At 37.6% G+C, this 53,790-nt stretch overlaps 1 protein-coding gene across 2 annotated transcripts; it reads right to left on the minus strand.

Annotated features, from left to right (window-relative positions):
• Positions 1 to 2,818: 2,818 nt before the first annotated feature.
• On the minus strand, positions 2,819 to 32,339 carry LOC309622338 (double-stranded RNA-binding protein Staufen homolog 2-like). Of its 2 annotated transcripts, none has more exons than XM_082409439.1 (6): positions 32,146 to 32,339; positions 30,754 to 30,861; positions 28,474 to 28,686; positions 20,772 to 20,909; positions 11,728 to 11,859; positions 2,819 to 11,165 (listed from the first exon to the last, which is right to left on the minus strand). In XM_082409439.1, the coding sequence occupies exons 1-6, from the start codon at positions 32,290 to 32,292 to the stop codon at positions 11,028 to 11,030; spliced, it is 876 nt and encodes a 291-aa protein (XP_082265565.1). In that variant the 5' UTR covers positions 32,293 to 32,339; the 3' UTR covers positions 2,819 to 11,027. The 2 variants fall into 2 exon arrangements, with proteins under 2 accessions (XP_082265565.1, XP_082265566.1); XM_082409440.1 differs by having other exon boundaries at positions 2,819 to 11,168; positions 32,146 to 32,337.
• Between the last annotated feature and the right edge of the window lie 21,451 nt (positions 32,340 to 53,790).

Genomic DNA, 53,790 nt, shown 5'->3' on the forward strand with positions numbered 1-53,790 from the left:
GTAGAAGAGGAGGATAAAGAGCTCCAAGAAAGAAAAACCAAGAAACTAAAAAAGTACATGATGTGTTTACTTGGCAGAGAGTTTGGGGTTAAATTAGAGAGACATAGAAAAGTATACATGTGGAGTATGAATAAGAGAACTAAATCTTCATTTTCCATAGCAGGAACTCAGATAATAACCTAAAAAGAAAAAAAAAAAAAAAAAAAAACAACACCAAGAAATCTCAGTATAAGCTACTGACAGTAGAAAATAACAGAGCAACTAAAACGGGTAGTGAGTGGTTGCCTTTGGAAAAAGGGAAACAGAAATGGTCAGTTGCAGTGCAGGATAGCATCGTTTTTTATTATAAAACTTGAGTCTTTATACCATTAATCTTGAATAAATCTTGACTTCTTATACATATATGAGTACTACTTATATTACTTTGATCAATATATAATAAACAAATATAAAAAAGAATGAAGCACATGCCAGTTATATCTTGATGTAAAACAAATTCCAAGTTATAAGTTAAACCCCAACATGTAAGTGAAAAAACAATCAAGATGCAAGATCAGTATATTTTTTTAAAGGTAGAGAGAGTGTTTCACTCTTCCTTAGAATGTAGAAATGTAACAATGAGAAAGAGCCAGACAATGTAAAAAATCATAACTTTTCTTGAACCCATCAGAGATCTGAGATTGTAAAGCAAACAAATGACATGAATTCTAGAGAGTGACAAACCCCTCTGAGGAGAGGCTGGGCTCACAAAATATTTCAACATTGGCAGAGCAAGGAAGGAAGAGATGAATATCAAAAATGCTGGTAAGAAGAAAGCAGATGAAATGTTAGTAAATTCTGAAAGGCTGCATGTGGGTTAGCACAACAGTTTAGAAAAACTAGGAACTCCAGAGAGAAGTGCTTTTCCATGGGCTTCCTCTGGGAACTCAGGACAACTGGAGGTACATCAGGAAACCGGAGAGAGCCCCACTCGGTGGTACAGGTATGAAGCAGGTGAATGTCTGTCACTGAGAGAAAAGCCAAGAACTCTGCACACTCCTCTAGTCTTCTCTCATACAAAGACAAAAGCTCAAGCCACTAAGAAAGGAGAGAAACAAATCCTATCTGCCTCTAGAGGTAGGAAATTTTATTAACCCAAAAGCTCAGGCAAAGACTCATTGCTTCTGGGTAAAGAGTAGAAGCAGGGCTTCCCTGGTGGCACAGTGGTTAAGAATCTGTCTGCCAATGCAGGGAACATGGGTTCGAGCCCTGGTCTGGGAAGATCCCACATGCCGCGGAGCAACTAAGCCCGTGAGCCACAACTACTGAGCCTGTGCGTCTGGAGCCTGTGCTCCGCAACGGGAGAGGCCACGACAGTGAGAGGCCCGCGCACCACGATGAAGAGTGGCCCCCACTCACCGCAACTGGAGAAAGCCCTCACACAGAAACGAAGACCCAACACAGCCAAAAATAAATAAATAAATAAATAAATAAATAAATTTATTTATTTTAAAAAAAAAAAAAGAGTAGAAGCAAAAGCTATCTACTCCAGGAAAAAAAAAAAGGGAGGGTAGAAAACCCTCTTGAGAGAAAGACCCTGCGCCAATACAAAGCAGATGTCTGAAAATGTTGGGAAAGGGGCTGGAAAACTCTACTGCACCCAACACAACCTACAGATCCAAAGTAAAGTTTGGCTACCGTGGGGAAGGAGGTAGAAATAGTAGGAAAAACCCACCTCTGAGCCCCAGGACCATAGAGTCTGTCTGAGAATGAAGTTGGACAAGAAAATCAAGAACTATGCTCCCTGGCTATTGTAAATAGAGCTGCAATGAACATTGTGTTACATGACTCTTTCTGAATTATGGTTTTCTCAGGGTATATGCCCAGTAGTGGGATTGCTGGGTCATATGGTAGTTCTAGTTTTAGTTTTTTAAGGAACCTCCATACTGTTCTCCATAGTGGCTGTATCAATTTACATTCACACCAACAGTGCAAGAGGGTTCCCTTTTCTCCACACCCCCTCCAGCATTTATTGTTTGTAGATTTTTTTTTTTAAAGGGGTGTATCGGGCACCCACATCCCCACTCCCTTTCTCTCTTTTTTTTTAGGAATTCCTTTATTTTTATTATTTATTTAGTTAGTTAGTTTTAGCTGTGTTGGGTCTTCGTTTCTGTGCGAGGGCTTTCTCTAGTTGCGGCAAGCGGGGGCCACTCTTCATCGCGGTGCGCGGGCCTCTCACTGTCGCGGCCTCTGTTGTTGCAGAGCACAGGCTGCAGAAGCACAGGCTCAGTAGTTGTGGCTCACGGGCCCAGTTGCTCCGCGGCATGTGGGATCTTCCCAGACCAGGGCTCGAACCCGCGTCCCCTGCATTGGCAAGCAGACTCTCAACCACTGCGCCACCAGGGAAGCCCGATTGTTTGTAGATTTTTTGATGATGGCCATTCTGACTGGCGTGAGGTGATATCTCATTGTAGTTTTGATTTGCATTTCTCTAATGATTAACGATGTTGAGCATTCTTTCATGTGTTTGTTGGCAATCTGTATATTCTTTGGAAAAATGTCTATTTAGGTCTTCTGCCCATTTTTGGATTGGGTTGTTTGTTTTTTTGATATTGAGCTGCTTGTAAATTTTGGAGACTAATCCTTTGTCAGTTGCTTCATTTGCAAATATTCTCTCCCATTCTGAGGGTTTGGAAGCAACCTAAGTGTCCATCGACAGATGAATGAATAAAGAAGATGTGGCACATATATATAATGGAATATTACTCAGTCATAAAAAGAAACGAAATTGAGTTACTTGTAGTGAGGTGGATGGACCTAGAGTCTGTCATACAGAGTGAAGTAAGTCAGAAAGATACCGTATGCTAACACATATATACGGAATCTAAAAAAAAAAAAAAAAAAAAAAAAAAAGTCATGAAGGACCTAGGGGCAGGACGGGAATAAAGACGCAGACCTACTAGAGAATGGACTTGAGGACATGGGGAGTGGGAAGGGTAAGCTGGGACAAAGAGAGTGGCATGGATATATATACACTACCAAATGTAAAACTGATAGATATTGGGAAGCAGCCGCATAGCACAGGGTGATCAGCTCGGTGCTTTGTGACCACCTAGAGGGGTGGGATAGGGACGGTGGGAGGGAGGGAGATACAAGAGGGAAGAGATATGGGGATATATGTACATGTATAGCTGATTCACTTTGTTATAAAGAAGAAACTAACACACCATTGTAAAGCACTTATACTCCAATAAAGATGTTAAAAAAAAAAAAAAGAATTATGCTCCCTTACCCAACACAATCCTATGGTCAAATAACAAGTAGGAGCAGTTGACTACAAAGCATAGAGATACCCCTCACCTCGTGGCAGAGCAAAGAAAGGACTGCTGCTACCTGAGGAGAGAGCAGAAACATTGAGGAAAAACCCTCCCCAAACCTTACCCCAAACAAAACACAGATAACAGCAAACCACTGCTAAAGGAACTTGAAGTTAATAGACTGTGGCAACAACAAAACCCAAAACAAGCCCAACTACTGACTAGATTGATGCCACCCTCCATAGTAACAGTCTGACAGAAGAAGAGATGTGCCTATTTCTCAACATAAATGCTACTTAACTCAGCCTCTAATGTTTCTCAATACACAATGTCCAACATTCATTCAAACATTATGAGACACCCAAAACTACAAAAAGAAATAACCTTTTGTCAAAAGAGGGAGAAGTCAACAAAACAGGACCCAGAGATGACCCAGATGCTAGAACTCTAAGAAATAAATTTTACAATACCTGTGATTAATAGGTTAAAAGATCTAATGTAAAAGGCAAACAACATGCATGAACATTTGGAGAATTTCAGGAGAAAAACAGAAATTATAGAACAAAAGCAGATGGAAATCCTAGGGAGATAAATACCACAGAAGAAAATTAATATTGATGTCATTATTAACAGATGAACACAGCTGGAGAATAATCAGTAATATTGTAGATAAATCAATAGAAATTACTCAAACTGAGAAACAGGAAAAAAAAGGAGTGAAAAATAAAAAGGAACAGAAGATTCTGGATCTATTAAGACAATACCAATGGGCTAACAAATGCGTAACTGGAAACTCCCAAGGAGAGAGAAAACAAGGAAGAAGAAATATTTTAAAAGATGATACCTGAGAATTTGACAAAATAACTGAATGAGAACAAATCCCAGATCCAATGTGTTCAGAGACCACTAAGCAGGAAAAATACAAAAAGGAGAAAGGAAGGAGGAAGAGGAAGAAAAGGAGGCAAAAGGGAGAAACAAAAGAGGAAGGAGGGAGAAGAGGGAAGAAGAGAAGGAGGAAGAAAGGAAAGAATCAAATTTAGACATATCAGAGTCAAACTGCTGAGAACTAATGAAAAAGGAAAATTTTGAAGGCCTTCAGAGGGGAGAAAAAAGCACATCAAGAGAGGAAAAAGAAGGCAGATAAGAATTACAACAGACTTCATATAAAAAACCATGCAAGTCAGAAGACAGTGGAACAAGATCTTTTAAAGTGCTGAAAGAAACACAAAAACCCAGAATGCCATACCCAGACAAAAATAACTTTTAAAATGAAGATGAAATAACAAATTTCTCATCAAACAAAAGCTGACAGAAATCACTGCCAGCAGAACTTCTAATACAAGTAGTATTAAAGGAAGTTCTACAAGCAAGAGTATAATACCGGAAAGAAATTTAGATCTACACAAATGAATAAAGAATTCTGAAAATGGTAAAAAAATGAAACTAAATATAAGATACTTTTCCTGATTTTAACCACATAAAAAGATTGACTATATAAAGCAAAATTAATAACAACAAACTGTGGGTTTTATAGTATATAGATAGAAGTAAAATGTATGACCACATCGAAGGTGAAAGAGAAAAAAGTGAACAAAGAGTAAATGGAAAAAACAGAAACAACTAATAAGATGGTAGATTTAAATCCAACCACATCAACAGCTATAGTAAGTACAAATGGTCTGATCACCTCCAACTAAAAGGCAGAGATTGTCAAATTATATTTTAAAAAGCAAGACCCTATTATATGCTTTCTAAAAGAAACCAATTTAAACATAAAGACACAGATAGGCTAAAAGTAAAATGATGGGGGGGGAAATATCCCACACAAACACTAATCAAAATAAAACTGGAGTGACTATATTAACATCAGACAAAGAAGAATTCAGAACAAGGAATATTACCAGGGAGAGAAAAAAATTCACATAATAATAAAGTGGCCAAGTCATCATAAAGGCATAACAACCCTAAAGGTATATGTATGTAACAAGATAGCTTCAAAGTACATAAAACAAAATTGATAAAACTGAAAGTAGATAAATCCAAATTTCTAGCTGGAGACATTAACACTTGATATAAGAAGTAAACAGAAAATCAGAAGAGACACAGGACTTGAAAGAAGAAATCAAAGGGAAATTAGAACAAATTTTGAAATGAATAAAAATAAAAACTCAACTAGCCAAAATCTGTGGGACAGAGCTAAACCAGTGCTTAAAGAGAAATACATATCATTAAATTCTTATATTAGAAAAGAAGAAAGTTCTCAGATCCACAGTCTAAGCTTCTAGCTTACAAAACTAGAAAAAGAATAGAAAATTAAATCCAAAGCAAGTGAAGGAAGGATAAAATAAAGAGCAGAAATCAATAAAATTGAAAATAGAAAAATAGAGAAAAACCAATGAAACCATAACCTGGTTGTTTGAAAAGGATAAAAATAATTGATAAACCCCTAGCCAGATTGATCCAGAGAAAAAAAGAGAAGAAACAAATTATCAATATCAGAAATGAGAGAGAAAATATCACTACAGATGCTGTAGCCATTAAAAGAATGATAAGGCAGTGTTATGAACAACTTTATACCATTAAACTCAACTTAGATGAAATGGACAAATTCCTTGAAAGATTCGAACTGCCAAAGCTCACTCAAGCAGAAGTAGATAATCTGAGTAGTCTTATATCTATTTTTTAAACTCAATTTATACTTAAAACCTTCCTACAGAAAAAATTCTAAACCCAGATGGCTCCACTGGTAAATTCTACCCAACAATTAAGGAAGAAAGAATACCAAACTCTTTGAGACTATGAAAGAGGAGGAGATACTTCCAAACTTACTATAGGAGGCCAGCACTACCCTGACAGTGATACTAAAACCAGTATTTCTACTTGGGATGATGAAAACTTTCTGGCTGTGGATAGTGGTGATAGTTGCACAACACTGTAATTGTACTTAATGCCACTGAAATGTACACCTAAAAATGGTTAAAACGGTAATCTTTGTTATGTATGTATATACAGCTATCCCCTACCTTTTGAAAGTTTACTTTATGCCATTTGCTTTTATGAAAGACCTGCACTAGTACCTGTTATTGTTGACCAAAAGAAATCCAAAGAGGGTTTTCACTTTTATGAAAAACCAAAAATACCATTCAGCGTTTATTTTGCAGGTAACCATCACTGAGGCAGCGCACACCAAGAGCGGCAACTACATGCAGCATCTCAGCATCCAGCCGCCATAGCTTTGAACTGCATCTGAAGATCTGTGCTTTATCTGGATTTATGTTGTGCATCCGTTACCAAGATGTGTCCTAAGGTAAACACTTCTTCATTTTAGGCCATTCTGGCTTACAAAATGTTTCATAGGAATGCTATACTTTCAGATAGTGGGGGAACCTGTATCACATAAATTTTTTAAAATCCATCAATAAAAAAATTCACCATATCCACAAACTAAACAGAAAAGTCATGTGAGTATCCCAACAGATGCACAGAAAGCATCTAGCAAAGTTCAACATTCACTGATAATTAAGGGGAAAAAAACTTCTCAACAATGCAAGAATACAAGGAACTATCAGTCTGATATAGAGCATATATAAAAAGCCTACAAGCATCCCAGTATATAATGGTGAAAGACAATGATTTCCTCGTAAGATCAGAAACAAGGTAAAGATATCTGCTTTCCTATTCAACAATCAATCACTTCTATTCAACATTGCTCTGGATGTTCTACTCAGGGCAATAAAGCAAGACAAATAAATAAAAAGCATACAGATTAGAAAGGAAAAAAAAACTGTCTTTATTCACAGATGACACATCATCGATGCAGAAAATCACAAAAAAATCTACAAAATAAGCTAACCTAACTGATAAGTCAGTTTAGCAAGGTCACAGGATACAAGGTCAATATATAAAAGACAATTGTATTTCTAAATGCTAGAAAAGAAGAATTGGAAATTCAAATTAAAAACCAATACCATTAACAATAGCATCCACAAACATGAAACGCTTAGGGATAAACATTAAAAATGTACAAGATATTTCTATGAAAAAGTACAAAACACTGCTGGGATCTATTTCTAAAAACCTAAATAAACGGGGAGCTAGATCTTGTTCATGGGCTGGAAGACTCAATATTCTTAAGATATCAATTTATGTAAAACTGATCTACACAGTCAACACAATCCCAAAGAAAAATCCCAACTGGATATTTTTTGGTAGAAATTGACTCTACAGTTTATTATGAAAATGCAAAGACTCTAGATTAACCAAAAAGATTTTTAAAAAGCAGAACAAAGATGGAGTTCTTTATTTGATTTGAAACCATAGCAAAAAAGCTACACTCGATATACAGTTGTAATAGCTGAAGAACAGACATACAGATTAATGGAACAGAATAGAGAATCTAGAAACAGACCCATACATATGTGGTCAATTGATTTTCAACAAAGGTGCTAAGGAATTCAATGGAAAAGCACTCATCTTTTAAACAAATGTGGTGCCTGAACGTACATAAAAAAAGGAGAGAAGGCAGGAAGGGAGGAGAGGGGAGTCATTTATCTGATAGAGGACTGGCACACAAAATATATAAAGAACTTTTACAACCCAATAATAAGGAAGCAAACCATCCAGTTTTTTAAAAGACAAAAATTTTGAACAAATACTTCATGGAAGAGATATGAATGGTAAATAAACACATGATAAACTACTCAGCATTATTAATTAGGGAAAATGCAATTAAAATCCAAAGAGATAATGTTATACACCTACTAGCATGATCAAAGCTAAATGACAATAACAAGAGTGGGAAAAGATGTGGAGTAATTGGAAATCTCAAACATTGCTTGTGGAAATGCAAAATGATACAGCCCCTCTGGAAAACATCTTCAGTTTCTTGTAAAGTGACACGGTACTTATTATTTAACTGTGTACCTATAGGATATACTAGAGAATATGTACAATAAAGATTTGTACATGAATGTTTTTAACCACTTTATTTATAATAGCCTCAAACTACAAACAACCTAAATGTTGGTGAAGAATAAAACAGTGACAAACAATAAAACAGAACAAATGAATGATAAATGCAACAATGTGCATGAATCTCAGCGATAAGAAGCCGGACACGGGACTTCCCTAGTGGCGCAGTGGTTAAGAACTGCCTGCCATTGCAGGGGACATGGGTTTGATCCCTGGTCCAGGAAGATCCCACATGCCACAGAGCAACTAAGCCCATGGGCCACAACTACTGAGCCTGCACTCTAGAGCCCACAAGCCACAACTACTGAGCACGCGCGCCACAACTACTGAAGCCCTCATGCCTAGAGCCCATGCTCCGCAACAAGAGAAGCCACCACAATGAGAAGCGCGTGCACCAAAACAAAGAGTAGCAGGGGGCTCGCCGCAACTAGAGAAAGCCCACACACAGCAATGAAAACCCAATGCAGCCAAAAATAAATAAATAAATAAATTTATTAAAAAAAAAAAAGAAGCCAGACACTAAAGGCTACATAATGTACGATTCAATTTATACAACATTTTGGAAAAGGCAAAATTATAGACACAGAAATCAGACCAGTGCTTGGCAAGGGCTGAGGAAAGGAGAAGACATTTACTATAAATGGGCATTAAGGAACTGTTTGGGGTAACAGAAATGTTATAAATCTTAATTGTGATGGTGGTCAGTGCATGTACACACACACACACACACACACACACACACACACACACACACACGTCGAAATGTATTGAACCGCAACTCGATGAATCTGGATTTTTTTAAAGGGGGCATGTTAGTGCATACACATAGAATATCTCTGTAAGGATATTTATTTCATCTTTATTTATCAAATCCTTACATAAGATTCACTATATTCCAGACACTATTCTACACGATGTACAAATATTAACTCACTGTGGGAGATAACTTTTTAGGAAGAGAGACCAAGAGACTGAGAGTCTCAGGGTGAAGTGAGACTAACATTTTTTTTTCACTGTTTACTCTTTTGTGCTATTTAAATTCTTTTAATCACGTACATATCTTGCTTATTTTTTTTAAAAGCCAAGTTTTTAAAAACTGCTTTTACAGGTTTGTTTTTTTAATTGCTTTTGCTACATTCTCCAAAGATCTTCTTATTGACAAATCATTGTATTCACTCCTTCTCTTATTTGATCTCTGCAGCACACGACGGCCACCTTCTTCTTAAGATCATTCTCTACTGCCCCTTTTGCAGGTATTCTTTCCTCCTCCTTCTTCCTGTACCCCCACGCACATTATCTGCTACTGACATCTCATCATGTACACCTCAGAAGGACTGCTGGTGTCTTTCCCCTCTCCTCTCTACCACCACTGCCTTAGTTCAGACCCTCAGCATCTTTCACCTGAACAATCCTGCTAGCACTGGCCTCCCTGCCTTCAGTCCTGTCCTGCCCAAATCCATTCAGTACATTACTTATAGGACTGTCTTTTGAAGAAAGCAAACCAGATCATGTCACTTTCAAGTTCAAATCTCAAATTAATAATTCAAAAGCTCTTTACTTCACATAAAAACAGTGGTCTCAGCTATTCCTGACTTTCCAGATTCATCTTCACATATCTAGAATTTTAATTATACTATAATTTTTGTTATATGATTAAAGCTCCTCACCCCTAACACTTACTGGTCAGTTTCTTGAGTGCAGGGACAAAATTCCAGTCATCCCATTATCTTCAATTTTAAGTGTTTGGCATTTAGTGGGGGTGGTGGTTAATTTTATGTGTCAACTTGTCTGGGCTACCGTTCTCAGATATTTGGTCAAATGTTATTCCGGGTGTTTCTGTGAGGGTGTTTTTGGAAGAGATTTACATTTAAATCACTGAACTTTGAGTAAAGCAAATGGCTCTCTATAACGTGGGTGGGCCTCAACAGTTGAAGTCCTGCCTAGAAAAAGGCTGACCTTCCCTGGAGCGAGAGGCAGCTCTCTAGCCAATCGCCTCTGGACTCTGCAGCTCCTTCCTGAGTCTCCAGCCTGCCAGCCTCCCCAGCAAATTCTGGACTAGCCAAGCCTCCAAAATTGCATGGGCCAATTCCTTTAAAAAATCTCCGTGTGATACACACACGCACACGCACACACACACACTCTCTCTCTCTCTGTCGGGCTCTGTTCCTCTGGAGAACCCTAACTAATAACACAGTGGGTAAGCAAAAAACGTTTTTCAAATTAATGAAATTAATGCCAGTTTTTTGTTCTATTTTATTTTCACTTAACTTACAAATAAATGTCTATGAGATTTATTTTGACGTATTTTTATAAATCACCTACCAATTTTAAGTCAATATAAATGTGTTAAGTTAAAACAACATATACACAATATAAGAACTATAGAAACTTGAACACATGTTAGGTTTCATGTTACAAATACTTTTAAAAGAGGAAAAAGCATTCATTAGCCAGGTTATAAAAACAGAATTGAAATCTCCAGTGATATCACACAGACAAATAATTTTTAATCACTCAAAATAACTGCCTAGATATTTGTAGTGCCTTAAAAAGAAAAGCGTATCTAAATATTTTTTAATAGATGATTTCATTGCTACTCTAACCTTCAGAAAGATGTTCCTGCAGAAACTGAAAATATCCCTGAAACAGAATCCTTGTGTGAGAAAATGGCATGGAAAAAAGCATATTGTTTATGATAGAAATAATTATTACGCCTGTTTTGTGAATGTTCATACAAATAAAATGTTTAATAAAAATAATTTATACATATGTATAGATAAAATGATAATTTAATACAAAGTGAAATGAAGCCAGTTCCTGCCAAGTTATCTGCCAAGTCCTGAATTCAAGGTTCTCAGCTTCTCTTGCAACAGAGGTAGGTGTTAATGATGTCATTACCTGCTGCAGAAGAAATAGGGGACCATGAACACAAGTCTTGGCAGAAAATAAACACCCTCTGAGTTTACCTTTAATTTAAAGTAAATAGAAAAATTAGTTTATAGAGTGTCTGTCCTATATAGTTCCTGCCTTAAAGGTGTAATCAGGATCTTTATTTCCAGTGTTTCCAGCTGTATTCCAGAAATAAAGGCTAACAACCTCTATTCTTAAAAAAGCACGAATTAAAACTGTGTACATAAGGCAAAAATCATCAGTCAGTAAGCTAAAATTATTACACTGGTATTATATAAGATATGTATAATGATACAATGAACTTTTAGTATTTTCTAATTGTAAGATTATAATATTTTATCTTGAACCCTAAACAGCTGTTATTTTATACCTGGAGAATCTATCTTTAAAGATATGAAGATAGAGTACCACCTTAGAAAAGTTAAAACTTGACATCTACTTTAACACCAGTTAAGACAGTACTTAGAGTCAAGGAACACTGGGACAGAATTTGCTCATCACTTTTATACCCTGACAGGATAGAACTTGTCCATGTAAATTTAACTCTCACCTTGTCAAGTTGATCTTGAAGACTAGTGGATGCTTTATAACCAAGTTGTAACAGCATTGCTTCTGCAGCATTTTTTTTGGCTATCTTTTTATTAGGTCCTGTTCCAGTAGCAACTTCATTGCCTACCTTGACCTGGTAAGATTAAAGTAAGAAATTAATGATAGTTGCTTTGGTAACAAACCTTAACACCATAAAGCAATGTGTTCTGCTCTCTAGCATTCAAAAATATAAACTTCAGTCCGTAATAAAAATGGCAATTAAGATCCCTTTTATGTAAAATATATATGAATATATACATAGAGAAAAGTATGGAAACATGGTCCTCAAAATGTCAGTGGGGGTTATCTCAGGATGACAGAATCTTAGAAGATTTTTAGTTCCTTACATATTTCTATATTATTTGAGTTTTAAACAATAAACTTGTATTATTGATATAAGCAGAAAAATAAAATTCACATTGTAGAGAGTTGATTACGACTACATTTAGTATTCTTTACTTATTAAACTGAAAAGGCTGAAATTCATGTTGCTGCCATTTAAAATAATGTTAAAATGGGCAGAGGACCTGAATAGACATTTCTCTAAAGAGGACGTGGAGATGGCCAAGAGGCACATGAAAAGATGCTCAATACCGCTAATCATGAGGGAAATGCAAATCAAAACCACAATGAGCTATCACCTCACACCTGTCAGAACGGCTATCATCAAAAAGAACACAAATAACTAATGTTGGCGAGGATGTGGAGAAAAGGGAACCCTCCTGCACTGTTGGTGGGAATGTAAATTGGTGCAGCCACTGTGGAAAACAGTGTGGAGGTTTCTCAAAAAAACTAAAAACAGAATGGGGGAGAGGGATAAATTGGGAGACTAGGATTGAGATATACACACTACTATACAAAAAATAGATAACTAATACGGACCTACTGTATAGCACAGGAAACTCTACTCAAAACTCTGTAATGACCTATATGGGAAAAGAACCTAAAAAAGAGTGAATATATGTATATGTATAACTGATTCACTTTGCTGTACCCTAAAACTAACACAACATTGTAAATCAACTATACTCCAATAAAAATTATTAAAAAAAAAAAAAAAAAAGAACTACCATATGTACCAGCAATTCCACTCCTGGGTATATATCTGAAAAAAACAAAAACACTAATTCAAAAAGATACATGTACCCCAATGTTCATAGTAGCATTGTTCATGACTACCAAGACATGGAAGCAACCTAAGTGTCCACCAACAGATGAATGGATAAAGAAGATGTGGTATATATACACAATGGGATACTACTCAACCATAAAAAAGAATGAAATTCTACCATTTGCAACAACATAGATGGACTTGGAGGGTATTAGGCTAAGTGAAATAAGTCAGACAGAGAAATACAAATACTGTATGATGTCACTCATATGTGGAATCTAAAAAATACAACTAGTAAATATAACAAAAAAAGAAACAGACTTACAGATACAGAAAACAAACTAGTGGTTGCCGGGGGGAGAGGGAGGAGGGGAGGGGCAATATAGGGGTAGGGGATTAAGATGTACAAGCTACTATGTATGAAATAAGCTACAAGGACATATTGTACAACACAGGGAATATAGCCAATACTTTATAATAACTAAAATTGTGAATTATTGTATTGTACACCCGTAACTTACATAATACTGTACATTAACTATACGTCAATAAAAGTCTTTAATCCAAAAAATAAATTTTAAAAATGATATCATTTACAAAGGTTTACATTAAATAGTTCCTGAAGACAACTAATATATAAAGATTAGTACAATACTGTGGTTAAGAACAAAGACTTCCAAGTCAGATTTAGTTGAAATCCAACTCTACTACTTCCTAGCTGCATGAACTGATTCAAATTATTTACTATCTCTAAGCCTCAGTTTTTTCATCAGTAAAAGAGGGATAATACAATGACCTAATAAGTGTTGCTTTGAAAATTAAACACAAAAATGTATGTAAACTACAGTGTATGTTACAGTATCTGAGTATAACTGCTCAATAAATGGTAGCTTGTTATCATTAGAACTATTCCACAGTTACCTTTTGTGAACACTTGATGTACACATGTATACATGTACATCAACATATTTAAATATACATCAGCCATTTTATATCCACATGTACATTTCCTGAGTTGGCTAATGATTTTTTAGACTTGCATGTGCTGAGATAATACAAATATAAAAAGTAAATGAGAAAACAAAAGAGGAAAGAATTACAAGGAGAAATAGAAAATACACAATGAGAATGGAATTTGTTTTTATACGTTGTTCTCAGTAAGTGATAGAAGCAGACAAGAAGATAATCACAGTTTTGGAAATTAAACAATCTAAATAATCTATGGGCAAAGAAGAAATCTCACCGGAAATTAGAAAATATTTTAATAATAATGGAAATACAGTATATCAAAACTTGAAGGATGTAGCTAAAAGAGTGTCTAGAAGAAAATAAATAAGCTATAAAAGCTTAGAGAAAGGCAGAAAAGTAATAAGCTAACCATCCATCTCAATTTTTTTTTTAAATTAATTATTTATTTATTTATTTTTGGCTGTGTTGGGTCTTCGTTTCTGTGCGATGGCTTTCTCTAGTTGTGGCAAGTGGGGGCCACTCTTCATCACGGTGCGCGGGCCTTTCACTATCATGGCCTCTCTTGTTGCGGAGCACAGGCTCCAGACGCGCAGGCTCAGTAATTGTGGCTCATGGGCCTAGTTGCTCCGCGGCATGTGGGATCTTCCCAGACCAGGGCTTGAACCCGGGTCCCCTGCATTGGCAGGCAGATTCTCAACCACTGCGCCACCAGGGAAGCCCCAAGAAGTTATTAACAGCAAAATAAACCCAAAGAAAATAGAAAAATAAAGACAAGAGCAGAAATTAAGGAAATATAAAACAAAGTACAACAGAGAAGTTCAAAAAGCTTAAAGTTGGTTCCCTGAAAGGACTAATAAAATGATAAACCAAAGGTAATACTGATCAAGAAAAAATAAGAAAAGACACAAATAAGAATGAAAATGGGAGATTACTACAGCTTCTGTAGCATTACAAAATAATAAAGGATACTGAATATTTCAGCTAACATTTTTTGACTATTTAGATAAAATGGAAAAATTCCTAGACAATACAAATTACCAAAACTGGCACAGAATAAACCCTTAGCTATATAGGTCTGTAACTACTAAAGAAATTAAAACCACAATTAAAAACTTTTCCACAAAGAAAACTACTGAGAGCTTCTCCAGCAAGTTCTACTCAACATTTAAGGAAGAATAATGCTAATCTTACAAAAATTCATCCAAGAATAAAAAAAGAGGAATCAGTCCCCAATTATTCAGTGAGGCATCACTTTGGTTCCAAAATCCAACAAGTATAAGAAAAAAATTTTACAGACCAGTTTCACTCATGAACATAAATGCTAGTTTAAACCATATAATAGTACATTGAACAAAGCAATATTAAAAAGAAGAAAAGTTGTGACTAAGTTAGGTTTATTCCAAAAATGCAAGATAAGTCTAACATTCGAAACTCAAACAAAATCAATGGAATCTACTATATTAATCAGTTGAGGAGACAAATCATATGATCACCCTAATAAATGAAGCAAAAGCATTTGCTAAAACTCAACCTTCATTCATGATAAAAACTCTTAGCAACTAGGGAAGGAAGAGAACTCAAACCTCAACAAACATTATACTTAATGTTGAAGTTCTGAAATTAGAAACAAGACAAAAATGCCCTCCATTTTTACTAGTATTTAACATTTTACTGCAAACCCTGGACATAGCAATACGGCAAGCAAACTAAAAGGTTTAAGAATTAGAAGTGGGCTTCCCTGGTGGTGCAGTGGTTGAGATTCTGCCTGCCAATGCAGGGGACACGGGTTCGAGCCCTGGTCTGGGAAGATCCCACATGCCGCGGAGCAACTAGGCCCGTGAGCCACAATTACTGAGCCTGCGCGTCTGGAGCCTGTGCTCCGCAACAAGAGAGGCCGCGACAGTGAGAGGCCCACGCACCGCGATGAAGAGTGGTCCCCACTTGCCGCAATTAGAGAAAGCCCTTGCATAGAAACAAAGACCTAACACAGCCATAAATAAATAAGTAAATAAATAAAAATTAAAAAAAAAAAAAAGAATTAGAAGTGTAAGAACAAACTGTCATTATTTGCAGAAATAATATTTACAGAGGAAATCCAAGAAAATTTATGGGTAAATTATAAGAATTTATGAAAGTACAAGTTCTTGTATAAAAGACAGTATACAAAAGCCAACTGCCCTTGTATATTCCATCAACAATTAAGTAGAAAATGAAAAATATTAAAAGATACAATTTATATTAAACAAAAATCAAATACCTATGATGTTTAAAAATCTTTACACATAAAACAATACACATTATTGAGAAATATTAAGATAAACCTAATAGAGATATGCCATACTCATGCACTGAAGACTCAATATTATAATAATATCAATTTTTTCAAATTGACCTATAAATTCAATAAATTCCCATCAAAATCCCACACATATTTTTACAATATTTGACAAGCTGATTCCAAAATTTACATGGAAATGCAAGGTGCAAAGAACAGCCAAGATCCTTTTGAGGAAGAACAAGGTGGGGGCATTATTCTTCGGGATGTCTAGACATTATAAAATTAACATCAGGGAAAAGAGAGATAAACTTGACTGCCTTAAAATGAATTACTTCTATTCCTCAAAAAGTATCAATAAAAAAGGAAAAAAGTCAGGTCACAGCACAAGAGAAGATATTTGAAATGCCATATAACTGCAAAAGACTCACATTTCCAGAATATATAATAGATTCCTATAAATCCATTTTTTTAGAAAAACAGCTGAAAAATGAGCAAGAAGGCTGAACAGGCAATCTAGATCTGAAATTTTGAATTGTTTTATCAAATGTCACTGCAATTTGCTTAAAAAAAATTAGAAAACTTCAATAGCTTCATGACACTTTAATAAAATTTCACAATGACACTATACTGGGTACTAGCAGTGAATGATACAACTAAAACTAGTTTTCAGATACAATGTATGATAATTCTACACATATTTTTCTTTTTTGGCTTTTGTGTGTAATCATAACATTGGTTATTTCACTTGTGTCAGAACATATAGATTTCCATCTGGTATCCACACATGTGTACTGTTTGCCATTTATTCTTACACCATTATTGAGATTTTTATTTGTATTACTATTTCCATCACTACTTTTAAGCTTCAGTGAACCAACTCCTTTTAAGGAATTAGGGATATGCAACACAGTGCTTAAAAAAAAACTTAACAATTATAAATAATGTCCAAATTATATGACAAAGAACTGCACTTTCTAAACAGAGTATAACTCAAGATGAACTAAATGACATACTTCTTGCAGTGTATGAGACACTGAAAATGTACTCATTATAGAACCTCTGTAACAACTATCACAAATCTTATAGTTCAGATCTGTGCAATGTTTTTGAAACATTTCACTGCTTCTTCTCCTGAAACCAGAAACCACCACATTATGACAAATCAGCAGTAGTCTATGGACCCCACTCAGAAGCACTGATCTAGTGCTGTTCACGGCAGATCCTTGGAGCTAGGTGCACACACACACCTCCCACATCTGTTGGCCTGCACCGGACCCGATGTTATCAAGGCCCTGTGTGTCCTTGAGTCCCTGGCTAGAGCCAGCCTCTGCTACCTGTTGTTTTTTCCAGTGCTTGGTTTGTTCGCCAGCTTCACCAGACCCTGTGTTGTTGCTGGAATGCATGCTAGCTAAACGATCAGCCCAGCTACGTCAGAAGCTTCCTCTACTGCTCTGAGGGTCACAAGACTTGCCAAAGTAAATGGCAGCAAAAGATAACTGAGCAGCGAAAGATGTTTCATCTGTTTTCACAGGCTATATACGTCTTGTCATTCTCATTCAAATCTTCTGCTGCTTCATCCCTAAATCTCATTTACCTGCCCAGGCCTGAGGCCCTCTGGCTCCAGGTTCCTGCTCTTGGGCCATGGGGTTCCCATCACAGCATTCACCTTAAATCTATGTCTGCTGGCTTTCCGTCTGACCTACTCTGACACCTCAAGACTTATTTCCAGAACAGGTGCTTCCAGATTCATTTTTCCCATTCACCCACCCTTTGTCTGACACAAGTTTTTTAGTTGCATGGTTCAATAGCTTGTGAGTAGTTGGTTACCCCAGAGTTATTTGTTACTATTGAAAAAGACCACTGTGCTAAAGGACTTTGATTCCCTGCCAGCACTCACAGTGGTCACTCAAAAAAAAAAATCACTGCATTATAAAAGTCAAGTAAGTATGTAAGTAAACTTCCAAAAGTCATCTTCCTAGAAAGCTCACAAATTTTATAACTATTATAAGACTTTTACATTAAAATGTTAATTTTTCTGCAAAGAAGCTCAATTATTTTGCTATGCAATAAATTTAAGACGGCCAGATTTTTTGTCTTTAAACAAATCATTTAAATTAATCAAGTCATCTGGACTTCCTGGCAGTCCAGTGGTTAAAACTCCACGCTTCTAATTGCAGGGGGCACGGGTTTGATCCCTGGTCAGGGAACTAAGATCCCACATGCCACACAGCACGGCGCCCCCACCCAAAAAAAAAAAAAAAAAAAAAAACCAAGATACTATTTAAAAAAAATTTTTTTTAAATTAATCAAGTCCTCAAAAAACCAACAAAAAAATTCTAAAATAGCATTTACCAAAAACTTAATTATCTTTCACTGAGTCACAAATGAAATTTCCTTTACATATATTTTTTTAAATCTGGAGATCTTAATCACAGGTAGAAAAATTAACATCATATGACACATAATAACAGAATGTGCTGATACACAATTTAGTTACCGTTATTTTCTCTTGAAAAATTAAAATATGTCTCTCCAAAAAAAAAAAAAAAACTTTAAGAAATTTTCTCTGGACCTAAATATCCAAATAATGTCATCAGAGATCTTCCTTTACCTAGTAATCAATACAAGTAACTACATCCATTTTATAACACACATTTGTTTGTGGGGTTTTTCTGGTGATAGATAAATATGAGCACATTATCTTTAGATAGTTTACTTCCACATTCAATTATAACGATTCAATTATAATGAATGATAACATTGTTTAAGTAGTTTATACAAAAGCCTTTACTTTGATGAAGTTGCTGCAATACTGTAATGAATCCACTGGGGCTTTCAGAAGAAGGAAAAAACAATATGAATTCAGTGTGAAAACATTTAAAAGTACAGCCAAATGTTCCTGTTTGACTAGAATGTTTATGAATACCCATAAAATGGAAGCTCGCCTAAGATATTCTAAATTCCTCTTTCAAAAGGGGTACTCAATATAATCCACAGGAAAGGAATTGTTTAATAAAGTCAAAGCCAGTTTTTATTCCTGACACAGGTCTAAAATGTAGGGGATTTTTTTTTCCCTCAAGTTTCGGAGTTCAAAGAATTATTTTCTATAATTCTTTAAAGTCAAGAATGTAAAAAGAAAAACGGTGCACGTGTTTAACAAAGTGAAAATACTGGAACCACACTGTTGCGGGTCCCAGTGACATCCAGACAATAATGCATTCACAAACCACAGAAGAATTCCCCCTCTCTGGATATCTAAGTTCCCAACCGTGGTTCACCTGTAACTACAGCATAAGTTTATATCACCAACAAAAGCCTAACATACTAGCTCTCAATCAGGCAGGCAGCAAATATACCTCACAGGTTTATGAAGGTCCTACTACATACATACCGCCATATTGGGTACTGTGACATAAAGAAACATGGGGATTACAAATTAGGAAGGAAGGTAAAATTTAGACATGCATGAAAAGTTAATCAACATGAGATACTATATTTGAGTCCAGAACGTTTGCCATGGATCAGCACTTAATTAACATCTGTTGATTGTAACTGGGTTTTATTAAAAATGAGAGCCACAGGTTTGACTGGAAAAAGGTTCTCTGACAAGCCTATTATAACAGAAACAGTTGGGACAATGAGAATTTAAATACAGACTGGGTGCTAGATGATTCTAATGAACCATGCCTAATGTAAGAAAATGTAAGAAAAACTTCCATATGTTTTAGAGATACACACTAAGTATGTAGGCTAAAATGACATGTGGTTAGAAAGCAGCTTTAAAATACTTCAGGAAAAGAAGGAAAGGAGGGTGGGAGGAAGGGAGGAAAGAAAAACTGGTAGCCAAAGCAAGTACAGCAGAAATCTTAATTGTTGGCTTTGGATGATGGGTATATTCCCCAAGATGCCATTATACTCTTCCATTATACTATTTTTAAAAGCATACTATTAAATATATCCACCTTTGGATACGTTTGAAATTTTCATAATAAAAATGAAAAGTTTCTGTGATACCGGGGCTTGACTTGGCAAATGAAGATGGATAGGTATAGGATTTAAAACGAAGGAGGGCATTTTAGGCCTTCTACCTCATTCCTAGTCCCCACCCATCGACCAATACACCAGCAACCATTCTTCAATTTTCTTGGCTTCACAACGCAGCAGTTAAATCTCTCAGCAATTCTGAGTCCCTCAGTCCTCACCACAGTTAGGTAGCCAGCTAGCTCCCTTTTCCTAATTTTTCTAATAACTCAAAAGCTCATGCTCTTGGCCCTGTTCCACATACTACATCCACCCTTCTAAATTTTGTTTCTAATTCCATCTGTCTTTTATTCCCAGTAGTTAATAGACTCCAGCTGCAAACTGCAACACATTAAGTTACAGATAGGCATTCTAAATGATGAACTCTGCGTGAGCTCACGGTCCCTTAGAAACTCATACTATCTATTCTAACATGTCCTTGACACTTGAATGTTTCAACCAAGTTGGTAGATGGGCCTGGAGGGAATGAACACTTTTAAGTGTAAACAGTTCTACCTTCTACTATTAATTCCTAGTTTTCTTTTCCACCATATCTCTATTCCAGCCTCAGGATTTCTAAATTTTTTCAATAGTTAAAAAAATCTTTTAATATAAAAGTTAGAAATACCTGCATCACAAATTCCCGACGTCGAGGCAGTCCTCTTTCTGAAAGCAAAACGTAATCTGGTTCCTTTTCCTTTTTGGCCTGTTGAATTTGAGCCAGGCGGCTAATGGGGTTCATTCCTTGACCATATTCTGGTCCAGCCTAAAAAAAATTTAAGAAAAATTTTCAAAACATGAGACCTGCTTTTAAAACTTGTTATTAGGTCCTTAAAGAAACCATGGTTCTCACCTCCTCCCCTGCACCCCAAAACTCTGTCTGAAATAAATGAAAATTTATAAAGGAAAATTATAAAATGGATCTGAAACTAGGCTTCTATAGGATTTAGGGCTTAGAAGTGTTATTGATAAGTTGGTCAACTATCCTTTTAAACTCTTTAATACAGTAGGAGTTGCTTCACAACTTCTACTCATCAAAAAACACCAAAAAGAATGTAAGAAGATAAGCCATGAACTGGGAAGAGATATTTGAAATACATGTAAGTTAAAAAAAGATATATCCAGTATCCAAAATATATTTTTAAAAACTCCTAAAAAGTATTAAGAAAAAGACAATCTAAAATAAAAATGGGCAGGACTTCCCTGGTGGTCCAGTGGTAAAGATCCACCTGCCAATGCAGGGGACGTGCACTCGATCCCTGGCCGGGGAACTAAGATCCCACAGGCCATGGGGCAACTAAGCCCGCACACCACAACTACTGAGCTTGCACGCCTCAACTAGAGAGCTCGCGTGCGGCAAACTATAGAGCCCACTCGCTCTGGAGCCCATGCACTCTGGAGCCCGCACACCACAACTAGAGAAGCCCACGCCCACAACTAGAGAGAAGCCCACGCCCACAACTAGAGAGAAGCCCACGCCCACAACTAGAGAGAAGCCCACGTGCCACAACAAAGAGCCCGCGCACTGCAATGGAAGATCCCACGTGCCTCAATGAAGATCCCACCTGCCACGACTAAGAGCCAATGCAGCCAAAAATAAATAAATAAATAAATAAATAAATAAAATTTTAAAAAAATAAAACAAAAATGGGCAAATGAGATGAACAGATATTTAACAGAAGAAAAAAAACATATAAAAAGATAATCCATCTCATTAAGACTCAGAAAATGCATATTAAAACCACAGTGAGATACTATTTCATACCTATCAATTTAGCAAAAGAAGTCCAACAGCCTCAACTGGTGAAGATGGGGAGTAACAAAAACTTACACAGTGCTGATCATAATATAAACTGGAAAACAATTTGGCAATGTCTAGTAAAGCCAATAAATAAACCCACTCCTCAGTAGCCTATTCAACTAGAAAACTGTTACCCAAATGTGCTAGCTCATTTGTATGGGAATATCCACAGCTGCATTATTTGAAATAGCAAAAAAAGAAAAACTGGAAATAACCTAAACATTCATCTATAAAAGAAAAAATAAATTATGGCATGTTCATACAATGGAACGGCATATCACAGTGAAAATGAATTAAGTATTGCTACATACCTCAAGATGAATGAATTTAAGAAAAAAATGTTAAGTGAGAAAGGCAAGTACAGAATAATATATAAAGTATGATATAATTTATATAAAGCCCATTAAAACTACAAAACACTGGTGAAATTAAATAAGATCTCAGTAAGTGGACAGACACACATGTTAATGGATCAGCAGACTCAATATTCTTAAAATGTTGATTCTCTTCAAACTGATCTGTCAATCAAATCTATCAAACCAATCAAATCAATCTATCAACCCCAATCAAAACCCCAGCATGCTCTTTTTGGGTAATAATTAATAAGCCAATACTTAAAATTCATATGGAAATGCAAAGGACAAATAACCAAAACAACCTTGAAAAAAGAACAAAGTTGGAGGAATCAGACTGCCTGATTTCAAGATTTATTATAACGCTATAGTAATCAAGACAGTACGTGTGGTACTGGCAGAAAGACAGACAAAGAGATCAGTGAAACAGAACAGCATCCAGAAGTAGATCCACACATATATGGTCAACAAAGGTGCAAAAGCCATTCAATGGAGAAAGGGTTGTCTTTTCAACCAATGGTACTGGAACAATTGGATATTCACATGTAGAAAAAACCCAAAACTTCAATCCATACCTCACACAAAAGTTAACTCAAAATGGTTCATAGGCTTAAGTGTAATATCTAAAACTAAAACTTCCAGAAGAAAATATAGGGGAAATTTTTCTGGTTTGGTTACGTAACAATTTCTTAGATACAACACCAAAATCATATTCAATAATAATAATGATAATAAATTGAACTTCGTCAAAATTAGTAACTTCTGTTCTTTAAAAAGGACAAGTCACAGGCCTGGAGAAATATTTGCAAACCACATATCTGATTAAAAAATACTTGTACCCAGAATGTATAAAGACCTCTCAAAATTCCATAATAAATTTATATTTTAAATGTATTATTTGTTATTATTTAAATTATTACTTAAAAATTTTTAAGCGAGCAAAAGATCTGAACAACACTTCATCAAGCTTCATGTGCTACTGTATATACAAAAAAATGCTCTATCATTAGTCACTGGAGGAATCTGAGCCAAAATGAGATATCAATATGCATGTATTTGAACAACTGAAATTTAAGACTATACTATGTGTTAGAAAGGATATGCAGATACTAGAATTATCACACATGGCTGCTGAGAATACAAAATGGTTCAATCACTTTGAAAAACAATTGGCAGTTTCTTAAAATGTTGTATACCTACTAAATGACCACACCACTCAACTCCTAAGTATTTACCCAAGAGAAAAAAAAGCATATGCCCATAAGACTTAGACACAAATGTTCACAGCAGCTTTATTTTTAATAGCCCCAAATTAGAAGCATCCCAAATATCCAACAAAGAGTGAATGGATAAACAAATTATGGTATATCCATTCAATATAATACTACTTAGCAATAAAACAGAACCAACAATTAACAGTTGTAACAACATGGATGAATTTCTAAATTATTATACCGAGTGAACAAAGCCAGTCAAAAAAAGAGTGGTTGCTTGGGAATTGAAGGTGGGGGGATTCCAAAGGGGAATGAGGAAACTTTGGGGAGCAACGGATAGGTTCATTATCTTGATTGTGGTCATGGTTTCACAACTGTACACATATATCAAATCATATCAAATAGTATGCTTTAAATATGTACAGTTCACTGTATGTCAATTACACCTCAATAAAGCTATTTTAGAAACCAACCAAATACCAGTTTTCAGAAAAACAAACATGTAGTAAAACTGTAAGATTAGGAAACATTAAACACAAAACTAATGATGGCAGGTTACATAAGGGAGGTGGTATCAGGATGTGACAGAAGAGGGTATACAGATAGCTTCAACCTTACCGAGAAATGTTCTATATTCAAGCTGGGTGGTAGGTCTCACTTACTCTTATTTAGTATGCTTTTTAACTTACATACACATCCTATATAACCTTTTAGAAGGCACTCTATTTTTAACTTTATATAAGGTAATGTTTATGAATAAAACTTGATAAAAGCTTTTTTTTTAAGTTTATGTATAGCCTTTTTAGTGGCTTCTAAAAGGTTTAAAAAAAAAAAAACCTTTGCAAATCAAATATTTTTTTCTGTATGCAAACTAACTTTCTTCATATATTATTCCTAGAAATGAAGGTTTGCATGTCCTATGGTCAGCACTTTATATCCACCTGTGAAAATTTACTCTAAAACAGGTATTAGAGACAAGGGTAATCACTAAGTTACAGTTTATATATGTTACACTAAACTTACAGAAGAGCCACTATATAGTCTTAGCTTTTCCTGTAGTTGTTGAGTCTCGACCATATCTAGCTTGGTGCTGCAGGTACAGCCTCTAAGTCAGATCCTGCAAGGTCTTTTAAATTATGTTTTGGGGATTTTGGGTTTTACCCAAAGAACAATGAGAAATTACTAAAAGATTTTAAGTAGAGGCATGACATGATCTGATCAGTATTTCTAAAAGACAACACTTTTAAAAAGATCTTTTGATGTCAAAAGTACTTGTAGGAAGAAGGCCAATTAAAAACCCACTGTAGTAGTTCAGGCAAGACATGAATGTGAGTTGGATCAAAAGGTTGGCAGGGAATGGAAAGAAATGGACCAACTTAGGAAATATTTAAGTGATGGAATCAATAGGGTTTGATGATTGACTCTATACAAGGAGTAGGAGAGATGTTAAAAAGGACTCCCAGGATTCTGTTTCAGCCGCTGGATGGGGATACCAGTCACTATGATAAGGAATGCAGGAGGAGGAAGAGGTTCAGAAGGGAACACGATGAGTTTTGGACAGAGTTTCAGGGGCCTGTGAACTATTAAGTGAGAGCCCCAACAGGCAGTGTCGCGCACAGAAGAGTATTTGGGAATCATCTATATAAGGACTGAATTGAAGCCCTAGAAGTATGAAGAGCAGCCTAGGAGAGAGAAAGAGAGGGAAAAGGCTGAGAACTTCAATACTGCAATAGTTGGGTAGAGGGGGAGAAGAAAGAAAAGGAAAATTTTAGCTTTTGATAAAATACTGGTTTCTACTTCTACTTACATACCAAGAAAATGAAAAAAATATATATTATAATGGAAGTAAAGAAGGACTGATGAGAAAAGACAAATACAGATAATAACCCGTAAGTCTAAGATTGAAATGCCAATGAAAAGGTAAAGGGAAGCTCTTGAGTCTCGCACTAGAAGATGTCCATGAAGATGATCACATAAACATGTACTTCCAATGGTATGTTGTCTTTATTCCTGTTTAATTTGCCTATTTTATAAGAATGTCTGTAAGTTCCAAAGACGCTGTTGATACAGATTCCAACGACAAAGAACCAGATGCATAAATCCAATCAGAGAATGATGGAGTTCTGAGAACGTTAAGAATGGCTGGTTTCTTCCCTTGATTGAAATTAACTACTAGCACCCTTGAAAATTAAGTTATTCCTTGGATAGCAAGTCTTAGATTATCATTCTACAAACCAGTAAGGACAGTCTTATTCAGAAAACTTTATCTCCAACATCAGAAAACCTCCTTTGAGGCCTCATCTTACAGAAGAGAACAACATTAAAGAACAGAATCTAAACCCAAAGACACCATCAGGGCAGGATTACATTTTAACAAGGTGACTCTGTAGAGTAAATTAAAATCCAAAAGGAGTTCACAACCAACCAGTTTCAAATGGGCACTGGCATCAGATGTGACTGGACCTGAAACCTGACTCTGCTCTGTGATCTTAGGGGAGTTTCTTAAACACCCAGAACCTCATCTGTAAAATGGGGATAATATCTACATCACAGAGTGATTAAGAGGATCAAATGAGACAATGTGATAATTTCATTATTCTAAATAAAATCAAGGTAAATCATCAACAGCTATTTCCTCTACTTCTGTTGCATAATAAGGAATGGTAGACCCTAGATGTAGAAGACATTTAAGGAAGTGACTAAAATGCTGAAAACCAAGACACTATCCAAGCTGATCCACTTACTGGCCCACTAGAAGGTCTGATCATACTCAAAATTATCTAGATTCCAACTCATTGTATGCATGCTGCTTTCTCAAAATAACCTTACATTTCAGAGAATATCTACAGACTTTAACATAAGACAGATATGGTACAAGAAACTCCAAGTGTGATGTATGTGAGGAAAATTGTAGGGGGGGAACCGAATCTGGGACTGGGGGAGGATCAGAGAAGGCATCCCTGAAGAAGTCAAGTTTAAGCTGAGATCTAAATGGTGGATAGGAAGAAAGTTCTAGAATAACATGCTTATATATTGGAGGTAGTAGCAAATTATTTTTAGAATTCAAAACGTTTCTCCCCCCTTTGTGGAATAACATTTAAACAATACTCTTGCTTTTAATGGCTATGGTTAAAAGTAACAAGAGTTATATTTATATTCTACTATAAAAAGTGATAGATCTTTTCTAGACTAAAGGCTTATTATTCTTAATTTATTAAGATTAGATTTAGTTTAACAGATTAGGTGGAAGTTAATGTGACCAGTTTTGCACTGCCATTCTGATGCAGAGCACTGTTCTTCCATCATGGAGAAGCTATAGATTTTATATATATAAAGATTTAGGAAAACAGACCATGGATACATTCATGCACATGTAAAATGTGAATAGAATTAGATACAAAATAACAATAGCTAATATTTATTGAGTACTTATTATTTGTATTGTTAATAAATATTTAATAATAATGACTAATACATTCTACGTAGTATTTCAAGTAACACATAACAATCCTGTGCAGCAAGTTCAATTATTATTCCTACTTTATAAATAGACAAGTGAAAGATTAGAAAAGTTAGGTAACTTGCTCAGGTCACAAGGATTCACACTCCAAGGTCATTTTCTGACTCTAATGGCCATTTTCTTAACAACCATATCCTACTCCCTGACCATGTGGTTAGAGCATATAAATGAAAGCCAGTCCTCAAAACCACTATGACTCATGATGAGTGGACCTATTTGGCGTTTATTTTTAGTCTACCTTGCAGCACAACGTAGAATGCTATTTCAGGAAATGCATAATCTACAGCCTCTCAGTGAAGTAATGACAGTATTCATTAAAAAGAACAAGTATTTATGTAGTTGTTTATATAGGTATTTATGTATTTATGTAAATATGTATGCATGTATTTTTAAATAAAGCAAAGGTACAAAAATATAAAACCTACAGAAATACTTCAATTGTACCATTGCAGGATCTAAACAAAAGAAATCCATCAAAGATAAAACGTACTTCACTTCTGTCATCCTTGATACTCTGAAGAAGTCTGCTAAATAAGCGAGGCTGAGCTAGCCGCTGATGCGCTGGCAGTGTAAGGCTTTCTCTGGGAGCAGAACTCTCGCTCCATTCACGTCACACACGCTGAGTGTCTGCAGGCACCGTCCTGTGCTAAGTGCTAATTCATCTCATTCCTCTGACCTCTGTCTTTTTTTTTTTTTTTTTTGGGTTAACGTAAATAAAATCTGATTCAGTAAAAGAAGGAGTTACAACATCTTGAAAAGCTGTGTGCTCTATATTCTTCTTTGACACGGTATTCATGCCTGAAAGAATAGAAACCAAATCGCCCCGCTGACCTCCTAGGGCTGCTATGGGGATTTAATGAGATAAAGCATGTGAAGGGCTGGGACCATGTCTGGCACACTGAGCGCTTTATATTTACTGGCTGCTTCTGCTGTCATCAGTGTGAGGATTACTCATATGATTATTACTCTGCACCAACCACCACGTCCTGAAATCCTAAGCAGTCACCATACAGCAGTGTGGTTTGCAGAAAGAACACTGGATTACAGATCAGTAGTTCAGGCTGCTGCACACAATAGGTGAATGCAAGTGAGCAAATTCTTTGACTATGTCTCATAAAACCTTATTTGTAAAATGAGCGGTAACATCTGCCTTACAGAATCATGATGAGAATTTTACCAAAGGTGATCATGAATGGGAAAGTATTTTTTAAACCATAAAAAACTATAACTATTTAAGGTATTATTATTTCATGAACAAACACAGGTATACAAGTGTCTAAAAGCAAAACAGAATTGTTATTCATTTATAGACACATGTCCGACCCTGATTTTGGGACTGTTTATAACCCACAGGTTTAAGTGCCTGGCCTATGAAAAAACTTTTAGCTACAGATACTATAATGTTTACATAGTAAAACTAACGTTCACAAGCATATACTTACCTTTACTATTGTTTTAGGGCGTTTTTTAAAAAACAGTTTTGGCTTTTCAACGACAGGAAGAGGTGGAAGTTTCTTAAGCTCCTGTAGGACAGTGGTTGCAGCGCGTTTCTTGGATAGTTTTTTGCTATTTCCCTCTCCTTCTGCAGAGAACTCTCCCACTGACACCCGAGTAACAAAGCTTTTCATATGTGGTGGTCCACTTTCTTTAATAACCTATTAAATGTAAGTAAAATATTCAGTACAGGCACTTAAGATGTGTTCTTATGGCATGAATCTTTCTTAATGTTCATATCATAATCAAGATGGAAACTATTAAGAATTATGCCAAAATTATAGATTCCTTCAATAAAGCTATTATGAAGTCATTATACAGGGACTATTCATTTATGATACTTATGATGCCTAATGAACTGAATTTGAAAAAACAGAAATCTAAATAAACACATTCAATTCATGGTCAAAATTGTGTTTTACTAGCTTAAAACAGGCAATTCTAATTATGGTTACCCTGTTTCTTATGCAACAGAAAATTAAGAACATAAAACATACCATATTACATTAGGTACACAGGCCATCCAGAATGATAATTTGCATATAACTGTGTACATACCTTTCTCCTCTGTAAGAGTAAGTTACTGGAGTGCCAGGACTATGTCTTATTGGAGTTTTATAACCCATAAAGCATCCTGCATGTGGAAGCCTCTCAAAAACAGGTTATGTATGAAAAATAACCTAATTTTGATGGAGACCTCAAAGGCTGTTTTACAAAAAGGAATGTTTACGCTCTGTGACATGGCCTTAAATAGGTAAGTAGATATGCCATAGAAATACCTAACTTTCTAGAGTAATGGATTATGAATCTGTCTGCTATAAATGTTCCTAAATCCTGAATTAATGTGCTCTTTTTAAGCTATACCAGTTTTGGGAGGAAAATGCCTTCCAAAACCTGAGTGCTTTATAGTCTCCTTCAAAAGTCTGACCTAAAAAAAAAAAAAAAACCCTATTTAAATAGTTTACCATTGAACATTATATTAAAAATCTGTCTTCTAATATTGGATACCAATTAGGAAAAGATACAGTATCTCAATAATCCAATATTATTGGGGATAAGGAATTTATGATAAGCATACTTTCCAAGTAATTTAAGTTGAAACACCAAAACTGTTTAACCACTTTGATGGACATCTTCCTCAATTAAAAAATATACATATATACTCTACTGACTAAATATTTAACCTCTTATTGTTCACATTAGATCATCATTATGAACATCAGAGATTCTATACTATACTATATTGATGCCTCTAAGGACATCTAAGACTTTTAAAACTGTTCCTCTTCACTGTAGCCTTTAAAAGGCCCCATCTTCCAATGACTTTTGAGTTATATGCAATTACTTTTGATAGGTTTTCCATATTTTCCCTATCATTTCTTGCTGGGACCAACAGGCCTTCAAGTACATTCTCTTCCTGCCTTCCTCATTTTGCTGCCTTTAGTCCCTATGGACTGAGAAATCAGATAACCCAATTTGTTAGGACTGTGTCTAAGAAAGCAAACAGGTTTTCAGTCGAGGTAAGTAGATCCGGCCAGTGAGAGTAAAATGTGGGAGCTTTCTAGTTGATGAACATCACATAATTTGAAGGAAGATAGATACTCATAGACTGTTTCAGCTTATTTCCTGGGTTTGGCCTATTTTCTAGATATTTGAGTTGCAAAATTAGTGACCTCTTAATAAAGGAGGTATTATAACAATTTAACATTTTTTCTCTTTTAAATGTCACACAATTTTATAAATATTTTGTGACACATTTATCTAGCTGTAAACTAAAGAGCTGCTTAATTACTTCTTGGTGACTTCTTAGTAAAGGTTAAATTTAAACATATTTTGGCCTCCATAAATTTAAAAGAAATTAGATATTAATATATACATGTCACTAAATATTAACTATACTGAATATTTTCAATGTGATCTTATCAAAAACACCAAATCTTATAGGTTACTACAAATTATCTTAAACTCAGCGAATAAATTTTATGATGAAACTTGAAATATCATGTACACAAAGGGCTTAATACAGAAAAGGCAAAGAGAATCAGCAGGAATCCATAAGTTCTATTTTCTCAGGGCTTGTATCATTTCATGATAGAGAGTTCAAACATAAGGAAGCACATTAATTCTTTCAGGGTACTAAAATTTTATCTGTCAATCTGATTTGTTTGTTTATTTAAAATAATAAGGAGCGAGGAGGGAAAAATGGGAGATCTCTGCTGAACACATACCTCAAAACTGACGGGCATATTTCGCTTCAGAGCAATTTCAAACACTAAGCTGATCTCAGACTTATTTGCATCTTTGTCATCATCCATTTCTTTTCCTGATTCACCATTCTAAATCACAAAAAATAGGATGACATTGAATCTTCACTTTGTAACAAACTTTACATGTATTTAACAATCAAGAGAACCTATCTAAAATACAATAGGAAACAGGAAACCAGAAACTGGATCTTGTGGATTTACATGTAACCACCATAGTCGAGGGCTTTGCTGTGAGGCTTCTTGTGATTTGGTTTTAGTTTTTTTCCTCAAAGTAGAAGGATAAATGCTGAGTGTGGAAATCTTTTACTCAATCATTCACTAATTTGAGTTTATCCTATGTCCTCCGACCCAGTTCTCTTTAGAGACCTCCATTACACACACACACACACACACACACTCACACTCACACTCACACACACACACACACACACACACACACTATCTCCACTGGTGTATGATATTTAATCTTCTATGAAGACTAAGTTGCAGAAAGAATGCAGGATGCAAACCAGGATTTTGGAGCTCTGTGCCAATTTACTTATTCACCTATTTAACACTTACTTCTGGAGGGCCTCGCATATACTGAACATAGTATAAGCATTAAAGAGATCAAGAGACAGTATTCCTGCTGTCAAGAAGCTTATGACTTAGTGGGAAAACAGATAAGCAAACAGATAAGGGTCATAATGAAAGTGTACAAGGACAAAAATTCTAAGTCTGCCATTAACTAAGATAAATCTCAAAGGGGGAAGAACAACAGGCTTGAGGAAAGGGAAACTGTACAGGTTGAACCGCACAGTTTCAAATAACTAAGTGCAGAACTCGCTAAGAAGGTGACTTTAGAGACATGCCTGGGCTGGAGATACTATTTTGAAGTCAACAGAGAAAGTAGCTGAAGCCATGCGAATGAGTGAAATTACTGAAGATCAGCCTCAATAACCTCACCGGTAAAATAAAGTAGGACTAAAAAGTTCATAAAGATCTCCTCCACTTTAAACTCCTTGATTCTAGATTAATTAATACAATGTAATCCATGCTCAATAAACCGTAGCATTCGATGCAAGGTAAATGAATGTTATTTCTCATCCTTGCTCACATTCCCAAATCCTGCCTTGCCTGGAAACTCCACAGGGTGAACCAAAGTGCTCAAAAGTAAGGTCAGCCCAGCAGGAACACAAGAGTCTAATATAGCACACAGGTAAGCTGAGCAGCAAATCGTAGCAGATCGCTACTCTAGTGGTCCTTCCTATCAGCAGAGATTTCCCTTATTTGTAAAAAAGCATTTGTTTGTCTTCTCAGTAACCTCCCTAGGCAACTATAAGAAACAGGCTGCAACATGCAGCAGTGACCCACCTGAGCTGACTTTTCCGGAATAGGTTCATTCTGCAGTGCTTGAAGGGCTTTCATTGCGGCATTGTGTCTAGCAGCTTGTCGAGTCTTTCCTTCCCCAAAAAATTCATTATTTCCTACAGTCAGCTGAACATAAAAGATCTTGGGCATTGGGCAATGATACCTAAAGTAAGAAAATAAAAATATTACCGTTAGCTCAATAAAATCACTCTATAGGGACTTCCCTGGTGGCTCAGTGGTTAAGAATCCACCTGCCAATGCGGGCGACATGGGTTCAATTCCTGGTCCAGGAAGATCGCACATGCTGTGGAGCAACAAAGCCCGTGCGCCACAACTACTGAGCCCGCACTCTAGGGCCCGCGAGCCACAACTACTGCTGCGCACCTAGAGCCTGTGCTCGGCAAGAAGAGAAGCCACCGCAATGAGAAGCCCGTGCACTGCAACGAAGAGCAGCCCCTGCTCAATGCAACTAGAGAAAGCCCGTGCGCAGCAACAAAGCCCCAACGCAGCCAAAAAAAAAATCACTCTATAATCATTAGTAAGATTTCTTTTCTTTAAAATGACACCAACCATATAATGCACCATACCCTCTTATTAACCCCAATAAAATTTTTTTTCTTCGTTTATTTACTTATTTGGTTGCGCAGGGTCTTAGTTGCAGCAGGCGGGCTCCTCAGTTGTGGCTGGCAGGCTCCTTAGTTGCGGCATGCATGTGGGATCTAGTTTCCTGACCAGGGATCGAACCCGAGCCCCCTGCATTGGGAGCTCAGAGTCTTAACCACTGCGCCACCAGGGAAGTCCCCCCAATAAAGTTTTAACCTCACGAATGTATTTATAAAAGATAAAATGTGAGTCAATATATCTATCGACAGTAAAGAATGTATGCTGATCTCCATGAAAAACATATTTTAGAAAACAACATTAAACATAAATACTGTAAAAATTATTTAATTATATCACAGAAGACTTCCTGGCAAGAAGTTTTCAGTCACATTTTGACAGAAGTGAACCAAATGGTCTGGTGCTGAAGGACTGGGACCTGCCACAGAGGTGAGAGACAAGCAAGACCATTTAGGTGACAACACGCAGATTACTGTGCTTTTAGCAGAAGATAATCATGATTAGACATGCGAAGAACAGTAGTAGGATGGAGCTACTACTGCAAAGTAATAAGTACTTTGCAAAGTAATGAGGAGATCAGATTCAACATAAGAAAGAATGGAGAGTTTAAGCCAATTCTTAAGCAGAAAGAATCACAATAAAATGTATTTAAGGTGAAAATCTTTAGCAGGTTTGTGTTTAATGAGACTGGGGTAAGGATGCGTGACTAGAAAGCGGCACTGATGCAGACATGAGGGGATAAAGGGGGCTGGAAGAAGAAAGAACAAACTTAGAAGAAATTAAGAGGATCTGCAATAAAATCCATTAATTTAACAATTATTTACGGAGCACCTTCTTATGATGGGGGACTATCACAGTAAACAAAAAACACACATTAGAGTGGAGAAGACAGACAATAAATAAGATAAATATGTAGAATATCTAGTATGTTAGAACTACATGTTGAACAGAAAAAGAAGGAAAGGTTCAGAAATGTCAGGTGGGGTGGGACAGGGAGGGGGGGTTAGACAGAGTGGCCAGTGAGTGTCTCATTGAGAAGATGACAATTGTGTAAAGGCCTGGAATAAATGAGGAAGGAAACCACACAGATACGTGTTCAAGTAATTCAGAGGATTCCCACCTGGTTAGCATCAAGGGAGTAAAGGAAGGAAAGCTAAGAGATGGGAAGAGGTGGCCACATTCCATAGGGCCTTCCTCAGAAATTACTGTAAGGATCTGACTTTTACCCGGAGTGCAATGGCCAGATTTTAAAGAGAGAAGCAACATAATCTGACTTCCATTGATTGGAAGGATCATCTGACTATTATGTTGAAAACAGACTGTAGGGGAATGATGACAGGAGCAAGGAGAGCTGTTAAGAGGCTACTGAAATAATACAGACACCTGAACTAGGGTAGCAGCTTTGAAAGTAATGAGAAGTACTTGGATTCTGGATGAATTTCAAAAGTGGAGAAGATGGGTTTACCCAAGGACTAGCCATGGAATATGAGAGAGGCGTCGAGGAAGACCCCAGGGTTTCTGACATGAGCAACTAGAAGATGCAGCACCCATGCCTTGAGTTGGTGAAGACCGCAAAAGGAATGGGTTTGCTAGGATCAACAGCTCTGGGGTGGAGATGTTAAATTATTCAGTCTGTTAGACATCCAAATGAAGATGTCAAAGAGACAGTCAGATTTATGAGTCTGGACTCCAGGAAAGAGGTCCAAGGTGGAGATAGAATTTGGGCATCATCGATATGTAGGTGAAATTTAAAGCCACAAGACAGTGAGAACTCTGCGGGAGGGCGTGACAGGAGGAAAACCAAGCAAGCAGAGTGCCCTTCCTGAAAGCCAAATGGGAGAAGTATATCTAGCAGGAGGGAGGAGTCAGCTGTGTCAAATGCTGCTCACACGTCAAGTGAAATGATGACTGAGAACTGTGACCACTGGACTGGGCAAGTTAGCAAAACGAACAGATTCGATTTTGATGGAATGCTGGGTATATAACTGCAACACTAAAAGATTAAGTTAAAAATCCCTCCTGTGCTGGAAAGTGTCTCTTTTCAAGCAAAGAGAAGCCAATCGAGGTCTTACTAAAGTTGTAGATGATTATTGGACATCCAAGTGGCAGAGCTCTATATTCAACCTGAGATAAACTGCATAGAGCCCACTCTATAAGAATTCACAGGCAGATGGGACTAATCAGTGAAGGTTTACTGAAGGTGAAGGACTAGAAATGTACATCGGTACTGAAGATGCAGATTTGGGAGGTAATAATTGAAACCATGTTGAGTGGATAAGCACCTGGAAAGGGTAAGTGTAAAAGAACCAAAAAAGACAGCCTAAGGCTGGGATCTGATTAATGCCCATGATCAAAAGGCAGGGGAAATAATAGACAGCAGCGAAGGAGATGAAAGAGGGTCAGAGTTAGAAAAGAAATTATAACACAATGTCAGGGGAAGGGATAATCAACAATGTCAAATGTTGTGGAGAAATCCAGAGTGAGTATGAAAAAAAAGAAAAAAGAAAAAGTCCCTGTTTTAAATTTTTAAAGTCAATTTTCTTGGCCCACAGTTTTCTATTAAGATAAAATACTTTAAACGTGTTTTTACTGTAGGTCATATGTTCTCATTTTTAATTGGCAAATATAAAAAAGTTAAAGGAAGAAAAAAATCACTTATAGTAAAAGATATTTTTAACATGCAGAGACTAAAAAGCATTAAAACCACAATCTTTTTTGCTCTTTGACTGCAGTAACTAGTGATGCACTGAAGTACACAATTTCCTATTACCTATTTTATTTTAGATCCCTTTAATGCAGAAATTTTGACAGACTAATATCATCAATGCAGGTTATTTTCGTTTTCTTTCCCACAAAATTCAGTTTTCCCACCTCCACAGAACTTTATGCGTATTTTTAACTGGTTTCACTATAAAACTTCAAAACAGACAACCTGAAATCAGAAATTTACTTCTGGACTGAGATCCTACATGGCAAGCTTTCCGCACAGAGCAAATGTTTACAATTAATTATACACTTCTGAAAATAGAGGTCCACAACTGGAATGCTAACAGACCTTTAACTATGGTGGAGGGAGTGGGCGCCACTATAATCACTAAGGCCTGCTGACAATTACAAAACTCATTTCGGTTTGCCACAGAGACAAACAAAATTTCTGTTCATTATAACTTTACTGGAATATGATGTCATAACACATAACCATACTGAAACAATCTGCTGATTTTCTGACCAAAATATTAATTGCACGCTAAAGAGCCCTTGGGGCCTCTTCCTTTTTGGGCATCAAATATGGCTCTATGTATGTGTATGTGCCTGATGTGGATACGTATGTACATATATATTATACTGCATAAATATCAGAGGGAAAATTAGGTATGTTGTATTTTTAACATAAAAAGTAAAATATTCTAGCACTAACAGCAGGAAATACCAAGACCCGACGCCTGACTTGTTTCATTCCATCCTCTTACTTAACAATGATTCTTAATAATCTACCCCACGTGGTTTGAATACCTTATATATCACATCTCCTCATATCATCATGACAATTAAGATTAACCAGAGCACTCTCATTAATGGCTCCCAGATTGAATTACAGGAGAGAAGATGAAGAATTCTTTTTGTGTTAGGTCCTGGTCTCTAAATATTCATTTCCCTTGGTAAAGAAGCTCAGAGTTTACTAACTTTAAAGGTTGATATGCTCTATTTAATGGAGTTCCTTTTTCTATTTTTATTTATTTATTTCTGGTAAAGTGCTTCTAATAAGTGATGCACTTATTTCTACAAATTGGCACATATATATACTTACCTAATCTTACACTGCTATTCTTGAATGATTTTCCTCAATTAGAATTTTATGATCAACGCTTAGATCCCTATCTTTTACTGTTAAAAGATGAGCCATGAAAACTCACCCATCCAGGCTATTAAAGTTTCAAGGTCAAACGGCTTCTACCCTCCGCCTCCAAAGTATATTTTATAAAGTGTGATCCCGCTTTCATAAGAATCATCTCTAGTGCCTGTTACAAATGCAGATTCCTGTGTTCTAACCCTGACCTGCTGAATCAGTCTCTGAGGATGGAACAAGAGTCTTCAGTTGCACAGGTTTTACTGGTGAGTCTGCACAATGAAGTCTGAGAGCACCTGCTCCACAGGTCACCACAGCCTACAATGTGGCTGACGCGACCTGATGACAGTTTCTAACCCCATGCAAGCAAAGGACTGCACACAGTCCTTACAGCACCACGGTTAGGTTTCTTACACCTCTTTCTCATTTAATCCTCATGGCAGCCTGGTGAGACAGATGTCCCCATGGTCACCTTGAGAGGTAGCAAATCTCCCCAACCAAGTTGCTGGGGGTCAAACTCAAGTCTGCCTAACTTCAGAGCTTAGGAAACCCTTAAGTAGTTTCCTGAAAATCTGCTTTATCTTCTTCTATTTTTCTTCATATATGTTTATTAAACTAGCTATGTCCTTGGCGGGCCAGAGAAGCTAATGCAAGGGTTCTTTCTAACCTAATAAGGTCCACTAACAGACTTCAGAGGTGCCTTACCGAGTAGGTGCTGAACAAACAGACCTCCACAATGAGACTCTATGTTTTTAGGGTACGTCAAGCCAAGCAGGGACAAAAACAGGCAGGAGCAAAAGGTCAGAAAAATGGGCTCAAGTGCCACACTGCCTAACAGTGTAAGGCTTATAAAGGCTGTTTGTTAAGACCGCTTTTTTTTCCCATTCCTCTTTGCCCTCTGTCCACTGGAAGTTTTATAAAAAACAAACAAAATTTCAAATAAAAGTTTCCCTTTCTTTAGATCTCAAAAAAGTCTTTAGATTTGGCCTGTCTTCAAGACTTCACAAGTCACTACAAGAATAAAGAATGAGAGAGGAGAGAAGATGGCGGAAGAGTAAGACGCGGAGATCACCTTCCTTCCCACAGATACAGTAGAAATACATCTACACGTGGAACTGCTCCTACAGAACACCCACTGAACGCTGGCAGAAAACGTCAGACCTCCCAAAAGGCAAGAAACTCCCCCCGTACTTGGGTAGGGCAAAAGAAAAAAGAAGTAACAGAGACAAAAGAATAGGGACGGCACCTGCACCAGTGGGAGGGAGCTGTGAAGGAGGAAAGATTTCCACGCACTAGGAAGCCCCTTCGCGGACAGAGACTGCGGGTGGCAGAGGGGGGAAGCTTCGGAGCCACGGAGGAGAGCGCAGCCACAGGGGTGCAGAGGGCAAAGCGGAGAGATTCCCGCACAGAGGCTCGGCGCTGACCAGCACTCACCAGCCCGAGAGGCTTGTCTGCTCACCCGCCGGGGCGGGCGGGGCTGGGAGCTGAGGCTCGGGCTTCGGTCGGATCGCAGGGAGAGGACTGGGGTTGGCAGCGTGAACACAGCCTGAAGGGGTTAGCGCGCCACAGCTGGCTGGGAGGGAGACCGGGAAAAAGTGTGCAGCTGCCGAAGAGGCAAGAGACTTTTTCTTGCCTCTTTGTTTCGCGGCGTGCAAGGAGAGGGGATTCAGAGCGCCGCCTAAACGAACTCCAGAGACTGGCGCGAGCCGCGGCTATCAGCGCAGACCCCAGAGACGGGCGTGAGACGCTGGGGCTGCTGCTGCCGCCTCCAAAAATCCTGTGTGCGAGCACAGGTCACTCTACACACCGCCCCTCCCGGGAGCCCGTGCAGCCCGCCACTGCCGGGGTCCCGTGATCCAGGGACAACTTCCCCGGGAGAACGCACTGCGCACCTCAGGCTGCTGCAACGTCACGCCGGCCTCTGACGCCGCAGGCTCGCCCCGCCTCCTCCGTACCCCTCCCTCCCCGCGGCCTGGGTGAGCCAGAGCCCCCGAAGCAGCTGCTCCTTTAACCCCGTCCTGTCTGGGCGGGGAACAGACGCCCTCAGGCGACCTACACGCAGAGGCGGGTCCAAATCCAAAGCTGAACCCCGGGAGCTGTGCGAACAGGGAAGAGAAGGGGAAATCTCTCCCAGCAGCCTCAGAAGCAGCGGATTAAAACTCCACAAACAACTTGATGTACCTGCATCTGTTGAATACCTGAATAGACAACGAATCATCCCAAATTCAGGAGGTGGACTTTGGGAGCAGGATATATTAATTTTTCCCCCTTTCCTTTTTTTTTGTGAGTGTATATGTATATGCTTCTGGGTGAGATTTTGTCTGTATAGCTTTGCTTTATAATAGCTTTATTTTACTTCACTATATTATAGCCTCTTTCTTTCTTTCTTTCTTTCTATTTTTTCTCCCTTTTACTCTGAGCCGTGTGGACGAAAGGCTCTTGGTGCTCCAGCCAGGCATCAGGGCCGTGCCTCTGAGGTGGGAGAGCCAACTTCAGGACACTGGTCCACAAGAGACCTCCCAGCTCCACGTAATACCAAACGGCAAAAATCTCTCAGAGATCTCCATCTCAACATCAAGACCCAGCATCACTCAATGACCAGCAAGCTACAGTGCTGAACACCCTATGCCAAACAACTAGCAAGACAGGAACACAGCCCCATCCATTAGCAGAGAGGCTGCCTAAAATCATAATAAGGCCACAGACACCCCAAAATACACCACCAGATGTGGACGTGCCCACCAGAAAGACAAGATCCAGCCTCATCCACCAGAGCTCAGGCACTAGTTCCCTCCACCAGGAAGCCTACACAACCCACTGAACCAACCTTAGCCACTGGGGACAGATACCAAAAACAATGGGAACTACGAACCTGCAACCTGTGAAAAGGAGACCCCAAACACAGTAAGATAAGCACAATGAGACGACAGAAAAACACACAGCATATGAAGGAGCAGGGTCAAAACACACCAGACTTAACAAATGAAGAGGAAATAGGTAGTCTACCTGAAAAAGAATTCAGAATAATGATAGTAAGGATGATCCAAAATCTTGGAAATAGAATAGACAAAATGCAAGAAACATTTAACAAGGACGTAGAAGAACTAAAGAGGAACCAAGCAATGATAAACCTCTAGATGGGATCAATAGCAGAATAACTGAGGCAGAAGAAAGGATAAGTGACCTGGAAGATAAAATGGTGGAAATAACTACTGCAGAGCAGGATAAAGAAAAAAGAATGAAAAGAACTGAGGACAGTCTCAGAGACCTCTGGGACAACATTAAACGCACCAACATTCGAATTATAGGGGTCCCAGAAGAAGAAGAGAAAAAGAAAGGGACTGAGAAAATATTTGAAGAGATTATAGTTGAAAACTTCCCTAATATGGGAAAGGAAATAGTTAATCAAGTCCTGGAAGCACAGAGAGTCCCATACAGGATAAACCCAAGGAGAAACACGCCAAGACACATATTAATCAAACTGTCAAAAATTAAATATAAGGAAAACATATTAAAGGCAGCAAGAGAAAAACAACAAATAACACACAAGGGAATCCCCATAACGTTAACATCTGATCTTTCAGCAGAAACTCTGCAAGCCAGAAGGGAGTGGCAGGATATACTTAAAGTGATGAAGGAGAAAAACCTACAACCAAGATTACTCTACCCAGCAAGGATCTCATTCAGATGTGATGGAAAAATTAAAACCTTTACAGACAAGCAAAAGCTGAGAGAGTTCAGCACCACCAAACCAGCTTTACAACAAATGCTAAAGGAACTTCGCTAGGCAAGAAACACAAGAGAAGGAAAACACATACAATAACAAACCCAAAACATTTAAGAAAATGGGAATAGGAACATACATATCGATAATTACCTTGAATGTAAATGGATTAAATGCTCCCACCAAAAGACACAGACTGGCTGAATGGATACAAAAACAAGACACATATATATGCTGTCTACAAGAGACCCACTTCAGACCTAGAGACACATACAGACTGAAAGTGAGGGGATGGAAAAAGATATTCCATGCAAATGGAAATCAAAAGAAAGCTGGAGTAGCAATTCTCATATCAGACAAAATAGACTTTAAAATAAAGACTATTACAAGAGACAAAGAAGGACACTATATAATGATCAAGGGATCGATCCAAGAGGAAGGTATAACAATTGTAAATATTTATGCACCCAACATAGGAGCACCTCAATACATAAGGCAAATACTAACAGCCATAAAAGGGGAAATCGACAGCAACACAATCATAGTAGGGGACTTTAACACCCCACTTTCACCAATGGACAGATCATCCAAAATGAAAATAAATAAGGAAACACAAGCTTTAAATGATACATTAAACAAGATGGACTTAATTGATATTTATAGGACATTCCACCCAAAAACAACAGAATACACATTTTTCTCAAGTGCTCATGGAACCTTCTCCAGGATAGATCATATCTTGGGTCACAAATCAAGCCTTGGTAAATTTAAGAAAATTGAAATCGTATCAAGTATCTTTTCCAACCACAACGCTGTGAGACTAGATATCAATTACAGGAAAAAATCTGTAAAAAATACAAACACGTGGAGGCTACACAATACACTACTTAATAACGAAGTGATCACTGAAGAAATCAAAGGGGAAATCCAAAAATACCTAGAAACAAATGACAATGGAGATACGACGACCCAAAACCTATGGGACACAGCAAAAGCAGTGCTAAGAGGGAAGTTTATAGCAATACAAGCCTACCTCAAGAAATAGGAAACATCTCGAATAAACAACCTAACCTTGTACCTAAAGCAATTAGAGAAAGAAGAACAAAAAAACCCCAAAGCTAGCAGAAGGAAAGAAATTATAAAGATCAGGTCAGAAATAAATGAAAAAGAAATGAAGGAAACAATAGCAAAAATCAATGAAACTAAAAGCTGGTTCTTTGAGAAGATAAACAAAATTGATAAACCATTAGCCAGACTCATCAAGAGAAAAAGGGAGAAGACTCAAATCAATAGAATTAGAAATGAAAAAGGAGAAGTAACCACTGACACTGCAGAAATACAAAAGATAATGAGAGATTACTACAAGCAACTCTATGCCAATAAAATGGACAACCTGGAAGAAATGGACAGATTCTTAGAAATGCACAAACTGCCGAGACTGAACCAGGAAGAAATAGAAAATATGAACAGACCAATCACAAGCACTGAAATTGAAACTGTGATTAAAAACCTTCCAACAAACAAAAGCCCAGGACCAGATGGCTTCACAGGTGAATTCTATCAAACATTTAGAGAAGAGCTAACACCTATCCTTCTCAAACTCTTCCAAAATATGGTAGAGGGAGGAACACTCCCAAACTCATTCTACGAGGCCACCATCACCCTGATACCAAAACCAGACAAAGATGTCACAAAGAAAGAAAACTACAGGCCAATATCACTGATGAACATAGATGCAAAAATCCTCAACAAAATACTAGCAAACAGAATCCAACAGCACATTAAAAGGATCATACACCATGATCAAGTGGGGTTTATCCCAGGAATGCAAGGATTCTTCAATATACGCAAATCAATCAATGTGATACACCATATTAACAAACTGAAGGAGAAAAACCATATGATCATCTCAATAGATGCAGAGAAAGCTTTTGACAAAATTCAACACCCATTTATGATAAAAGCCCTGCAGAAAGTAGGCATAGAGGGAACTTTCCTCAACATAATAAAGGCCATATATGACAAACCCACAGCCAACATTGTCCTCAATGGTGAAAAACTGAAACCATTTCCACTAAGATCAGGAACAAGACAAGGTTGCCCACTCTCACCACTATTATTCAACATAGTTTTGGAAGTGTTAGCCACAGCAATCAGAGAAGACAAAGAAATAAAAGGAATCCAAATCGGAAAAGAAGAAGTAAAGCTGTCACTATTTGCAGATGACATGATACTATACATAGAGAATCCGAAAGATGCTACCAGAAAACTCCTAGAGCTAATCAATGAATTTGGTAAAGTAGCAGGATACAAAATTAATGCACAGAAATCTCTTGCATTTCTATACACTAATGACGAAAAATCTGCAAGTGAAATTAAGAAAACACTCCCGTTTACCATTGCAACAAAAAGAATAAAATATCTAGGAATAAACCTACCTACCTAAGGAGACAAAAGACCTGTATGCAGAAAATTATAAGACACTGATGAAAGAAATTAAAGATGATACAAATAGATGGAGAGATATACCATGTTCCTGGATTGGAAGAATCAACATTGTGAAAATGACTCTACTACCCAAAGCAATCTACAGATTCAATGCAATCCCTATCAAACTACCACTGGCATTTTTCACAGAACTAGAACAAAAAATTTCACAATTTGTATGGAAACACAAAAGACCCCGAATAGCCAAAGCAATCTTGAGAACGAAAAATGGAGCTGGGGGAATCAGGCTCCCTGACTTCAGACTATATTACAAAGCTTCAGTAATCAAGACAGTTTGGTACTGGCACAAAAACAGAAATATAGATCAATGGAACAGGATAGAAAGCCCGGAGATAAACCCACACACATATGGTCACCTTATCTTTGATAAAGGAGGCAAGCATATACAGTGGAGAAAAGACAGCCTCTTCAATAAGTGGTGCTGGGAAAATTGGACAGGTACATGTAAAAGTATGAAATTAGAACACTCCCTGACACCATGCACAAAAATAAACTCAAAATGGATTAAAGACCTAAGTGTAAGGGCAGACACTATCAAACTCTCAGAGGAAAACATAGGCAGAACACTCTATGACATACATCACAGCAAGATTCTTTTTGACCCAGCTCCCAGAGAAATGGAAATAAGAACACAAATAAACAAATGGGACCTAATGAAACTTAAAAGCTTTTGCACAGCAAAGGAAACCATAAACAAGACCAAAAGACAACCATCAGAATGGGAGAAAATATTTGCAAATGAAGCAACTGACAAAGGATTAATCTCCAAGATTTACAAGCAGCTCATGCAGCTCAATAACAAAAAAACGAACAACCCAATCCAAAAATGGGCAGAAGACCTAAATAGACATTTCTCCAAAGAAGATATACAGATGGCCTACAGACACATGAAAGAATGCTCAACATCATTAATCATTAGAGAAATGCAAATCAAAACTACAATGAGATATCATCTCACACCGGTCAGAATGGCCATCATCAAAAAATCTAGAAACAATAAATGCTGGAGAGGGTGTGGAGGAAAGAGAACACTCTTGCACTGTTGGTGGGAATGTAAATTGATACAGCCACTATGGAGAACAGTATGGAGGTTCCTTAAAAAACTACAAATAGAACTACCATATGACCCAGCAATCCCACTACTGGGCATATACCCTGAGAAAACCATAGGTCAAAAAGAGTCATGTACCAAAATGTTCATTGCAGCTCTATTTACAATAGCCAGGACATGGAAGCAACCTAAATGTCCATCGACAGATGAATGGATAAAGAAGATGTGGCACATATATACAATGGAATATTACTCAGCCATAAAAAGAAATGAAATGGAGGTATTTGTAATGAGGTGGATGGAGTTAGAGTCTGTCATACAGAGTGAAGTAAGTCAGAAAGAGAAAAACAAATACAGTATGCTAACACATATATACGGAATCTAAGGGGAAAAAAAAAGGCCATGAAGAACCTAGTGGCAAGACGGGAATAAAGACACAGACCTACTAGAGAATGGACTTGAGGATATGGGGAGGGGGTGGGGTGAGATGTGACAGGGTAAGAGAGTGTCATGGACATATATACACTACCAAATGTAAAATAGATAACTAGTGGGAAGCAGCCGCATAGCACAGGGAGATCAGCTCGGTGCTTTGTGACCACCTAGAGGGGTGGGATGGGGAGGGTGGGAGGGAGGGAGATGCAAGAGGGAAGAGAAATGGGAACATATTGTATATGTATAACTGATTCACTTTGTTATAAAGCAGAAGCTAACACACCATTGTAAGGCAATTATACTTCAATAAAGATGTTTAAAAAAAAAAAAAAGAAAGGAAAAAAAAAAAAAGAAAGAATGATATTGGCTCCTTTGAATTAATACTTGACATTCCTTATACAGTTTTGTTTTGGTTTTTGAACAAAGGGAAGATTTTACACTCTTACATAGTATTCTTACAAGAATATGGGTATTCTTATTCTTATATTTGACTGTCAGTTATAACAACTTTCTATACCATAGACCTTGCCATCCTCCCTCAGTCTACCTCATTAATGCCCTCTTTGTGGAACTCATTTCGTGTTTTTCTTTCTAAACAACTAAAATCCTCCCTAGCATTCTGTGACTGCCTTCTCCATCATCTCCACTTTCCTAAGTATCATTTTTACAAGGTGAGAAAGACATATTCCAAATAACATTAGAACTTTTAAAAACTGAAAAATAATTGCCTCATTTTATTTGATAGCATTATCATAAATCTCAGCCCAGCTTAAGCATTCATGTCTCCTCTACAGGTTTATGTCTTAAATATATGAACATGTTATCTTCTGATCTAATAAGGAGAGGCTTTGGATTTCTGTGTTTACTTCTAACATTGACTGAAAACAGAAATGTCACTTAATCTTTCTATCTCAGTTTACTTATCTGTAAAATATTTGCAGAATTTATGTTTAAAGAACTATAAAGGCCAAAACTTAGAATTCAAATGCCCTGTTGATTATTTTGACTCTTTGTACACGTTTTGGCACAGCTAAGCATTCTTTTTCTTGCTATTGAAAAATAATAGGTTTTATCATAAAGCTATAAAATAGTCCTTGGCACATTTTCAAGCTTGTATGTATATAAAACGTCTAGATAGGAGAGAGTTCTTTCTCTATTCACATCTATAAATTTTGAAAATATATCTTTTATGGGATCTGAATGTTTAGTCTTGAGAAATTTCAAAAATTAGGATCTATCAGAAAAGACTCACAGGACGGCTGAAAATAAGCTTTAAAAGAGATGTAAGGATATTCTATTCTATTTGTAGAATTATAATTATGTTTAAAATGCATAAGGGAAAATATCGAAAGAGATGCACTAAAAGCTGGGATAGGGTGTTTTGAAGTGATGGAATTATAAACGATATTTTCTTTCATAATTTCCAAATTTTAAAAAGAATATGGTTATACTGGTATATAAACAAAAGAAAATATTTTATTGAAGTAAGTCTAGTCCCTGTCCAAACAAAAGTAAACCTGTGTTCAAAATGTAAATTTGATGAATTAGTGGAATGACTTGTGGAATACAGACTATGAGCCACAAGAGTCAATCATTTGTACTGTGTCACTGACGCCAGTATCACAACAGGACTATGGAAATCAGAGCCTGCTATCACAGAGCACCTCTTTATAAACACACAATTACCACCCTCAATCCCAAACTTGGATCCAGCATAAAAATGTTCTTGCCCCTTCCCTAAATGGATATCTAGATAAATCATCATCACCACCATCACCATCATCATGATTACAGCCAACACACAGAGCTCACCGTGTGCCAGCCACTGTCTGAAGCTCTGTGCATACTCATCTCATTCAGCCACGGTAACAATCTCAACTTCACTTTGCACGCAAGGAAGTGAGGAACAGAGGTGTTCACTTATTTGTCCAAGGCTCCCCCCCTTGAGCCAGCGTCTGAACCAAACAGTCTCACTCCAGAGGCTACGGGCTTAACCTCTACACTGTGCTGCGTCTGAATGAACTGGATAAATGAGCGCTTTAAACTGCAGAGCTACTAACTGTGAACTTTGGGGAGGTCATGATAGACTTGGAACATCAAGGCAATTTAAGCCAAACTTAGATCAGTGGTCACATCAGTTCCAAAGAGAAAGCTGGGGCACTGTAAGCCCAGGAGACCGAGCTGATGGCAGCACCGCTGCTCTCTCTCACGCTCTGCCTCCTCTGGTAACCCACCTTTCGGGAACCCGTGCTTAAACGCTAACGTTCCCAGGAGGGAACTCCAGTCAAAACCACGATGACACACCACTGCACACCCACTAGGATGCTTACAGTTGTGCAGCCACTGCTGTTCCCTAAAAGTTAAACACAGAATTACCATCTGACCCAGCAATTCACTCCCAGATATCTAAAACTGAAGAGAAATTTTTTAAAGTGTGTAAACAAAAATGGGCACGCAAATGTTCATAGCAGCATTATTCATAACAGCCATAAAGGAGAAATAACCCAAAGGGCCACCCAACTGATGAATCAAGAAACAAAATGTAGTATGTCCAAACAATGGAGTACTGTAGAGCCATACAAAGGGACAAAGCACTGATACACGACACAATGTGCGCGAACTCTGAAAACATTAGGCTAAGTGAAAGCTAGACACAAAGTCTACATATTGTATGATTGCATTCAGATGAAATGTCCGGAATAGGCAATTCCACCAGACAGAAAGTAGATTAGTGGTTGCCAGGGGCTGGGAAGAGGGAAAGTGGGGAGTAACTGTTCAGGGGTAGGGGGGATTCTTATGGGCGTAATGAAATGTTCTGGAATTAGATAGTGGTGATGGTTGTACAACACTGTGAACGTAGTAATTCACAGTGTACTGAACTGTACACTTTAAAGTAGTTAAAATGGTGAATTTTATGTGACTGTGAGTTTTACCTCAATAAAAACCAATTTTTAAAAAAAAAGTTCATACTCCCTAAGGTTCAAACTTCTGTTTCTCATAGACAAGACAGTCTTCCTAGGTGATGTCACCTGTTCTTATTTACATTCTTGGCAGACTCCCAGAAATTAGCCTGCCAGATTGGGGGAGTGCAAGGGAGAGGGAATAAAAGTCATCCCTCCCTTCTGAACGCTCAGAAATTAATAACCTGGTCTTCTTCCTGCCCTTGTTTGATTGCCAGGGGTGGGGGTTGGTGGGTGTATGTGGATTAAATTATTTATTCAAAAAATATTTATTAAGGACCTAATTCATGCCAGGGACTGCTTTAATCCCTAGGGATGGTAGGTCTCAGGAGACAATCAATCAACCAATCAATCAAATAGTATCAACTAGTAAGATGGGCTAGGAAGAAAAGCAAAGCAGAACAGAGAACCTCTTTTAGGATGTGGCATTTGAATAAAGAGGTGGTTGGAGTAAGAATTCTAGGTATGGGGATGCCTGGAGGAAAAAGTGTTCCTAGCAAATGAGACAGCAAGTGCAAAGGCCCTGGGGTGGTAACATATGGGGCATTTTTTGAGAAACAGCAAGTGTTCTTATACCTGGAAGAAGTGAGTCAAGGGGTGAGTGGCAGGAAACTAGTCACAACTTAATCCCACATGTGATGGAAGCCATCAGAGGGTTTTAAGCAGGGAAGTGACACAGTCGGACTTATTACTTAAAAGTCTCTCACTCCTGTTTGCCCAAAGAAAGGCAAGAAGAGGGGGGCTGGCAGGCCACTGCATAGTCTAGACAAGTCATCTGTGAACACAGGAAACCGGATTGCCCAGAAGAATACAGGAGATTGCCGGCAGTGCTGAAAGCCACCTAAGGGTTGTGTTCATTGTTTCAAGATGGGACCAGTCAGCACAGTTACGTTTTTCTGTGGCTTCCTGGGTACAAGTACAGAGTCAGAGGAGCTGGACTTAACCAGTTACCGTTCTGCTAAGGGTCAGTGATCATTCAAGCAGGGAAGCACTGGAAAGCACAGGAATTAAGAGACTGACTATAGGACTGGTGAGAAAAGAGTGATGAACTCCAGGGAAATGCAGCCCTGCAGAACTTGGCAAGTTAGTAAAGGCTGCAACCGCCCTGAACCTCTGCTCAGTGTTCTCCCTAAGCACAGGGACCAGAGGACACCCCCTATTTCCTGCCATCCCGCTGGACGGCGGGTGTGTAGCAGCAGCAGCCGCCAGGCGTGCCTCTCACGTGGTGGCCGACGCCCAGTGCTAGAACTTGTGGCAGTAAAGAAGGGTCCCCAGCAGAGGAAGCTGGGGGCGCTCTTGCCAGGGTGTGCTGCCGCTGTGTCCCTCCAGGTACCGCAGCACACCGTCTGAGACAGGTAAATGGCTGGCACCGCAGGCAGCCAAGTGAGGAGTGACGGAACAGGAATGGGGGTGGGGTCCTCAGGGCAGCATTTCTCAAAGTGTGGGTCCCTCACAAAAACCATCAGAGTCCTCCTGGAGGGGTCTAGGAACACCTGTGAAAACGCAGAGTCAAGGCTGACAACCAGACTCTTTGGACGAGGCCAGGAATCAACATGATTACCGAACAGCCTGGGTGATTTTTATGGATGCTGAAGACAGAGAGCACCTACCTCCTTACAGGGGTCTCCTTCCCTTCCCTTGCTTGTGAATACAAAGACTTTTCATTCCTGAATGTTAACTTGGTCCCATCTCCCTTATTGAATTCTCCTGCCTGCCTCTAACAAGTTTTTAGTTCTCTTGCAATTCTCCAGATAATCACAACTGATGTGCAAAAAAATGATACTTCTTCCTATTTCTTTCCACATTTCATTCCTTTTATTTTCCCTAATTGTGTGGGTTCATACCTCCAACTGAATACCAAACAGCAGTTGATAACGGATGGTCTTGTTTTTTACTTTAATGGGAATGTGGCTAGTGTGTCCTCATTAAGCATAACGCTGGCTGTTGAGGTGGGTTAAGATGAGATGGGATGGGACTTCCCTGGTGGTCCAGTGGGTAAGACTCCACACTTCCACTGCAGGGGACGTGGGTCCAATCCCTGGTCGGGGAACTAAGATCCCGCATGCCTCGTGACGCAGCCAAAAAAAAAAAAAAAAAGATGGGATGGTTGTGTGCGTGTGTGTGAGAGAGACGGGGAGAGAGTATGTGTGGGTGTATCGACAGAGTACACAGTGTACAGTGTTAAAGTAATATTCAGTTGTGTTCATAATGTATTGGATTTTCTAAGTTGAGAATGGATTTTTTAATGTATTTTCAGCATCTGTGTAGTTGACAATTTTTACTTTTCATCTCTTAATAAGGTGAATTTTATTAACATATTTTCTAATTGTGAAACAATTTTACATTCCTAGAATAAATCCCAGTTGGTTATGGTGGTTCTTCTTTCAATGTATTGCCAAATTCTGTCTGCCAATATTTCAATTAAGATTTTTCCATTGATATTCTACAAATAATATCGATCTGAAGCTCTATCCTTTGTTGTTATCTCAAACTCGCATTGTTGAGCTAGACACCAAGGTTATTTTTGGTTGCCCAGAATAATCTGTTTCCAGTTTTCCGAAGGTTCAGTAAGATTCCTCTGTGAAACCACCGAGGTCAGGTGCTTTCCCTTCAGGGTGCTGGGCGAGGGGTGGCAGTCAGCTATTCCATTACTTATCCTCTTACATCTAGAGCAACTGCTTCTTTATTTTCTCCTTTTGAGGTCAGTTTTGATCATTTATATTTTCCTACAAAAGCATCCCATCCATCCAAGGTTCTGAAATCATTTTCCATGAGTTGAACAAATTAGTCCTTTATGAGAATTTTCATTTCTTGTGCATCTGCAGTGTTCCCCCATCTCAGACCATGTTTTGCACATCTCTGCTTTAAACTCACAATTGCTTGCCTTGATTAGGCTACATATTTAAATATTTTATTGGTTCTAAGAACAAGATATTGGATTCTGCATTTTTTTCTATTATTCTTCTGTTTTCTAATTAATCTATTTCTACATTCATTTTCCTTCCTCAGACCTTAGTCATTCCTTTTCTAACTTCTCACGGTGGATATATAATTAATTTGCAAGGTATCTATCAACATAGCTATAAGGTTAATGAACCTGCCTTCTCATAGGCTTTATGTTGTCTGAACTGTCCTGTCTTCAAGAGGGAAAAACACTATACAGTGTTTCCTAAATATTTTTGGTAATGAAACCCCCTTTTTCGTGAACTAGCATGTGTATTCTACAAAACACACCTGGAGACATGCTGCCTTAGTTAAGAGTCTGTGTATTCCCGCAGGTTATTGTTTAATCTGCTAAAAGCTTTTTATCTTGAATATAATAAAGATTACTTAACATTTTAAGAAATACAATTTAAAATGTTTATCAAGTACATTTACAAGCTTGATAAGCTTAAATAAACACTCAGAGAGTGAACAGAGGAAAAGATCTTTAGATTACATTAAGATCAATTGGATTTAAGTTCCATCTACTCAATCTTTTTGGGTAGCGGGACTTATTTTCTCTAAGACTCATCAGTAATATGAAAGATTTTGTCTGTATCAACTTTCTCAATCTGATTCAAGTGGCAAATAAGGGGGAAATTATAGTATTTTTCATGAAATATCGTAACATATCTGTGTATTTACTTAGGAGCAATTTTCAAATATATATGTGTTTGTGCCCTTGGAGTGCACTTTGCACTTCAAAAGCTTTTATAAAATGTTTTAAAGGAATACAATTTAAAATTTTAATACGTATTCACTAAATACTGCATGCTAGTAGTCTAACAGCAGATCCTTAGCTTAAGAAAATTATCGAAAATATGGCTTATTTTTTCTTTGAGTTGTAAGAAGATTCTCATTATTCAATTCCATCAACAGATCATCTTTGATTAAGAGCTGTCTGAGAATGTCCTTTCAAGACCACTGGTGAAGAAAATCTCTCAAAATCCTTCCCAGCAACAAAATGGTTCCTGGGACTGGTTCCAGAAAATATTTCAAATGTTTCTGTTTCTTCATTAGCTTAAGCCTCAAAGTAGATGGTTTCGAGAAGTTTGAATTTTTATAAAAATACAAACGTAACAAATCATAATTTTAGAAGGGGTTTCACACCCTTTGTGGATAAATTAATTTTGTAATGTCTAGAATAAGAGATTCAAATGCATGATTGAGTTTGCACCGGAATCTTCCAAGAGCTTTAGAAATTGTTTGCTTTGTTACAATGTCCAACCCAGACATCTACTCTAGTGCCTTTGCTGATCAGAATTAACTATCAACTTTGGATGCTTGCCCACTTCAAATACTCCCAGAAGCAACATGGAGACATTACATCAGCAGTATTGCAGAAAGATTAATGTGCTTTGTTTGGAGATGCAAACAGTAATTATACGCACTGCATACTTCTAGTACTTTGTCTTTTTTACCCAAATCTAAGTGAATCTAATTGTACATCTGCATATAGTTTAATGACAACAATAATGTGTAGTTAACAGATATTCACTGGAATATAAAAAATTTACTTGGTATTTTCCCAGCTAATTGTTTTTACAGCTTGACTTCACTTATGTATTAGCTACAGTCATAAAAAGGTTTACATAAAGCAAATATTTTCATACTAAATCCCATTTTCCACTGTTGCCTGGTATTAAATCTTGAGCTGTATTTCTACAGGGAAATGTTGGCTCCAACACATAAAAAGTATAATTAAACATCTAAAGATGTATGCCAAGAAATAGGTACATTTAATCAAGTATTTTATAAAGTACCTTTTATCCTCTCACCTGCAATAAAGATTAATCAAGTGAATAACCATTCTGTTTCATATTCCCACGATCTTTAGAAGAGCATATACATTAAAACTCCACCAACAACAACAAATGCAGAGTTTGGGTGACTTCATAGCAACTGAAAGTAGAAATATAATTTATTAGCTGAAATTGCCACATGGAGGTATGCTGTCAGGTAGATTCAGGCAATGCAAGTAGTCTCAGATTATTGATAATAATCATTGAAAAGTCTTAGAAATTTCTTCTGGTTATTGGTAATACACTTGGCATTTTATTATAATCCATACCAGATGATTTACTGGAATTATACCGATCGTTGGAGCCAACAGCACCCTCTAACTCAAAGATTACTTTTCAAAGAAATGGAAAAAAGGACTTTCTCAACTACCTGGATCCTTTTACAGTATAAAAAGTGTAAAAAGCACCTTTTGCTAAAATAGAAGAGTACCTGCGACCTTTAGAAAACTCTCCTACTTTTAACTACAAATACTTTGAGGTAATGCTAAGCAATTGAATTTTCAGTCATTTTAAATTAACTGTTTAATTCTTCTGCACAAATCCTCCCAGGAATACTATGTGGAATGCAGTTATCTATGCTCTCCTTTCCCCGTATCGCTGCAGATGATCTCGGTATGCTTTTCATCAGTAAGTAGTATGAGTTGTGCCTTATTCCAGGATGTGCACTAAGCTGAGAATCATCAAATCTTCTTCATCTCTGCCATGAACCCTGAGGCAAAAACATGGCATGGCAACAAATCAGACGATATTGGTAAAGCTGTGACACTGATATTCAGTCTGACTACCACACATGGGAAAAGGCTAATACTTAGAACTTTACAAGGCTAACGGTTCCAATCTCTGATTATGATGGTTTATTCCTGTTCACAATATGGATAAGAAATTGCATTTCAGTCATGCTGCAAATTCTCTTCTGTGGGCAAAGTAGCTTTTGAGGTTATTGTTGAATAGGTGTGCCATGATATCCTAATATTCCAAAAGAGGCGATGTTTACATGAGTTAGCATAATGCAGCAGAAAAAGCATGAGCTTTGAAGAACCCCATCCTGGGTTGGAGGGCCAGCTTGGTCCTCTACTGGCCTGTAACCCTGGGCAAGTTACACTCTGTGCCAGAACATAGTAGGAAACCATAGTTGTTTGTCCTTCTTCTTTCTTGGCAACTAACCCATCGTCCTTCTTAGATAGTCCACAGTGTTTCTATGATACTTCAGCCCCTCTCATGTTTTTTTTTTTTATTCCCCGTAAATAACCTAGGGGCCTTGCCACAAGCTCCACGTTACTATGTCTGCTGCGGAAGGCCCAGGAAGGGCCGCAGTGATGCTGGCAGGCCTCTAGGCTTTCACCTCACATGCTGGATGGCACCCCTGTCAGGGCTCCCACCACAACGGGAAGAAGAGCATTCCGTGTCTCCCTAGGAACACTGCCCATTGGTTCATCAGTCATTCGAGATGCCAATGCACTTCAAAATATCAGGTAGTGTTCAGAAGACACAGTGACATGTCCAGATACTATGAAAACCAGGAAAAACCAACTAAATAAATATTCAGATGAATCTAATGTAAAATAATGAATATTACTTTTACTACAACTTATAAAATTCTCTGTTTTATGTCTTAAGGGACATCTATTTACATGTTTGGGTTATTGTTCGATCCATATAAACTATTCTGTGACCTGTCAGTCAACCACAGTGTAGGAGTCTAGTAACTCATTTATCTT

Source organism: Balaenoptera borealis (genome assembly GCF_965194805.1).
Source record: "Balaenoptera borealis genome assembly, contig: HAP1_SCAFFOLD_2162, whole genome shotgun sequence".
Lineage (NCBI taxonomy): Eukaryota > Metazoa > Chordata > Mammalia > Artiodactyla > Balaenopteridae > Balaenoptera > Balaenoptera borealis.

Bases quoted from the DNA above. Each gene is read 5' to 3' on its own strand.
- LOC309622338 (XM_082409440.1), bottom strand. From the start codon at position 32,292: ATGCCCAAGATCTTTTATGTTCAGCTGACTGTAGGAAATAATGAATTT. The intron at 11,860-20,771 runs GTATTTCTAACT...TAATCTTACCAG, and splicing joins GTCGGGAATTTGTGATGCAG to GTCAAGGTAGGCAATGAAGT. The intron at 11,169-11,727 runs GTGAGAGTTAAA...TTTCTTCTGCAG, and splicing joins TTCAAGATCAACTTGACAAG to CAGGTAATGACATCATTAAC.